The sequence below is a fragment of the Diceros bicornis genome, chromosome 6 (assembly GCF_020826845.1).
Source record: "Diceros bicornis minor isolate mBicDic1 chromosome 6, mDicBic1.mat.cur, whole genome shotgun sequence".
Taxonomy (NCBI): Eukaryota; Metazoa; Chordata; class Mammalia; order Perissodactyla; family Rhinocerotidae; genus Diceros; species Diceros bicornis.
The window spans coordinates 85,793,206-85,854,153 of NC_080745.1; the positions used below are offsets into that span (position 1 = coordinate 85,793,206).

The window sequence follows — 60,948 nt, forward strand, 5'->3', positions numbered from 1 at the left end:
GCAGCACTACCTGGGAACCTATTTGAAATGCCAGTTCTCAGGCCCCACCTCAGACATACTGAATCAGAATCTCGGGGAGTGGGGCCAGCCGTCGTGTTTCATGAAGCACTCCAGCTCACGTGGGTGCATACTCAGTGTCAGAACCGCTAGTCTATGTTTAAAAGCACAGGCTCTGCAGCCAGATTGCATGGGTTCCCTCCCAAAACCACAATTGACACCCTCCAAAGGCATTCTAGAAAAAAAACTAGACGCCCACAAGACTGTGTCTTTCGCTAATTTTTCCAACTTGTCTCCTGCTGCCACTCTCCCCTTCATGCTTCCCACTCCAGCCACAATGGCCCTTTTATTGTTCCTTGAACACACCAAACCCATTGCAGCTTCAGGATTCTATAGTTAATATTTTCTTGCCTGGAATATACCTCCTCATTTTGCTTCCTGCCTTTTTCCAGGCCTCTGCTGAAATGTCACCTCAGAAAGGCCTTCCCTGACCATCCCAGATAAATACTCCTCCCATCCCCATCACTTTTGTCAGCTATTTTCACTTTGTTTTTCCTTTAACTTTTCTTTTGTTATAGCTTCCCTCTCTTTGCTGGAATTTTTATATTTTCATTGTTTCAAGAAGATGTGTTATTAATTGTTGAAGACTTTTTATAATGGCTCCTTTAAGTCCTTTTTGGATAATTCCAACATTTGATATATCTTCTTGTTGGCATCAATTCGTGGTCTTTTGTCATTCAGGTGTTACTTCTCTGGTTCTTGGTCTAGCACATGACTTTCCATTGAATCCTGGATATTTTGGCTATAATTATGTTAGGAGACTCTAGGAGGTCCTATTTAAATCTTTTATTTTATTAAGTAGTCACCCTGCTTAGGTTTAGCATGCAGGTCCTGGCCTACTTTTGTGGAATGAGGTTCCAATGGCAATTTAATAGTCAGGGACTTTGCAGTGCTATTTTGATCTGCTTAGTTTCTCTGGTGTCACTCGGGCTCCCAGGTCCCTGACAGTGCTGCCTGAAGGAGCAGAAGGAGATTCCCCAGGCTAGAGCCACCTGGTGCATCTAGGTGGGAGAAGGGAATCTCTGGCCCATGGGGACAAAGATGCTTGTTATGGTGGGATCCCCTTTGAGCTGCCAACTGGCCACCCTGCTGTCTCTCAGTGGAGGAGAGGAGTCTCAGAAACAGTGAGGGAACAATGCACTTCCCCTGGCCACTTATTGTCAGTGGGGCTCCCACACCGTCCACCATGCCTCTATTGCTGGGCTGGCCTGGGCTTGTCAGCAGGACCCACATTAAATCAAGGGGGGATGATCCCACTGGAGCCACCTTCTGATGCTATATTCAGAGTTGGAAAACACCACCCTTGGGCCACCTCCTTCTGTCCTGCTGCTGTGTTGCTCATCTACGCCTGGGTCCCTAACTAGTTTGCTTTCCTCTTTCCAACTTTTAGAGTTCTCCTTTGTTTGACTCTTGTGTTTTTTACAGGGGTTACAATTATGCTTCACAGGGAGGAGCAGGGAGAAACAAATCTAAGCCATCTTGTCTGCACCTGGAGTCTCCTCATGTAATATTACTAGATTGGCTGAGTATAAGTACCTTAAAATCACACACACCTGACTAGAACAAGTACCCTAGTCAATTTTCATTTATGTAACCCTTAACTATAAAGTATAAAAATCTTCCAATGTCAATGAGCATATGCTTGAATCCTAGTAAATGACTCCATATTATTTTGTTGTGTAGCTAAAGCATAAAGTCTAACCATTCTTCTATAATTGAACTTTTAAGTATAAGGGTATTTTAGCCTCCCCACATTACTGTCTTTTTCTTTTATTTTTGAAATTGAAATCTTAAACCTGCTTTTGATTAGCAGTCAAATCCTGAAAATTAATATGAGGGAAAGAAGACTTAAAAAGGTAAAGACTTAGAATTAAGTGATTCAAAATAGTATTTCTACCTCATAGGGGCTAAAATGTACCTACACATGGAACAGAATTCAGAACTCCATGAAAGGTTGCTGGTGTCCAGAGTGTTGATGTCACATGCCTGTGGCATAGAAGTTGGACCTGGGCAGTGGCCGTGCTTCTAAGGTGAGCTCTTCAGCCTTGGGTCTTAATTCCTCTTAACGGGGATAGTTAGATCCCTCTTTCTCAAATTACCGGTTTGATAAAATATCCTGTTCCCTAATTTTTTTTTTTTTTCTTTGCAGGTGGCCTTCATATGGATCTGGGTGGTTTAACTTCAGTAAGTATACTTAGCAGTTGAATTGCTTATTTCTTCCATTTTTCACTGTTCCCCAGTTTCAGAGTGTTAGATTAAGCAAATTGCTTATTTCAGACAAATTGGATTTCCTGGGTGGATTTTGGAGGAGAAATGGTACAAAGGCCTATGGTTTCCTAGAGAGACAGAATGAGGGACAAGGGCTCCTATAATCTCCTTAAACCATGAGATGGCAAGACAGTTTTCAGTTGGGAGAATTAAGAGCTCTTTTCCTTAAAACGTATCACTCACAAAATGGGTTTGCATATTCTCAGTATTGCACAGTATGACATTTTGAAAAAAGTTATTCCTATAAAATATTTTTAAACTTGATAAACAGCAAGGGGGGTCAATCCTGATTCTATCAGTGAAGATATTTCATGAGACCCAGGTGTTTGGGAATAAAACCATTTGCTCAAGTGCAGGCCTGTTTTTTACTTACAGTTGTACATTACTGCCTGTGAAAGGGAAAAGATTCTTCCCAATTTCTCTCCCAATTTCCTTCTCTCTGGACTTTGCATTTCAGTCCCTTTTAACACATCCTGGGCCAGCTTACGATCCTAGGCTTTTCTGGAAAGATTCATTCATGTTTTATGCACATAGGGCTCTGTGGTTTGGGGTTCATTCTTCCTCCACTTAAGGAAGCATATTGAGGGTGCTGGGTGGCTGTGTGGGGAGGGAAGCCACATTCACCGCTTGCCTGTACTTCTCTGCCCAGGTGGGTGTAAGATGTTTGACCTCAAGATTATGGTTGCCATTGGTGGCGGCTTACTGATCACCGCATTTGTGCTGATGGGTGTTGTCATCTATCTTTGCTGCAAAGTGGCCAACACATTGAAGTGAGTGATGTGGGTAAGAGTGAATAAGAACCCCCCCCAAAATGGGATTCCTGGGGCTCTCTGCTTGAGCAGGGTCATTCCTTGGCCTGTGGCCACACCCTGGGTGAGGTCAGGAGCAGCAGGCGGGTTTGAAAAGGCAAAGGCAGGTGAGTGTAGAATCTTGGCTTCTTCCCCTTCTGGCCTGGGGCTGTGAGCTCATAAGTAGAATGTTCTCAGCTGGCAGCAGTGTGTCAGCACTGCTTTGCTGTCGCTTGACTTGGTTGAGTTTACCCTCAGCTGGTTACATCAGCAGACTGGCTGGGCCCTCTCTGTCCCGGGCACTGCAGACTGAAGACTGCGGGGGAGGCTGTGTATGAGGCTCTGCCTCGCGTTCACTCAGAGGACGGGCTGAACTGCTCTCCCCTTGCCTGAGCTGGGGCGCTCTCAGGGTGCTCTCTCATTCATTGCCATGGCCTTGGGGACAGTGAGGTGGGCCTACAGGACTATGGGGAAGCTGAGCTGTGAAGAGCCTGGGGGACACTTCACAAGGAAGTATAGATCAAATAAGAGATAATTAAATTTGGGGGAGAGGAACCTTCAAATATGGGAGAGATTAGTTGTCAGAAGCAGTGATGTTCCCATTCTGGGGAAGTTAAGCCTGTGAGCTAGAAGGTAAATCTCAGGATCTGGGGGACAGCCGACTGTGGCACCTTCTCTGTCATGCTCTGCACTTGGCGGGCCTGCCGCAATCAGCTGGGTGATCACACTTGCAATTCCCTCTCCCTCATTTGCTGTAACCTGCTTTTACGTTGCTAGCAATATTAGGAGAGGAAGGGATTGGATAGGATTTAGGACGGAGGCAGAGAGGTTTAATTTCAGGCTGGTGTTATGTGTTTGATTGGCTCCAGCCCTAAACTTCCCAGATACCCCTGACAATTGTAACAAATGGACTGAGAAGAAAAATTCTAATCCCATGCTTGTGTGTGTATGTCTTTTCTCAAGAGCCCCAAAGGTACCTGCTTGTTTGGCCTTAAAAAATAATCCAGCCATGCTCACCCAGGACAAGCTCGCTACAGCCACTGCCATCGCCACTGGGTCTTGTCCCTACCTCCAATGCTGTGACGAATGTAGCTTGTATGCCGACTTTGATCCCGTGCCACCGTGCTTCTGTGACGTAAACGAGGGACTCTGACTTGGGTAGGCACAGACATCTTCATGAGCAATATTTCTTTCTTAGTACAATGTTTTATTATTCAAGTCAAGTTCTATAGTGTTTAAATTATATACTATATAACATTATATTTATGTGCTTTTGAATAAATATGCAATACTGAAAATAATCGTCTCTGCCTCCAGTATTGTTATTGTTCATTATAAATGTACTTAAATTTGTGTATTACCCACTCTGAGCCTTGGGACAACTAGCTTGTAATATTATATTGGAAAATAAGAAGAGTTAGAGTAGAAAATAAAAAGGAGGCATGTAAACAATTTAACAGGAAGGGATATCATTGTGCTAGATGCTTGGGATGAAACAATAAAAGCATTTGAAAACTAAGTTTAGACTGAAGCTTCATAGCAGCCTAGGCAAAAAGGGAAACATGATGTCTCTGAATGAGATAAACTTTTCCCTAAAAAGTGCTAATTCTGCTTGTATTTTATTACATGGAGCCCTCTCCTTGAGACTCAAAAAATGGACATCTTCCTTTTGGGTTTTATAAAGACTCAGAACGAGTTTTCAAACCTTGGTATGTGCTAACATCTGCAGGCACACTGTCCATCCAGATGTTTATGTCCTCCAGAGCCCTGAGCACTACATTGGCTCCAAGGGCATAGGTTTCCCTAGGGAGATCCTCTCCCAGGGGCAACACTGGACTGTTCTCATAGCAGTTGCAAGGGCCACAGCAAGATCCTTGGCTGTGCAGGAGTCTGAAGGTGAAGATGAGAATCCTGGGAGCAGAGCCAAAGGAGCTGTGGAAGAGACACAGAGATGGAACCTGGGCCAAGTAAGGGGGCCTCCCAGGCTTACTCCCAGTAGCCTGGAATCCGGGCTGCTTTCTGCCACCAGAGATGCAATTTTGCAGGTATCAGGGTGTTTGCAAACACCTGACCCAGGTGGTAGTCACAGGATGGGCACTTGGCAGAATAACTGGCCCCGGCGAAAGTCCTTGTGGGTGTGAATTACGAAGAATTTCCCACAGAGAGAAAGCAAGCCCCTGTAACCGGATCACATCACCAAGTGCAACTCGCTGATTCTGAACACAGCTGCTGCTCATTCTGCCATTACTCTCAACACTCCTGAATAGTCATCAAATGTGGATTGCCAGGAGGTATTATTTAGGATGTAAAATGAAATACAAAAACAAAAAACCAGCCTCTTCCCTAAATCACCTATGACTGAATTTCTTTGCAGACCTTCTAGCTCAGAGCCAGAGCAGAGTGTCTGGCTCACAGAATTAGAAGGACTGGGATGGGGAACAAGAGAACATTTCTGAGGATTCACAAAGGTTGGATGGTGGAAGGGATTGGACTTGGGTGGAGGGAATTGTGGGCAAGGTCACAGAGCCAGGCGCTGGGTCCAGCTCTGCCCTGACTTGCTGCGGGAACATGATGGTCACTTCTACTTTCTGAGCTTAGTTTCCCCTTCGGTCAGAGAGTTCCACTGGAACTCAAAAAAATACTTCCAAGTACACTGGATGGTAGTGTGGTCAGTAGCTGAATCTGGGTGATTAAATGAGCAGTGTTAAACTATTCTTTTTTTTTTCTTGTGAGGAAGATCAGCCCTAAGCTAACATCCGTTGCCAATCCTCCTCTTTTTGCTGAGGAAGATTGGCCCTGAGTTAACATCTGCGCCCATCTTCCTCTACTTTATAGGGGACGCCACCACAGCATGGCTTGAGAAGTGGTGCATTGGTGCGCGCCTGGGATCCGAACCTGCGAACCCTGGGTTGCTGAAGCGGAGCGCGCGCACTTAACCACTTGCGCCACTGGGCCAGCCTAAACTATTCTTAATAGTAAGCGAAAGAATATACTTCCGGGTTTATGACTTTGTCTAAGTTTACTGCTGTGTTTCAATTTAGAGGTTCAGATGAGCAAAGCTGTTACCATATTGACAAAATTCACATTGGGGTCATTGCCCATGACACTTAATGGGTTTCAGGCCCTCTGTTAGGCACTTACCATTCCAGAGCTAAGACACAGGTCCTATTCTCAGGTGCCCAAACACCTTGAAAATAGAACGCTGTCAAAGCACAACCCCCTCTCAGACTTATCAAACAGAGCAATCAAGTCACATGGGGCATTATAGGGCCCAGGAGATGATGTGATCAGTTCCGCAGGCCAGATACCCACAGCATGGCTCCTTCCCAGCGACAGCACTCATTTAGGCCACATCCTGCAGCTTAGAGGTGTTATGTTCTTCACCATCCTGAAGCAGCTGGCTTCATAGAACGATGGATTGGCCTTCTGAAGACTCAGTTACAGTGCTAACTAGGTGGCAGTACCTTGCAGGACTAGGGCAAGGTTCTCCAGAAGGCTGTGTGCTCTGAATAGCATCCAATATATGTTACTATTTCTCTGATAGCCAGGATTCACGGGTCCAGGAATCAATGGGTGGAAATGGGAGTGACAGTACTCACCATTACCCCTAGTGACCCACTAGCAAAAGTTTTGCTCCCTGTTCCCGTGACTTTATGGCCTAGGGATCTTAGTTCCAGAGTGAGGAATGCTTCCCCCAGGAGACACAATGATTCCGTTGAACTGGAAGGAAGTTAAAACTGCCACCCAGCCACTTTGGTCTCCTCATGCCTCTGAGCCAACAGGCCAACAAGGGCATTACAGTGTTGGCCAGTGTGATTGATCTGGATTTCCAAGGGGAAATTGGACTACCATTCCACAGTGGAGGTAGTAAGGAAGAGTATGTCTGAAAAGCAGGAGATCTCTTAGGGCATCTCTTAGTGCTCTGTGATCAATGGAAAACTACCACCCAATCCAAGCAGGTATACTAATGGCCCAGACCCTTCAGGAATGAAGGTTTGGGTCATCCTGCTAGGTGAAAAACCATGAACCAGCTGAGGTTCTTGCTGAAGGCAAAGGGAGTACAGAATGAGTAGTAGAAGAAGGTAGTTATAAATACTAACGACTACTGTATGATCAGTTAGAGAAACAAGGACTGTAATCGTCACGAGTATTTCCTTATTTGTTATGAATACGTCCTATGTGTATATACATGTATTAAGCAAATATCTTTGTTTTGTTTCCTCTCTTATTTCTGTATCATGTAACATAAGATGTATTGACTTTATATCAGTATTTAAGTAGTATTTAATTTTACATGATAGTATTTAAGTCATGGGATATCAGAAAAGTAAACATCACTCAAGGATTTACCTCCTCTTCTAGGGAAGGACTTAGTGTGTTTTTGGTTGTACATAGGATAGTTGTATCATGTTAGGTGGAATTATGACCTTATTATTGTCTTTATTTGGAGATTAAATATGACTTAAGAAGATGCATATGGGTGCTAAGTTGGCAAAGGGTGGAGTTGTGATGGTGAATTTTATGGGTCAACTCGACTAAGCTAAGGGATGCCCAGATTGCCGGTAAACCATTATTTCTGGGTATGTCTGTGAGGATGTTTCCAGAAAAGATTAGAATTTGAATTAGTAGACTGAGTAAAGAAGATCTGTACAATGCAGGTGGGCATCATCCAGTCCGTTGAGGATCGAACAGAACAAAACGGCAGAGGAAGGGCAAATTTATTCTTTCTTCTTGAGCTAGGACATTAATCTCCTGCCCTCAGACATCAGAGCTCCTGTTTCTTGGGGCTTTGGACTCTGGGACTTATATCAGCACCCCTCACAACCTCATCCCCCCTCCCTTGGTTCTCAGGCCTTTGGGCTCGGACTGGGAGTTACACTACTGGTTCCCCTGGTTCTCTGGCCTTCAGATTCAGACAGGATTATGCCACCGGCTTTCCTCGTTCTCCAGTTTACAGAAGGCATATCATGGCATATCTCAGCCTCCATAATTATCTGAGCCAATTCCCTAGTAAATCTCCTCTTATATATCTATGTATGTCCTATTAGTTCTGTGTCTCTAGAGAATCCTGACTGACAAGAGTTGGATATAACATGAAAAACACTTGCAAACTAAAGCATTTTTAGTAATCTGAAAAGCAAATAAAATCCACTTAATTCATCTCAACGTATATTTACTTGAGTACTCCTGAGTCTAAAAGAGTGAGGTCAGCTGGGAAAGCACAGATGCAGAAGCTTTGTTTCCTGAACTCAAGTCAGGTATCTGTTCAGAGTGAAAAATCATAGACTGGAAACCCCCACAGGTCTAACAAGATTCAGGTTTCAATACAAGCAAAGGGCATGGGGACACAGAGGAAGGAATAATTAATATGAGGGGGACAGATGAGAGCCTCAGGGGCTCAGCTTCCCAAAGAGAGGGCATTAGCACAGCCTTTGAGCAGGTAGAGGAGGAAATGAAGAGGAGGCCCAGGCTGAGGTGCAAACACACGTGGGCTGTGGGACATGCAGTGGGAGATGAGGCTGGGAAGGTAAGCTAGGCTGAGATGGGGATGGCGTCAGAGGCCATGCGAAGACAGGTGACCTTCATCCTGCCTTGTGGAGCTCCGACTGAAGGTCAGTGGTGCTGAGGGAACCCCACTAAGTGGAGGATGGATCTGACACTCCAAGTGAACACTCCCTTATCTAAATCTCCTGCAGCTCTGAGTCAGTATGGTCTGGATCTGGCTCCACCTCACTTAACTTGTGTGTGACATATAATTCCTCCAAGTCCTATTTTCCTTGTCTGTAAAACAACCTGATAGGGTTGTTTTGAGGATTCAATGAGATGCTGAAGAGGAAAGATCTTAAGTTATAGACAAATAAGGTAAAAAGATGTGTTTCTCCTGAGGGGATGGTGAGTAGCCTTCAAGCAATGCAGTGCTTACCCGCACAACTGAAGTTGCGATGATTTCCACAGCAGCGCTCTTCTCAGGCTTCTTTAAAAAGTATTTCTTAAAAATAAGAATTGTTCTAGTAGTCTGGATAGTATTAAAATCTTTTGTCACCTTAGTGATTTCTTTGCTTTTGAATCACATCACTTAATTGCATGTCACAAAATTATAGTGGATATGAAAATTCACTGTTCAAAGTTGAACTTTTGATATAAAAGATTCAGGAGTTTCTAAAGCTTAAGGAGATATTTCCTTCAAACTTTGTAAAAGCTCAGTTTTTCTTTCCCATGTTAAGTAGAACAAACCACTTGACTATTTTCTCAGTTAAGATTAGGTGTGACTGTGACAGAAAATCTCCAAATAACAGTGGCTTGAACAAGTGAGAATTTGCTTTTTCTCATGTTCAAGATGCCCAGCAGTGAGCAGTCTGGCTGGCTGTCTTTCCCCAGCATCAGGGACCATGAGGTTCTACTGTGGCTTCTTTTCCCAAAGTCATATTATGGTCCAAGATGACAGCTGGATCTCTAACTGTCATGTCCAAATTCTAGACAAAAGAGAGAGGGTTGGAAAAAGCTATGCATTCCCCTTCTGCTTAAATCCCATGTGCTAGAACTGAATCACACGGTATCATCTAGCTGCCAGGGAAGCTCAGAAAGGTAGTTTTTATTTCAGTTGTGAATGTGCCTGGTAAACATTTATGTAGTAATAGATATTGCACATAATGAGCTATCTCCACCCCAATCAGGAAGTAATTTCTTCTTTACATTCTGAAAACTCACATAAAACACAATGTTTTGATTCTGTTAATTTACATTGCTGTGGTGATGCATTAGCATTTAACATAATCCTTGTCATAAGTCATTATTTTTACTCATTAATGAGTTATTACATCTCATAAATGAGTTAAAGCATGTAACACTCAGAACAGTGCCTGAGGATGTGTTCCATAAATGTTCGCCAAAGCTTAAGCACACCAATGGACCCCAAGATGCACCCTTGACTGTTCTAGCTCCTTCTGCTGAGCCTCTAGAACCCCTTTCTAAGCACAGACTCCCTATCTGTAACCACGATTTGTACTTCCTGTGACAATAGAATCCTCACTTTGTGAGCATCACATGTTTTACCTAATGTACAGAGTTAACTAGTAACAGGTGGTTACCTACTAAAATGGGTAAAAAAGATAAATAGGAGAAGAAAGGTGGTTACCTACTAAAATGGGTAAAAAAGATAAATAGGAGAAGAAAGAAACAGTGCTACCTCTAGGCTAAGGAGAAGTAAACCACAACAGCACTAAGCATTTGGAAGAGGCCACCTCCTGGCTGAGTTTCAGTCCTCTCAGCAGAGGGCGTGGCTGATGGAATATTCAGCATTTTAGTGGTGGTGAAATTTGCCAGAAGGGGCTGTAGGGTATGGAGCTGCTCACACAGAGCAGCTGTTGGGATGGCCGAGAAAATCCCCGGAGGGTGAGCGCTCCCAGCCTCAGTATGAGTTTTAAGAGGCTAATCAGGACTGTATCTTCCCTGGAGGCTGCTCTGCACCCTCCACCTGGAAGTGACCTGTCCCTCTGAGTTCTCAGAGCACTTTCTCCACCCCTGTCCTGCCATCAGCTACTTGCGGCCTCATCTTAGGTATTCATGTGAGCTTCAGTTTTCTCTTGCCACCAGTAAGCTCCATGTCAGACAGAGCACATCCAGTCCCCTCTGAACCCCACCCACCGGGCGGCAGAGTGCCCAGCAACAGGAGACCCTGCACAAGCATGTTCCATACACTGGGAATACACCTGACATCCAGGCACTACAGGGTCCGTGAGGGAGGCAGAATGGGACAAGGGCTCTTTGGGACACCCCTGTGCTAGGTAGTAGGGAGAGAGTAACATGTCGGCTTTAGAGGCAGATAGACTTGGTTCAAATACAAGTCTGCCTTTCACTTGCAGAAGTTATGTAAACTCTCTGAGTCTCAGTTTCCTTGACTCAAAATGGGAGTTAACATAGGTGATTGTGAGGATTAAATGAGATGAGGTATGCCAACCCCACGACACTCCATTACCCTGCAGTAAATTGCCAGTGGCCTGAACCATGCTTCTTTCCTGATTGCTAACCCAGGGTTCCCTCCCCTCTGCTAGTCTCCCTCCCAGAGGAGTGACCATGAAGCTCTCACAGTCAGTGGTGATGGTTCAGGGAGCTAGCAGATCATGTCCATAGGAGAGAAGGAGAAGGATATAGTAAAAAACCCCAGGGTGGGGGAAGGAGTGGAGGTCTGTGGAAACAGCTGAGGTGAGTGGCCCTTAGTAATCAGAAGAGTCCCCACCCTATACTCATGCCCCCTGCTCACTCTCACACAAGGACATCCAGTCCCGCCTGGTATATGGCCAGCCCCAGAAGCCTCTGAGCTGACAGGAACTGAATGGAGCTGTGCAGGTACCTCGGTGAGTGTCCCAGCTCATCGTGAGCACAACTTTTCAATGTCACAGGAGCTGGCCTTGCCACTGCAGCACTGGCGTGAGGCCAAACTCTGGGTCCAGGAACCCAACCTGGAATGGATCCCCTGGGTCACAGTGTGGGCCTGTGCGCTTCCCAAGAATCCCAATGTCCTAGAGCCCAATGAGGGGTCCTGGGCTGCAGGACAGTCAGTACATCAGTAGAAGTGTTGAAGGCAACCAGGAAGGGTTTCAACCTAGAAGATCCAGTCTATACCTACCTTTACCTCCACAGAACTGCTCAGAAGGTTCTTTAAAAATCAGTCATCATTTTCCTGCTCAGAAATTTCCAATTGAACTTAGAATAAAATCCAAACTCCTTATCTGACCTACAGGTCCTTCACCATTTGATCATTACCTGCCTCTCCTTTCCATCCTCAGCCCCTACTTCCCTCCCCTTCACTGACATCCACCACACTGGCTTGACTTCCCTTATTTTGTGGATGTGCTAAACTACTTGCTTCCTCAGAGCCTTTGTACTTGCCTTTTCTTTTACTTAACATGTACCTCCCAAGGTTCCCTCTTATCTTTCTGTGTTAGCTCATATTTCATCTTTCAAGATGCATTTCCTGGCCACTCTGATATTCCATCTCCACCTCTAAGGCAGTCACTCTCTATCCCATCACCCTGTTTTATTATATTCATGGCATCTCTCACTACTTGAATTTTTCATTTATTTTTGTTGTCTGTCTCCTTCACTTAGAATATAAGTTCCATGAGGCAGGATTCTGTCTCTCATCTTCAATTCTGTATTCCCAGACCCTAAAACAGTAACTAATGAATATTTGTTGAAAGAGAGAGAGAGAAGGAAAGAAAGAAAGAGAGAGAAAGAATACTTGTTGAAAGAAAGAAAGAGAAAAGGGCAACACCACATACTCACACACTTACTCTTCCTAGTCTCACCTTGGACACCAGGATTCCTGTCTATCTACAAAATGTAGTGCCTGAGGGACTTTACTTTGCCTGCTTCAGGCTCTCAGGACATAATGGTTTGAAATTCCTGGCAACTGAACCTGGACCTGTACTTTCCTTTTCCTCCGCATCCTGGGCCGCCTCTCTCTCCCTGTCAGGGTCAGCAACCTGGCAGGCATCTGAGCGACCCATCTGGACCCAGAGTTTGCCCAGGTGCTATAGCACCTGCCTGACCCAGCTGGTCCTTTAGAATCCAAAGGCTTTAATTTTTGGAAAAAAGCCATGAAAGCTTATGATGTCAGTAGTGCTACCTGCTTCATGATCTGAACAAATAACAGTTCAAAGGCTCAACTCCAAGTCAGTGCCACGAGGAATTACTCGGTGCCTACTGCGTGCCAGGTGTTGGAGATCCCCTGGGATGAGCTTTAGCTGGGTACTCTCTGCAAACCTTCCAGGAATCAGTTGAGGAGAGCAAACACTCACTGTTGGGAAGTGCTGTCGATAAACCAGTCACACAGCTGCTACATTCTCACATAAATCTACCCCTTGCATGGTCCAACTGACACATTTCCTTGGAGGTTGCCAGGAAGCTTATGAAACCAACATAGTTATGAAACACAGAGAAGCACAAAATCCTGCTAGCCCTTAAGGCTTCCCTGCCCCTCACAAAGATGGAGGCTGTGAGAAGGCTCATCCCTTTGGCCCTTTTAATTGTGTCATGTCTGGCAGAGTTGAATTTGACCAAGTTTGAAGGTAAGAAAATTGAACCAGTTTTTTCAATCAAACCAGGACATTCAAGAGGCACCTGCCTGATAGTTTTAGCTTTAAAACCAGCTGCTGCCCTCAATGTGAAAAAAATTATTCTTATATATACTTAGTGGGACATTAAATTAGTACCAGGTTTATTCAAGGTGATATGACAATATATATAAAAATATAAAAAGCACAAAGAACTTTACCACGTATTTTACTTCTACAAATTTATCTTTAAAGAATTAATGCCAATTCTCCTCAAACTCCTCCAAAAAACAGAAGAGGAAAGAACACTTCCAAATTCATTTTAGGAGGCCAGCATTACCCTGATACCACAGCCAGACAAGGATATTCAAATGGAAACCAAAAGAGAGCTGGGGTAACTATATTTACATCAGACAAAATAGGTTTTAAGTCAAAAACTGTAAAAAGAGACAAAGAAGGTCATTATAATAATAAATGAGTCATTTTGTCAAGAGAATATAACAACTATACATATATATGCACCCAACTTCAAAGCACCAAATTTATAAAGCAAATATTAACACATCTGAAGGAAAACATAGACAACAATACAATAATAGGCGACTTGAATACCTCACTTTCAACAATGAAGAGATCATCTAGACAGAAAATCAGTAAGGAAACATTGAAATACATTTTAGACCAAATGGACATAATAGACATACAGAAAATTCTATCCAACAGCATCAGAATACACATACTTCTGAAGCACACATGGAACTTTCTCCAGGATATATCATACACTAGGTCACAAAACAAGCCTTGACAAACTTAAAAAGACTAAAATCATATCAAGTATCTTTCTGACCACAATGGTATGAAACTAGAAATGTATAACAGGAGGAAAACTGGAAAATTCACAAAAATGTGGAAATTAAATAACACTTGTGAACAACCAATAGATCAAAGAAGAAATCAAAAGGGAAATCAAAAAATATCTTGTGACAAATGAATATGGAAACACAACATATCAAAACTTACAGGATGCAGCAAAAGCAGTTCTAACAGGAAAGTTTATAGTGATAAATGGCTACATTAAGAAAAAAGAAAGCTCTCAAATAAACAATTTAGCTTGCCACCTCAAGGAACTAGAAAAATAAAAACAAGCTAAACTCAAAGAGAGCAGTAGGAAGGAAATAAAGATCAGAGCAGAATTAATGAAATAAGAGACTAGAAAAACTATAATGAAACTAAGAATTGGGTTTTTTCCAGTTTTATTGAGATATAATTGACCTATAGCACTGTGTAAGTTTAAGGTGTAAGGCATAATGGTTTGATTTACATATATTGTGAAATGATTACCACAATACATCTAGTTAGTGTCCATCATCTCATATAGATACAGGAAAACAAAAAAGAAAAGAAAAAAAAATGAGATTTTTCCTTGTGATGACAACTCTTGGATTTACTCTCTCAACAACTTTCATATATACCAAACAGCAGTGTTAACTACAGTCACCATGTTGTACATTACATCCCTGGTACTTATTTATCTTATAACTGGAAGTTTGTACCTTTTGACCACCTTCCTCCAATTCCTCCCCCCCCCACCTCCACACCTCTGGTAGTCACAAATCTGATTTCTTTTTCTGAGTTTGAGTTTTTCTTTTTCTTAGATTTCACATGTAAGTGAGATCATACAGTATTTGTCTTTCTCTGTCTCACTTATTTCACTTAGTATAATGCCCTCAAGGTCCATCCATGTTGTCACAAATGGCAGGATTTCCTTCTTTTTGATAGCTGAATAATATTGCATTGCATACATATATTATATACCATAACTTCTTTATCCATTCATCCAAAAATGGACACTTAGGTTGTTACCATGTCTTGGCCATTGTAAATAATGCTGCTATGAACATGCGTGTGCAGATATCTCCTCAATATAGTGTTATTGTTTCCTTTGGATATATTCTCAGAAGTGGAGTTGCTGGATCATATGGTAGTTCTATTTTTAATTTTTACTGTTTTCCATAGTGGTGGTACCAATTTATAATCCCACCAACACAAAGTGCACAAAGGTCCCCCTTTTTTTGTGTGCAGAGATCAGCCCTAAGCTAACATCTGCCAATCCTCCTCTTTTTTTGTTGAGGAAGACTGGCCCTGGGCTAACATCCATGGCCATCTTCCTCCACTTTATATGGAAAGCCGCCACAGCATGGCTTGTCAAGCAGTGCGTCGGTGTGCGCCTGGGATCCGAACTGGCAAACCCCAGGCCGCGCAGTGGAGTGCGCGCACTTAACCACTTGCATCAGCGGGCCAGTCCCCACAAAGGTCCCCTTTTATCCCCATCCACACTAGTATTTGTTATCTCTTGTCTTTTTGATGATAATCATTCTAAGAGGTGTGAAGTGATATCTCATTGTAGTTTTGATTTGCATTTCCCTAATGATTAGTGATGTTGAAAGCACCTTTTCATGTACTTATTGGCCATTCGTAAATCTTCTTTAGAAAAACATTTATTCAGGTAATTTGCCCATTTTTGTGTGTGTGTGTGTGTGTGTGTGAGGAAGATCAGCCCTGAGCTAACATCCATGCCAATCCTCCTCTTTTTTGCTGAAGAAGACTGGCCTTGAGCTAACATCCATGCTGATCTTCCTCCATTTTATGTGGGACGCTGCCACAGCATGGCCTGACAAGCGGTGCATCGGTGCGCGCCTAGGATCCGAACCCGGGCCACCGGCAGCAGAGCGTGCGCACTTAACCACTATGCCATGGATCTGGCCCTAATTTGCCCCTTTTTAATTGGATTATTTGGGGGTGGTTTTGCTATTGAGTTGTATCAGTTCTTTACATATTTTGGATATTAACCCCTTATCAGATATATGCTTTGAAAATATTTTTTCCCATTCTGTAGGTTGTCTTTTCATTTTGTTGATCATTTCTTTTGCTGTGCAGAAGCTTTTTAGTTTGATGTAGTTTCACTTGTTTTTTTTATTGTGTTGCTTGTATTTTAGGTGTCATATCCAAAAAATCATTGCCAAGACCCATGTCAAGGAGCTTTTTTCCTATGTTTTCTTCTAGGAGTTTTATGGCTTCCAGTCTTACATTTAAGTCTTTAATCCATTTTGAGCTAACTTTTGTGAGTGGTGTAAGGTAGAGATCTAGTTTCATTCTTTTACATGTGAATACCCAATTGTCCCAGAAGCATTTATTGAAGAGACTGCCTTTTCTCCATTGAGTATTCTTGGCTCCCTTGTCAAATAGTAATTGACTATACATGCATGGGTTTATTTCTGGGCTCTTGATTCTGTTCCATTAGTCTATATGTCTGTTTTAATGCCAGTACCATACTGTTTTGATTAAGGATTGGCTTTTTGAAGAGATAAACAAAACTGACAAAACTTTAGCTAAAATAACTGAGAAAAAGAGAGAAGACTCAAAAAGAAAATAAAATCAGAAATGAAAGGAAATAGTACAACCAATACGGCAGAAAAACAAAGAATCAAAAGAGGCTACTACGAACAATTACATGCCAAAAATTAGGAGAACCTAAAAGAAACGGATAAATTCCTAGAAACATACAATTTACCAAGACTGAATCACAAAGAAATAGAAAATCTGGAAAGACCAATAATGAACAAGGACATTGAATCCATAATAAAAATCTTCCAACAAAGAAAAGCTCAAGACCAGATGGCCTCACTGGTAAATTCAACAAAATATTTAAAAAAAATTAATACCAATCCTTTTCAAATTTTTCCCCTAAAGTTAAGAGAACTAAACACTTCCAAATTTGTTTTATAAAGCAAGCATTACCCTGATACCAAAGCCAGACAAGGACACTACAAGCAAATAAAATTACAGGCCAATATCCCTGATAAACACACATGGAAAAATCCTCAACAAAATACTAGCAAACCTAATTCAACAGTACATTAAAAGATTCACACACCATGTTCAAGTGGGATTTATCACTGGGATACAAGGATGGTTAAACATACACATATCAATCAACGTGAGACACCACATTAACTGAATACAGGATAAAAATCATATGATCATCTCAATAGATGCAAAAAAGCATTTCATAAAATACAACATCTTTTCATGATAAAAACTCTCAACAAGTTGGGTATACAAGGACTGTACCTCAGCATTATAAAGGCCACGTATGACAAGTCCATAGCTAACATCATACTCAACAGTGAAAGGTTGAAAGCTTTTCCTCTAAGATCAGGAACAAGAAAAGGGTGCCCACTCTCACCACTCCTATTCAACACAGTAACTGGAAGTCCTAGTCAGAGCAATTAGTCAAGAAAAAGAAACAAAAGACATCAAAATTGGAAAGAAAGTAAAACTGTCTCTGCAGATGATATCATCATATATATACAAAACCCTAAAGACTCCACCAAAAAAACTGTTAGAACTGATAAACAAATTCAGTAAAGTTGTAGAATATAAAATCAACATACAAAATCAGTTGTGTTCCTATACACTACCAATGAACTATCAGAAAGAGAAATTAAGAAAATAATCCCATTTATAATAGTATCAAAAATAATAAAATACTTAGGAATAAATTTAACCAAGGAGGTGAAAGATTGGTACACTGAAAACTATAAAACACTGATGAAAGAAATTGAAGAAGACACAAATAAATGGAAAGATATTCCATGTTCATGGATTGGAAGAATTAATTATGCTAAAATGTTCATGATACCCCCAAGGAATATACAGATTCAATGCAATCCCTATCAAAATTCTAATGGCATTTTTCACAGAAATAGAAAAAATAATCTTAAAATTCATATGGAACCCCAAAAGACCCCAAATAGCAAAAGCAATCTTGAAAAAGCAAAACAAAGCTGTAGGAATCATACTTCCTGAGTTCAAACTATATTACAAAGCTATAGTAATCACAATAGTATGGTACTGGCATAAAAACAGACACATAGATCAATGGAACAGAATAAAGAGCCTAGAAATGAACTCAGGCATATACGGTCAATTAATGAAAGGAGTCAAGAATATACAATGAGAGGGGCCGGCCCGGTGGCGCAAGCGGTTGGGTGCGCGCGCTCCGCTGCGGCGGCCCGGGGTTCGCTGGTTCGGATCCCGGGCGCGCACCGACGCACTGCTTGGCAGGCCATGCTGTGGCGGCGTCCCATGTAAAGTGGAGGAGGATGGGCACGGATGTTAGCCCAGGGCCGTCTTCCTCAGCAAAAAAAGAGGAGGATTGGCGGATGTTAGCGCAGGGCTGATCTCCTCACAAAAAAAAAAAAAAAAAAAAAAGAATATACAATGAGAAATCTAGTCTCTTCAATAAATGGTGCTGGGAAAACTGGATATCCACATGCAAAAGAATGAAACTGGACCCCCTATCTTACACCATGTGCAAAAGTCAACTCAAAATGGATTAAAGAGTTGAACATAAGACCTGAAACTTTTAAACTCCTAGAAGAAAGCATAGGGGAAAACTCCTTGGCATTGGTATTGGCAATGATTTTTTGGATTTATCACCAAAGCACAAGCAGGAAAAGCAAAAATAATCAAATGGGACTACATCTAACTAAAAAGTTTCTGCACAGCACATGAAACAATCCATAAAATGAAAAAGGCAACCTATGGAATGGGAGTAAATATTTGCAAACCATATATCCAATAAGGGATTGATATCCAAAATATACAAGGAACTAATACAACTCAATAGCAAAAAAACAAATAACCAATTAAAAATGGGAAAAAGATTTGAATAGATATTTTTCCAAATAAGACATACAAATGGTATATGAAAAGGTGCTCAACATTACTAATCATTAGGGAAATGCAAATAAATACCACAATGAGATATCACCTCACACCTATGTGTATGGCTATTATCAAAAAGTCAAAAGATAACAGGTGTTGGCCAAGATGTGGAGAAAGGGAACCCTTGTATACTGCTGGTGGGAACATATATTGGGGCAGCTATTAGAGAAAACTGCACAGATGTTCCTCCAAAAATGAAAAACAGAACTACCACATGATCCAGCAATCCCACTTCTGGGTATACATCCAAAGGAAATAAAATCTTGAAGAGATATCTGCACTTTCATCTTTATTGCAGCATTATTCAGAGTGGCCAAGACTTTGTAAAAGCGATGCTAATGTGAGCACTTGACCTTTTTGCTACTGGCTCTTTGTTTTGTCCACGTCTCAGCCTACAACAGTGATGCTACTGGCTAGAAATGCCTGGGGCACCCACCTGGGCCCTCTGTGAGTCCTTACAGACACTTCCTCTTTCAGAGCCAATGTTGTGGTTCTTATGAGCGCAAGATGCACCTCAGCAACACTCACACACACACACAGAGATAAACAGATACAATGAAATTTAGGTCTACAAAACTTGGAAATATTAAGATGAAACAGAAATTAGTGTTCATCTGAATTATTTCTAGTACTACAATCATAGAATGTTATAAAATTTATTTTTATTATTTTATAAAACATAATGTGTACTAATTATAAATAATTTACTATCAAACACTTCTATAACTACAGCCATAATCACAGCCAAATCAGTATAACTACAGCCATAATCACAGCCAAATCAGAATCTTAAAGTGTACTTAAACTAATTTTTTGCAAATAAGGCTCTATTTGTGTTTCTGGTTTTTTACTTTAAAAAAATAATTGTTTTCTACTTTAAAAAAAATCATTGTTTCAACAAAAACCTGGATGATCAGTTCATTTGCACTATATTTTGATAATAAACAGAATGTCATCAATCCATCATCAGTAAAACATATATAGGATTCTTCAAAAAAAAAAAAAAAGAGGGAGAATACTTCTTTTAAAGCAGAAGTTTTATTTTGTCTAAAAGCTAATGGATTTTAACTGCATGACCATATTGAAACATTAATAATAGCAAGCAGGTAAGGAAAGGTATTTGAGTTCCAATACATACATTATCAATTTTCTAATTCATTCATGTGGACTCAGAAATTTAGGCTAAAGGGAATTTTGCGATTTTGCAAGAGATCAAATCCAAAGTATCAGCTCACATTAGTCTGAACTAAAGCCTTTGTCTCTCTAGAGATTTTTGGATCCATAAACTGAACAATTCAGTCCAAGAATACTTTGAATCATCTCTTTTCAATATTAAACCTTTATTATTATTTTTAATGTGACCATATTTCTGTTTCAGATGTCATCAAGATGAGACTTGTAAGGTGAATCCCATATCTAGACACTACGGGAGATTCCAGTTTAGTGTCTTTGAGTTAATTCTTGAGAAGTCTGGGCTCTGTATCTCCAGTATAAGTTTTTGATATGTGATAGTAGTGACCATCAGTCCTGCTGCAATCAAGACTGTTTCCAGAAGGAAATGAGACATTTCTTATCATTTCATACAAAGGAAAGACTGATTCCATCACAGGACTCATTGATCTCAAAACAAGTCCAAGTTCAAGTGGCAAGTCAAATAAGAAAAACTTATTTCATGATTTAAGAACACATTATGGCACGTAAAATGCTGCTCAAATACAGTTGTTTCTGAGCATATATACTCTAGGTATAAGGGTTTATAATAAAGCTTTTATCAAAGCCCTAAGTAAGATATCACTTTCTTATTGAGGTAACATTGGTTTTTAACATTACATAAATTTCATGTGTACATCATCATATTTCAATTTCTGTGTAGACTACATCATATTCACCACCCAAAGCCTAATTACCATCCGTCATGGTACACATGTGCCCTTTTACTCCTTTTGCCTCCCCCTCTTTGGTAACCACCAATCTATTCTCTATGTGTTTGTTGTTGTCATTTTATCTTCTACATATGAGTGAAATCATATGGTATTTGGCTTTCTCTGTCTGACTTATTTTGCTCAGCATAATGCCCTCAAGGTCCATCCACGTTGTCGCAAATGGCAAGACGTCATCTTTTTTTATAGCTGAGTAGTATTCCATTGTGTACATATACCACATCTTCTTTATCCAAGAATAAATCTACCATTTGATCCAGCTATTCCACTTCTGGGTATTTATCCAAAGAACATGAAAACACTAATTTGAAAAGATATTTGCACTCCTATGTTCACTGCAGCATTATTCACAATAGCCCAGACTTGGAAACAAGCAAAGTGCCCATCAATGGATAACAAGATAAAGATACCACTTTTAAAGGTTTTTTTTTTTTTTAACTAAACCTGCACAGCATTGATTTTTATTTCCACCAGTTGATAATATACAAACCACTCCAAGAATATACACTGATAATTCACTATTACCTATGTGGCTTTTGACTTATGTTCTTATTTTTAGAAACAACACAATTATATCCTCCTGTCTCCTTATTACGGACATGTTATTAGTAGGTAACTGACTCAAAAGTGATGTGTTTTAATTCCTAAATGAGTAAATAATAAAAGAAATCAGCATCCCACACAATAGCTTTTAGGGAAAAAAAAAAAAGTTGTTTTTAAAATGAAGAAATGTTAACACAGGACAATCCTGCTTATTTCCTAGAGGTCAGGAACCTGAGTTCTGAGGTTACATGGGACAGAGGGGATGGTCAACACATTCAGGTGATAACTATATGTTGGCTACTTTGAGTCATTTTCTCCATATGATCCAAGCACCTGCTAGTGAATATACTGAGCTTGATAGGTTTTGTGGTTTCGTTCTTTGTGATGTTTTTTGGTTTTGTTTTAGGATAAGCCACAATGAAGTAAAAACTGTTAATAAGAATTTATCCTAGGTGAAAATGATCCTGGTATAAAAGAAGTCCTGTGATCCTTGTCTTTAATTTGCACTGACTATGAAGGATCATGATTCTGGTTTATAACAAATTATTTTCATGGCAAAAACAAAAAAAAACAAGCAAAAAAAATTAAACTTAGTAACTGTTAAACACATTCACTACAAAGTCTTGTATAATGTATTTATAAGATATTACTTGGAAAATATTTGAAAATGTGTGAATGAACGTCACCACAGATATATCATACATCTTTCCTGTTGATCAAATATAGTTGGACAACAAGGGAAAATAGTGGCCATTAATAAATGACCCCATATAGCTCTTTGACTATTATATTTTAATTTCATAAATTTATTACTTCACATTGAGGAACCAAACTAAGTCAGCCATTGGAAATAAAAATACTTTTAGGGATATTTTGTGTTTGACTTTTAATGTGAACACAAAGCTAATTCAAATATTTGATAAAAGCTCTTCTATATTGTGCTGGCATTATTCTAAACATTAACAAATGCATTGTCAAGAGTTTAGCAAAGCTAATCCATGGTATTCCTGCCTTGTTATCCATTTTATCTTGTTAAGCGGCCTGTGGGAACCTCAGACACTAGCTCCACATGCAAGCGCATGCCCTAGATAACAGCCTGCAGAGTCATAGGTAATTTTAAGTTCCTGACATGGCTTTCCCAACAGGACTTGTGATAAATAGTCTGCCCCGCTTCCCAGGGCCTTCCCCATGTGTGCCCCTTAGATAAGACCCCATGGAGCTTACCAAAACCCCACTCTTTTTGGTATGAATAAACCAATCCAGCCTTAGCCCAGAAATCCCAAAGCACTCCACCCATGGACCCTAATAAAATCATGTGCCCCAGGATCCTGCCTCTCTCTCTCTGCCTGCACCCTGCCTTGACCTCCTCATGTGGCCCCTCGAGGTGTGCCAAGTGGAAAACTATCTGGTACCTTGTGTTCTACTTAACAAATGTCAATTTAAGAAAATCATAATATGCATAAAATTCATAGACTATGTAGAGAAATCATAAATTTATCATTTTTCATATTGCCAAATATTACTTTTTAAAATGATTGTGACCTTGTTCCCCAATTATAGTATTTCATCATCAAATACATGCAGAAGGAACTATCATTAGCGTGTCAACCATCTACTTCTATTTTCATTCACGGTCCTTGCTCTGAATGAAGTGACTGTGGTTATGATCATAGGCATTTTGTAAATCTACAAACACCAGAAGGTGTAAAACTTAACTAAAAGGTTCAGCTTGAAGTGAGACAGATTTCTCCTAAATGACAAAGGAAATACTATATCTTATAGCCATATATGTTGTGAATGCCCCATAAATTTGAAAAGACTACAAAAAGTGACAAGCAAATCCTCAAGTGACTGAGGTCAAACCATGGTGCATATATTGTGTTAACTTTGTAGCATAATAAAAATGAATAAAGCGTACACAAATTTAGCCCTCATTTTAAAGAATAAACTCACCAAAAGATTAAATGAGTGTGAAACACGTCTTTGCAGTAAAATAAAACATTTTAAGCAAAGATTCATTGAAAATGAAACATTTCTATTTACTTAAATAGTTTCCAGAGTGGATGCTTTTGTTTTTTAGATGCAAATAAATCACCCTTCAACACATATACAATAGTTATAATTCCTGAAAATTAAGTCTGCCAGAGAGAACTGCACTCTCCTTGACTCATATGCCTTAATCCTTCAATGCAGCACCTCAACACCTCACACATTAAACGTACTAGAAGAGGGCTCTGGAAATAAGAATCAGCTCAGAAAAGGAGAGTTATACTCTCTGGGTTTATTGAGTTAAAACAAGATGATTTCTCTCGTTTTACATCAAACACTAAGTCTAAAGTAATAACCCTAACAAGGAATTGGCCAGTTGTGATTTTTATTTTCCTATTTATTGCTACTGTACTGAAACAAATAATAGTAACAGCCCAGTGTATATGTACACATGCCAAACACTACAGCTTACTCATTATCTGAGCTAAATAATACAAAATGTAAATTAGTGATCTGAATTAAAGGTTCCAAGTCTTAAGTATCCAATTTTCCAGGAACAATCAATAGACCAAAAGTTATCAAATACTCTAAGCATTATTTTTCATACCCCCAAGACTATAAGGTCTTTTATAAATAAAAAATGTACTTCTATCAAACACATATACATTACAAACTAATGAACTGCATTAGAAATCCTTAAAAATTTTAAACACTTAAACAACCCAGAAGTATACATAAATATCTGTAAGAGTGAACAATATTGCAAACTAAAATAATTTATGACCGTGTCATGTTAACTCTTAGTGTACAGTACTAGGTTTCAACAATAAGTGCAGTGAAAATGAACACAGAGGTCATTTTATGTGAGTAAATGGTGATCCTTCAAAGGACATTAAATACTTGCTTTTCATAAACTTTTCTGGGGTTTTGGCTTTGTAATAAATATGTAATAAATATCTGTAGTACACGGTACATGTTGAGCACTTATCTTTCTCCATTTGAAAGTCTTTCTCCAGAGTCATAATGTCTTAGAGGCATCCCAGTGGGTGGGGAGTTGGGATTTTGCAGCAAGTCCATTAACAAGGCAATCTTATTATCTATGTGCTCCTGGAGTTTATACATTTGCTGATCGATGTAGTCCATAAGTTTCTTTTCCATCAGTTCCATATTTTTAGAAAGAATCTTTTCCAAGTAGGAGCAAACAGGTTGCTCTTCCATTCTAAAAATAAATTTAAAAATAATAATGTAATGATTATCTCTAATATTATACCCAAAACAACCAAACTATACTACAAGTAGCCAACAGACATTGCTGACATGTGTCTCCACAACTGTGCTCTGTCTCCTTATGACGTATTTCTAGGTTCTAAAATACATATATAACAGGCGCCCACAATCCTGAATGCCCAAAGCATTCTTATTTCTTTAAGTCTTGAAACATTTAAGCATACAATTGAAATGAGAATATAAAAATGAAGATGACAGAATTTCTACCCTCCAAGAACAAGCCTTTTAGAAAGGGTCTTTTTGATTTTGAGCTCCAAATCAAAACTGATCTTGCCAACTTTTTTAAGGTCTCCATGTATGTCTTCCAAGTACTTCCTCAAGCAACTCTACAATTTAAACAGTCTTGTCTTTTTTCATCCACGTAACTTTACTCAAGTACTGAAAGATTCTTTTCTAATCTACTATAAAAACATTTAAAAATGAATGTAACTGGAATGGGCAAATTAAAGTAAAAATAATGAAAAGCATGCCAGTTTCTAAAGTTCATAATGAATGAACATTAGGACAGTGAATTTCAGAGTGTAGTATACAAACTCCTGGGATCTCCATGACTTTTTCAAGGGTTCCATGAGGTAAAAAGTATTTTTATAATAACAGTAAGATGTTATTTGAACTTTTCATCCTCACGTTCTCATGAACATAGAGTGACATTTTCCAGAGGCTACGCCATGTGTAATGTCATTGCTCTGATGACTAACAGAACATGTCGTTGTGTATTCTTCTGTTTCCTACAATTTCCTAAGGTAGCAAGTTTAGGGTGTAAATAAGTATTTTTTCAGAGATTAACTCTGTTCTCAGTACTTCTACTATGGTCTTTCTAGCTATTGATTATACACACTAAAATGCAACATATATAAGAATGCAACCAGAAGCTAATATAGATTTGCATAAATTTAAAACAATTCCATACTCACTAAACTTTTTTTAGAAAATATATTTTTTCATAAAAATTGTCATGTTACAATATAATGGGTTTATTGCTGTTGTTTTTAAACAAATATTTTTCTATAGGCTACATAAAGGTTCTTTAGAGTCCTCAACTATTTTTAAAAGTGTAAAGACCAAAAAGTTTGAGAACCACTAGTCTAGAATATATGGAGTTTTCTTTAAAAAAGAAAAACTGTATTTTCAAATAATTATAGATTCACAGGAAGTTGTAAAGATACTAGAGTTCCCCACTACCCTTCACCCAATCATCCCAACAGTCCCATCTTACCTAACTATGATATAATATCAAAGCCAGGAAACTGATGCTAGTACAGTGTGTATGTATGCCTTTTTATCACATGTATACACATTATGTAAATGTCACCACAATCAAGATGGAGAACTATTCCTTAGCTACAAAAGTCTCCCTTCTGCTACCCTTTATTGTCACATCTACTCCCCTAATCCTCTCCATCTCTAATGCCTGCCAACCACTAATAATCCATCTCTATAATTTTATGTTGAGAATGTTATACAAATGGAATCACACAGTATGTCATCTCTCGAGATTCTCTTTTGTCACTCAGCATAATGTCCTTGAGAGCCATCCAAATTGTTGTATCAATAGTTCAGTCCTTTTTATTGCTGATTAGCATCCCATGATATGGACTAACGATTCATCATTTTTAGACATTTTGGTTGTTTCCAGTTTTCGGCTATTACACACAAATAAAGCTTCGGCGAACAATTGTGTACTGGTTTTCGTGTGGACATAAGTTTTCATTTCTTTGGGATAAATGCCCAGGAGTACAATTGCTGAGTCACATGGTCCTGTATGCTTAGTTTTCAAGCAACTGGTAAAATATTATTTAGAGAGGCTGTACCATTTTACATTCCCACCAGCAATGTATGAGAGATCCAGTTTCTCCACATCCTCATCAGCATTTGGTATTGTTACCACTTTTTAAACGTTTTATTTTAGCCATTTGAATAACTGCGTAGTGGTATCTTGTGATTTTAATATGCATTTCCCTAACAGCTATGAAGTCAATGTTGATCATCTTTACATGTGATTATTTGCTATTTGTATATCCTCTCTGGCAAAATGTCCCTTTATGTCTTTTGCCCACGTTCCAATTAGATTTTTTTTGAGTTTTGAGAATTCTTCATATATTTTAAATATAAGTCACGTGTTGGATTTGTAATTTACAAATATTTCCTCCCACTTTGTAATGTGTATTTTAATCCCCTTAATGGGGTCTTTCACAGGGTTAAAGTTTTAAATTTTAATGGGGTCCAATATATCAAATTTTCTATTATCCTGCGTTTGGTGTCATATCTAAGAAGTCTTTTCCTAGTCTTAGGTCCCAAGGTTTTCTCCTATATATATAGAAAAGTTTTATAGCTTCATGTTTTACATTTAAGTCCATGATCCATTTTGAGTTAATCTTTGTATAAGGTATGTTTAGGTCACAGCTCACTTTTTGCCCTTTAGACAGCCAACTGTTCCAGCACCAGGGGTTAAAAGATTATCCCCCTCCACTAAATTGCCATTGCACCTTTGTCAAAAATCAGTTGGTCACACTTGTGTGGGCTATTTCTGTGTGCTCTAGTCTATTAATCTGTGTGTCTGTCTCTCTGCCAATACCACAGTTTTGAATACTGTAGCTATATGTCTTGAAATCAAGTAGTGATTTCTCTCACTTGATTCTTGTTTTCAAAATTGTTTCAGCTTTTCTAGTTCCTTTATCTCTCCTTTTCCAAATTTTAAAATAATCTGGTCTATATTTACAAAAATCTCGCTGAACTTTTGACAGGAATTACATTAAACCTATAGATCAATTTGTAGAGAACTGACATTTTCATTATGTTGAGTCTTCAAGTCCATGAACTTGGCACGTCTCTCCATTTATTTAGGTCTTCTCTGCTTTCTTTCAACAGCATCTTATAATTTTCAGTCTACAGATCCTGTATATATTTTGCTAGATCTTTATATGTTTTTATAATTATTTTTACAGATTCATATATTTTTCCATTAACATATAATTCTATGTATTGCATTTTCTTTGGAGCAATCTAATTTTGGTATCAGGGCATACTGGCTTTGTAAAATGAGTTGAGAAGTCTTCCTTCCCATCTATTTTTTTGGAAGTGTGTAAAATTGGTGTTCTTTTAAATGTCTGGAGTAGAACCACCTAAGCCTGGATATTTCTTTTACATGAGCTTTCAAATTACAAATTCAGTACTTTCAGTGGTTATAGAACTATTCTGTATATCTATTTCATCTTGGTTGAGTTTGGTAGTTTGTGGGGTTTTTTTGTGTGTGTGTGTGAGGAAGACTGGCCCTGAGCTAACATCTGCCAATCCTCCTCTTTTTGCTGAGGAAGACTGGCCCTGGGCTAACATCCATGCCCATCTTCCTCCACTTTATACGGGACGCCGCCACAGCATGGAATGACAAGCGGTGCGTCGGTGTGTGCCCGGGATGCGAACCGGCAAACCCCGGGCTGCCACAGCAGAGCACGTGCACTTAACTGCTTGCGCTACCGGGACGGCCCCGGTAGTTTGTGTTTTTGGAAGAACTGATCCATTTCTTCTAAAGTGTCAAATTCATGAGCATAAAGTTGTTTGCAATATTCCCTTATCTTTTTAACAGCCTTAGGATCTGTACTGATATCTCCTGTTACATTCCTGATATTGATGATTTGTGTCTTCTCACTTTATTTTTTTGTGAGGAAGATCAGCCCTGAGCTAACATCTGCCAATCCTCTTTTTTTTTTTGCTGAGGAAGACTGGCCCTGGGCTAACATCCATGCCCATCTTCCTCCACTTTATATGGGACGCCGCCACAGCATGGCTTAACAAGTGGCACATCGGTGCGCGCCAGGGATCCGAACTGGCGAACCCCAGGCCGCCGCAGCAGAGGGCGCGCACTTAACTGCTTGTGCCACTAGGCCGGCCCCTCTTCTTTCTTTTTATCTTTGCCAGTTTTGCTAGCCAGTCTTCCAAGAAGTTTATCAATTTTATTGACATTTTCAAAGAACCAGCTTTTTTTCACTGATTTTATTGTTTTCCTCTTTTAAATTTCATTGATTTCTGTTCTTTGTCATGTCCTTCTTTCTGCTTGCTTTGGGTTTATTTTGCTAGGCTTTTAAATTACAAATTCAATTTCTTTAATGGTTATAGAACTATTCCAATTATCTATTTCATCTTAGTTGAGTTGTTGTAGTTTTGTGCTATTCAGACCTCTCCTCTTTTCTAACGTAAGCATTTAGTGTTATAAACATCCTTCTCAACACTTATTTAGTTGCATCCTACAAAGTTTGATCTGTTTTATTTTCATTCATTTCCATGCATTTTTTAATTTCTGTTGAGACCCTTCTTGAAGCATAGATTATTAGAAATGTGTTGTTGAATTTCCAAGTGTTTGGAAATTTTCTTGCTGTCCATTGTTGATTTCTAGTTGGATTCATTTATGGTCAGAGAATATAGTTTATACGATTTCAATCCTTTTAAATTTGGTTAGGTTTACTTCATGACTCAAGATAGATTATGTTTGTCTTGTTCGGTTGGTACTGTTTAGTTCCAAACTAATCCAACTACCCCATTTTCAGATGAAAACTCAAAGAGAGATTAAACAGTGTGGCAAAGTGGTTAGGCCAAAACTATGATCCGAGTCCTGAATTCCAGTCTAGAACACTATTTTGACATACTATATTTATGTAAAGCCAGCCCTGATGGCTTAATGGTTAAAATTTGGTGCTCTCACTGCTATGGCCCAGGTTTGTTACCCGGTTGGAACCACAACCACCCATCTGTCAACTGTCATATTGTGGCAGCTGCATGTTGCTGTGATGCTGAAGCTATGCCACCGGTATTTCAAATACCAGCAGGATCACCCATGGTGGACAGGTTTCAGTGGAGCTTCCAGACTAAGATGAGCTAGGAATAAGGAGCTGTCCACCTGCTTCTGAAAACACTGGCCAAGAAAACCCTATGAACAGCAGCGGAGCACTGTTTGATATAGTACCAGAAGATGAGAGAATGGTGCAAAAAGACTGGGCAGGGATCCACTCTGCTGTATACAGGCATCGCTAGGAGTCTGAATCAACTCAATGGCACTAACAACAACAAAATATTTATGTAAAGGATAGGGAACATAGTGAATACTTAACCATCTCTTAATCAAACATGTACTGCCAAAATATGGGATTATAAGATTAGGGGATAAGAGCCTATAAAATAATTAGCATCCTAATATAGTTTTGATTATTCCAAAATTAGGCCAGGCCAAATGTGATCTACAGGGAAAATGTGTTACAATGACATGCTTAACATACCTAGCCAAAAGTTAATACAAACATAAATAAAAACAATGTAAAGACTATGAGTCCACAGTCCCTCTCCATTTATGCAAATAACATTCTATGCCAACCTCTATCTAATGGATGTAACCTTTCAACAAAATCCCTGACAAGTGCTCAACACCTCCACTTTTAGGCACCTCTTTCAAAGCAACCAATTCTACTCTGTATAATAGTTACTCCCTTTAAGTGTGTTAATGGTAAAATGTTAAAGCTCCCAAAATTATTTCTGGAAACAGATTTCCAGGCAATACACTCATTGAGACAAATTTCTTTCCGTTCAGCTGATTCCCCCACCTACCAGATCTAAACCACATTTTCCTAAAATAAATACTTACGCAACACCAACAATGCCTTCACTGGGTTTGGTGATGTCTTCTGGACACTTGGTGTTATGTCCTACATGGAGATGGTTAACTTGACTACACAAATTCTGGAGAAAAGGCAGCAACTCAGACTTAGGTGTATTTGAGTTCTCACTTGCTTTCTTTGGTAAAAAAGAAGATACTGCATTTTTAAGATCATTCTCAAGAAGAGACTGGTTTTGTGGCACAATTTTACACTCTTTGAGGTTTGTAATATTTCCTCCACCAGGTGGCTGCATACTTTTATCAATGTAAGCTTTTAAGTTTTCGGTCACGTTTCCAGATGTCAATCCAGTTCTAAAAGGAAAAGGCGTGGAGGATGACTTGGCGAAGGCTCCTGAGGTAGATGATGATTGTAGGTCAATCATACGTCTGTATCCAGTATTTCCCAAAACCGACTGACGCTGCTCTCCAATGGGAATACAATGCTAAGCAAGGTAAATAAGTAAACGTTACTAGTAATACTAATAGTAATCACAGCTAATTTTGGGGATAATTACTATAAGGCAGGCAATGTGTATTCTTTCATTTGATCTTCAAAATATCCATATGAAGTAAGCTACAATGACTACCCAAAATTAAGTTGAGGAGACCAAGGCTAAAGGTAACTCGGCCAAGGTAACACAACTACTAAGTGGCAGAACCAGGACATAAACCCAGGCCACCTAACTCTAGACTCAGGGCCTTTAACTATTTCACTGTAGTTTTTCCTAAAGAAAATATTAAAATAAATATTAGCATGCTTAGTAAAACTGTACTGGCATTAATGTTTTTATTACAAAGGCCTCCCTAATTTATGGTAATAAAATGTAGTATTCTCAATTGAGTCACAACAATTGATAATTTTCTTAGAATTAAATATCATTCACAAACTTTCAACATATGCTAAACTACTTCTTTTTACCTAGACATATCTTTTGCAATGAATTTTTCCTGGAGACTACACAGATAGTTACGCTATTTAAAGTGAGATGTACTATGGTACCTTTGTGAAATTTTCAGTGACTAAAATGAGCTACCTTTTGGCTGTATTTGCTTTAAGAATTTCCAGGATAATAGTTCTCTTTTGTGACCTCAACTCAACTGCTTAAACAGTATTATTTCCTGATAAGATTCTGGCTTACCTTGAAGGGAAAGTTATAAAATCTCCTTGCTATGGTCTTCAATTTTTCCACAAGAAAAAGCAAAACAACCTCTAACCTAACTAAGTGTCAGGGCATAAGCTCTACCCTAAATTCAAAACACAGAACTCTACTAGAGATTCTTATCAGGAGATATCTGCCCATAGTTATTCCTGCTCAATAGCTGGTGAGAGACAGACTGAAAAGTATTATTCAAGATTAGCTAAGAAACTCAGTTCATACATTTATCTAGATATTCTAAAAAAAAAAATTTCTGGACAAAGCTAAACCAGTATTTATTCAGTAAAAATTTACCAGGAATCTACTCTGTGGTAGACACTGTTTCAGGCACTGGAAAAAAAAAATACAGCACTGAACAAAACAAATTAAAATCCTGACCTCATGGAGCCTACGTGCTAATGGAACGGGGAGAGAGGAAAGGGAAAAAAGAAAAAGTAAAAGAAAAGAAAGAAAAGATATCATGTGGATGGAGATGGTGATAAATACTTTAGGGAAAAATAAAACAGAAAAGGGGACTAATGAGGGCCAGGGAAGTACGTGTGTGGGGGGTTGGGGGAGGGGGGTTGTAATGTCAAGTCCCCATAGAAATTCTTTCACAGAACTGCACTTTGGAAGAATTCTCTTTATAGAGAGATGTTAACCCACTGTCAATTCATCTTGTTCTACTGAATGCAAGTTTTAAATAAACCTTAAGTTATTCCTGGAACACTATGGATTATATATAATGATATATAAATTTTAGAATTAGATAACTCTCCTTTAGCTGAAAGCAGCTTTACTCAGTCATAATGGAAAAATTCATTCTCTGTCATACCTCAAAAAAATGTATGGTAGAAAATTGGCAAATCTACATTAACAGGAATGATATTTACATTAGAGTTAACGTCAAAACTATGGATGACTGTTCATCAAACAGAAAATTTAAATAGAAAAATCCAAATGTGAAGGTATTTGTTAGCAAGTTTTCCTTTTCTGACATATCTTAATCTGAATTATTATAAGAAATTCAGATTTTTCGTCACTTTTTCTCAGATGAGAGCTCTTTAGATGATTTTTTTTCTTTGTATTAAATATCAAGAAATTCACAGGTAAGTCAACACGTAAATGAACAAACCTCAGGTGCCTGGTGGCTATCCCTCTACTTCTTTTTATGTGACCCTGTTCAGTCTTTATTTTTTCTTGTCCTATCATATACTGTTCGTAAGTCACATCAAATCCTTTTTAAAGTAGACAACTACATACATATTAAATAATTTAAAGGGCTTGCCCTTTGCCAAAAAAATCCCACTTCTAGGACTTTACCCTAAAGAGATATTTGAACAAGCGTACAAAAATAGATGTTCAAATTTCTTCTATGTACTGCTACTCATGCTACCAAAAAAAATTTGAAGGCATTTAGTAGATGGCGGCATAGGAGGATTCTGAAGTCACCTCTTCCCACAGATAGAACAGATAGAACAAAACTACAACTACCTGTGGAACAATATCTTCTGAGAGAGATCTAGAAACTGGATTAAAAAAACCTCTACAATGAGGGACAACATAGTCAGGGATGGAAGAGGCAGAGAAACACCCTGCTGAGGAAAAAACCATACCCTAGCTGCGGCACTTCACGGCCACGAGCAAGCTCAAAGATACGGAGCTTTTCCCAGAGGAGTGTGGGTTTTGAGCTCCACATTAGGCACTCCAGACCTTAGATCCAGCCCAAGAAAGATGAGATCCCAAAACAGCTGGCTTTGCTGGCTCTGAAAACCAACAGGGAATATGCCCAGGAAAACTACAGAACTTCAGGGAAAGGAAAACTTGCTCTTAAAGGGCCCACGCACAGACTCACTCCACCCAGAAACCAGCACAGAAATGCCAGATAGAGAAGTGCATAGTCCACTGGTAAAAGAGACTCACTAAGCTCAGAACACATCCCAGAGTGGCAGGAGGTGGCTGGGCCCACCCCCAGGGACAGAGACACTGGAGGCAGCCATTACTCTGACCTAGTACGGTCATGCTGACACAGAGGATGGCAGGACGGTTGGTGCCATTGGAATCCTTCCTCCAGCCTGATAGCACAGGGGTCTGCCCCGCCCACTAGGGCACCTGAGGCAATCCAGCACAATCAGGCACCAGGCAGCCTGCCCCAGGGAGCAGCAACACCTACCAGTAAGACCACAGTGGCTGTGTGGACCCATGGCAGCCTTGTGGGCCCACAGCAGACTTGGGCTTTCAGCCATTGGAAACAGCCCCACAGGGGATCTGCCCTACTTTCCAAGGCCTGAAATGGTGGTGTGCTGCTGCGCCTGGGGCCTGGCTCAACCATCAGCCAGTTCTTGCCAAAGGCCTGCTTCACCCAAAAGCTAGATCACAACAGCTGCCTGCTGTGCAGCAAGCCTCACTTAAGGGGAACAGGATGACAGCTGGGAAAATACTTTTACTTTTCACTTAATAAACTTCAGTAACGACTGAAATTCATCGCAAAGAAAACATATTATTTTAGGAATAAAACCATAAAGTTTAAAGTTTAGGCTCCCCTAAATAAGAAATCTACCATCTATTTTTTCCTCCAAAGTCAAGTTTTTAAAAGATAGAAATCAGTCAGTGAATTAGTTATATTTAATTCATTAATCTCTTCTAATCATTTCCAAAATCTTTTCACCAAAAAATAATTCCTTTTTAAATCTTCAGTTTGTTTCTCCACAGAATCTTTCCACTGAAACAGTTGTTCTCAAACTAGAATGTGCATAAGAACAACCTAGGCATGCCTATTTAAAATACTGATTCCTGGACCCCACTCTGAGATTGAGTAGGTAGAAAGTGAAGGCCAGAATATGCATTTTGCAAGCATGCCAAACGATTCTGATACATGTGTTCTGTGGATCATAGTTAAAAATACTACACTAAACTCATAAAAAAGCTCAAATCTCACAAACTTGACAAATTCTCCCATTGTCCTCAATATTCCTTTACACAACTATCTTCTAATTTTCTCTTTATCTCTAAGCTTCTTGAAAAAAATGTTCTGTAGTGCTCAAAACAGTGCCTTATTCACCGAGAAGGTGCTTAAAAATACCTGAATGAATGAGTGAGTGAATTCAGGGAAAATTATGAAGATCTGAAGTAAATATAATTTGTAAGAGGGTAGGTCTACAAAATGCTATTTTACAAAAACAAAGATAACAGTCAAATCAATAGTAAAAGTTAATAGAAAAAATTTAAGTCACTACATATCCTTATAAAAAGCCATCATTTTGAAATTTTTAATGGTATCTGAAAAGAAATCTATTTCTACTTACCTGCTGCTGAAATCTAACCATATTCATCAATTGCTGAGCTCCAGGTGATAACTTAGACCCCATGGACTCCATGATGGTTTGGACCCTCTCAAGGTCTATCCTTGATCCTAGAGCAGGAGAACTTGTTGCAGAACTTGCTGATACGAGCTTCAGGTGTACCACGACCTTACTGATGAACACAAAGTGCTTTTCACCAAAGGAGAGCAACTATGATAAAACAAAAAGTTCCAGAAAATAATATTAAAAACAACCATCATTTAAAGTCTCTTGTTATTACCTAAGAGTGAAGCACTCAAGAATCAAAAATTAATTTTAAGTACATTTTTAAGTTTTCTCTAGAATAGTCATAGGAAAAAATTCCAATTTATCATGAGGCTCAGAAAAAGCATTTAAATTAAAAAATCCTTTTCAAGCTAAAAGATTACATGTAAAATAACAAATGCGAGGGGGAATGTAAAACAACATTTTAATTAAGCAATTTAAAATAAACTATACCAAACTGAGACCTCAACATATTGCAACTTGCTATAAATATTATTTAATACAAAATAAGGCTGTCCAGAGCACATGCCAAGTGTTTACTGAAATACTAAATATAATTCAGTCTTTTAGAATTTAGAACTGTCAGGGGATGTCAAGATGATCGAATATAGCTCGATAGTTTACACATTGAAAAGAAGAGGTCACGAGTGATTTTCTAACTTGTCAAAGGACACCCAATTAGTAAGGTCCAGCATCGAACTTAGTTCTTCTGGCTTCTATCCCAGCAATTTTTCCAACGCTTGATGCTGCCTCATTTCATCCACGTTTCTGAACCAAAAGACATTTCATGTGTGATATGGGCAAGAGGAGCAAAGTAGAAAGGGAAGAGGATTTAGAATCAGACAGATCTGCGTTCAATGATGACTCTGCAACTTACAGCCTATGTGACCCTGGTCAAAGGCCAAAACTTAAGTCAGGAATAAAATGGGGGGTGGGGGGCGGTGGGGGGCCGGCCCCATGTTAGCTCAGGGCTGATCTTCCTCACCAAAAAAAAAAAAAAAAAGAAGGAGGGCTATAACAATGATTTCACATGGTGGTTGTGATGATTATGTGTTAAAATCGCCAGTACTGACCACTAAGCAAGTGCCGAAAACTATGCAATGGTAACTATTATTTTTATTTTAACTTTCATATCCTATTGTCCCACCAGAAGCCTTCATACAAACCCTAGGATTTCCCTAAATGAAATGACTCTTTGCACTCCCATGTACTTCCATAGAACAGTTACAAAAAACACTCACCTTCATAGACACATACAAACCCATATATCACACAAAGACACGGGTGAATACAGATCCATGATCTAAAAATGCCATGTGGCACCAAAGACAGGACAGTCAACAGCAATTAAGTAAACACCTCATTAAATTTATATACCCACATTCCAATCTTCATATTATCCCTTTCTTGCCCTTTTTTTTTTTTTTTTTGCTGAGGAAGATTAGCCCTAAGCTAACATCTGTGCCAGTCTTCCTCCACTTTATATGTAGGTTGCTGCCATAGCATGGCTGAGGAGTGGTGTAGGTCCGCACCTGGGATCCAAACCCTCGAACCTGGGCTGCTGAAGCAGAGCATGCTGAACTTAACCACAACACCATGGGATCGGCCCCACTTTTCTGCTTTTTAATCCCCAAGCCTTTCTCACTACCGAATGTGGGTAGTACATATTTTGCACAGTGAATCTACTTATTATCTGTCTTGCCCACTATAATATTAGCAACGTGAGGGCTTCGCTGCAATTTATTTTATTACCACTAATTCCTAAATGCTTAGTACAGTACTTGGCATCAATAGGAACCCAAATATTTGTTGAATGAATGCATCACTTTATTTAAACGACTTTAGAAGCCATTAGTATATACTACCTAAAACAACACCTTGAAATAATCAGTTCTGTGATCTTCTGTAAGTAATAATAAGCACAGAATTCTAGAGATAAAAATAATCCAAGGATTTATTTTCTTCAGCCCCCTAATATTACCCATGAAGAACACCCAAACAGGTGAAGAAACTTGCCCAAGGCTATGCCACTAGTCAGCAACAGAGCTCGTTAAATAGTCAGGGCTTATGATTTCCAGCTCAGTAGTACCCTTTGCCTAGAGTCTGATGACATCATCAAAGATCACTTTAACAATATTTTTCATTCTGAAGACATCAGTCCAAATCCCTTTAACTTTGTGGTACTCTTGTCTGAAACTTCTCTAATTGTGTTCTATCTTTCTCAATATGGTGGGACCAAAACTGCTTGTGGTTTTCTTGGCACCTATGTTTTAATAAAGATAAAAAATTTTTCTAACTCAGTTTCCCAAGGCTTAAAAGTACAATTCTACTGTATTAATAAGAGCACATGACATGATATTGCCATAGCTAATAAATGGTCAAATTTTAAAAGAATGTTGATAACTTTTAGAAAAAAATTTCTTTTTATGTGTTTACTAAGAATTTCTGAAATAAAAGCAGAGACCAAGTTGGACTAACTGTATTACCAAACCAACAGAAAATAAGTATGCATAGTAAAAAAACAACTGCAGTTTTCACATTAGTTATAATTTAGTGATGACTTACCTTTATTTTACAAGCATGTGTGGAGGACTCCAATTTTACATATTTTTTGTACAAAATAATCTTCTCGTGTTCACTAAAAATAAAAAAGAATAAATTCTTTTTTCACTTTCATACATTACCACTTTTTATAGTTATATTTAAAAACAAAGGTTTCCAGGACAATACTTAAATCCTGAGGTTCAGTTTTCCTGGTGAGGCACAGTTGTGGCTTCCTACTGAATTGCACTGGGCATAAAGACTACATCTGCCACTTACTAACTATATAAGATAAATCAGATAACAAATGTAGAATCATGTAGCACAGAACATATTTTAAAGCTCAATAAACATATCTATTATTTCCAGCATGCACAGTATATACACAGTTCATGTTTTGAGTTACATTAAAGAAAGTTTAGGACAGCACCTTTGTTAGAATTCAGAAAAAAATCAAAAGTATAGTAACAGGTTAACTATGCTGGTGTGGCACAGGCTTGGGCTTGTACAAGGCTTCCTACAAGAAAATGTGTTCAAAGTTCCAAACTGACTGACAAATTAAATTTTGGAAAACAGACCACTGTGAGTTAAAGGAGACACACAAGCAGCACATTAGAACTCCACTCTGATCAAACTCTTCCCCTAACTAGTCACGACCTTCTACCAACTCATCCTCCTTCTGCTAGCGCTCAATTTCCACGTTTATAAAAACGAGAAAGCTGATCCAGACTGCTCGAAGATCCCTAAAGTTCTATTCCTACGGGTATGTTTTTATCTTCTCTCCCCCGATGGCCGACCCGATGTCAGAGCATCAAGAAACACTGCAAAAGCTGAGGAAGATGACAACACTCCCTCAGAAGGACGATCCACGCGACGACGACAGGGCGCAAACCTGTCATCCCGAACACTGCAAACATGCTCGCCCCGACCGGTTCCCCAGTACTCGTCTCCTGAGTACACTTCCATGTTTCTCGCCGAACTCAACACGCCCACAGAAACGATTTCTTCCCCTCCGCCGGGGTCGCATCTCAGGTAAAGGAAGCAGGGCTTTTCATCTCGGCCGTTCAGGCTGCTCCTCAAGATCACCAGACCCCGGCTGAAAGGAAAATTGTCCCAAACATCACACAGGACGGTGCTCTGGACCCGCTCACAACCCGCGCCCCGGCCGCCGCCCGTGAGGCCCGCGCAGCTCCCCGAGCCCCCGACACACGCTCAGCACCGGCCCCGGGAAGCGGGCGCTCCCACACCGGCCCCCTGCGCCTCCTCCTGACCTCGGCGTCCCACTCGATCCCCTAGTCACCTCTCACGCCACTACAACCCGCGGGCACCTAGCGCGCACGGGGCGGGGAGCAGAACACACGCCAAGACAAGAGCATCTTGTGCGAGGCTACGCCGACGGAGCTCCCCGACAGCCGTCGTCTTTCCGCGCCCGTCCGGTCGCCACGGGGCTTCCGTCCGGCAGCTTCGGCAGGAGCGGCGGACTCCGGCCCGACGGCCCGCGGGCGGAGCGGCCGGCACCGGGCGGACGGCGAGACGCCGCGCTCGCAGGTCGCCCCGCCGCCCGCGGACGCGCCCCCGCCCTGCGGCCGCCGGGCCTGCCCTCGCCCCCGCACACACCCGTCACCGGCTCCGCTCCCGGGCGGACGCCGGGCCCGGGCCCTGTCCCCTCACGGCCCCCGCCTCCCTCACGGCTCCCCCGGCAGCGTGGCCGTCACCGAGCAGCACGCCCAGTCCCCCGGCCCGGCGCACCCCGGGGCAGGCGGCGCCAGCAGCTCCTCCCAGTCGAAGTCCCCGACGCCGACACCAGCCCGGGCGAGACGGAGGCTCTGGGCCAGGGCTCCGCAGGCGGCATCCCAGGAGGAGGCCAGCGTCGGGCGGCGGCTCAGTTCCCCGTCCTCGGGCCCGCTCTCCATTCTGCCGCCTCCGGCCCAGGCCAGCCCCGGAACCTCTCTTCCAGCGCTGGAGTTTCCGCCGGGGCCGAGGGGAGGTGAAGAAGCAAAGCAACTTCCGTCTCCTCTGCCTTCAAACCCAAGAGCCGAGGCCTCTCCATGAGCGAGAGAACCAGCTACCCGAGAGCATGCGCGTGCCGGCCGGCCTCAAAACCGGCGGGGGGTGCGCTCAAGGGCGGAGCATGCGCACTGACAGCCCAGCGGCCTACCGCTGGAGCTGTGCGCAGGCGCGGTGCGGTGCGGTGCGCGCGGGAGCCGGGGCGGTCGTTCTGAGTGGCCCCGGAGACATAGCAGGCGGTGTGGACAACGGTTGCTGGGCGGCCCGGGAGGCTGGTCCAATGAGGAGAGGGCGTCGTCAGGTAGGTGTGGTGTCCTCGCTCCACGTGACCTGCAGGACCTCCTCCCGGCCGTCGCCGTCTCTGCAGTGGACGCCGGACGCTCCCGGAGAGTGTGCGGAGGCGGGAGCGGGCCGGCGGGCCGGCGGTGGAGTCGGGGTTTGCTCTCTGCTCCTCGCCCCTCCGCACGCACGTTCTGCCCCCGGGGGTGGTCCGGCGGAGGCTGGCGGTTTGGCTTCACCAGGCGGAGGTTTGAGCGGTGTGAGCGAACGGCACTGGGGCCGTGGGGGCGGTGAGTGAGGAGGCTCTGGGCCCGGGCCTCTGCGACGTGCCCTCTGGCGCCCACCGGACCGTGCGGTGGTGCCGCGGACACGGCTGACCTCGTGCCCTCAGGCCGCAGGAACCGGGTCGCCAGGGTTGGACGGAAGAGGGAGAAAGACCCGAGCCCGGGGGGACCGCAGCGCGCGATGGGCACTCGGCCCCGGCAAGAGCGAGCAGACTGGGGCCTCGGGTCTCTGGTGGAGTAGACTCTGAGCTGGGACTGAAGGGCCTCGAGGCTTGGGGTCCGGAAAAGTGGGAGCAGATAGAACTTTCTAGATGCCCTGCGCAATAGGAAGGTAGATGATGCTTCTCTGCCACTTTCTGTCACCTTCACCTGTTGAAAAAACTGGAAATTAGATTCAAATAAAATTGAAACGTCAACGTTCCTGAAATTTGGGCTGTGACTCATGTATTTATGGTGGTATTCTCTTTACAAAAATAGGAATCATATTCTGCCTCTCGTTAGTTTTGTCTTAGTACTTCCTATTCTGGGTTTATGTTTGGTACAAAATACTTCTTATTTTCTTTTCCTTAAGTTTTCATTTGAGTTGTTATATTACGATATGTACCTAGTGAGAATACAGTGTCCTTTTGCGTTTTTTTTTTTTTTTAGCTATGAAGTGGGGCTAGAAAAATTGTGAATTAAGAAATCACTTATCCAGAGTGTATGTTAGATGGGTTTACCAAGATTGAAAGAGAAACCCCACCAAAGGTCTGATATATACAGAATTCGTAAAGTTAAAAGTCCTTAATTGTAAATGTCCTAGTTTTAATGATCGCAAAGATTGGTACTCCACACTAAGTTGTCTACAGCAGTATTTTTGTCCTATATGTCCTGCCTCTTGTGGTCGTAAGTTAACTTTGATGTTTGTTAACCTATTTGGACAGTCCAAAGGAAAATAGGCATTCTTCAGAAATACTGACTTGCAATTTAATGAGCAAGATCAGTATTACCAACTTGATGTTGACTTCCTTAAATAAAGCTGAAAGACCATACATCAGAAAACTAAAGACTCCTAAGGTCCCCTCTTTTTTTCTTTTTTCTTTTTTCTTTTTTTTTTTTGGCTGAGGAAGAGTCACCCTGAGTTAACATCCACTGCCAATCTTCTTCTTTTTGTATGTGAGCTGCCAGCACAGCATGGCCGCTGACAGATGAGTGGTGTAGCTCCCCACCTGGGAGCCTAACACAGGCTATGGAAGGGGATGATGCTGAACTTAACCACTAGGCCACTGGGGCTGCCCCCCCCCCACACACACACTTTTTTCCTTCCCATATACCCAATAAGTCTCCAAATGTTGACTTGTTTCTTTTTTTAAGAAAAACCTTCCTGTCTTTCTCCATCTCTGCTGCTTCTGTTTTCAAGCACCAACTTTCATTTGAACAGTTCTAGGAGTTTCTTTACTGGTCATTAGCTTTTATTTTCTTCACCTCCATTTTATCCTCTGCACTGTCTTCTGATTCTTCTGGTCTTTGCTGCTCCTGACTGAGTCACCATCACCTTTACTCATTAGCATGGCGTACAAAGCCTTTTGTATTCTAACTGCTGCCTTCCTCCCTGTCTCTATCTTTGCACATGCTTTTCCCTTCACCTACAGTGCCTTTTCTTTTGGATAGCAGGGAAAATCCTGTTTTTCATTTAAAACCGAGCACAGACTTCCACTGTGCTACAGAATTAATCAGTAATTCCTCTCTACTACAGACTTTTTAGGTGCTATAATTCTCTTGTGGTTTGGGACTTTATAAAATAATGCTTACATTTGTGTTCCCTACCATCTGTACAATTATTGAGATAAGGAATTATTTTACACCTGTGTGAGGTATTGAGAATAGGTTTGTTGTATGGAATTGATAGGGATAGCAATAGAGGTTGTTTGAGAACTTGATCACAATGTAAGAGGAGCAGAAAAAGGAGAAATCAGTAAATTTGATCTTATACTGTCTTTCAAAGACAGGGTGGTTGTGGTAGTGCAGCAGTGACCTCAGTTTTAGTGTGCTGAATTACTCTTGTCATGAATTGCAAATGCTATTTCTTTTTTTTTTTTTTTACTTGAAATAATAAAGTACATTTTTGTAACCTCATCAATATTACAATGTGATTCTTTTGGCTTTCTTACAGAGCAGTTTATTATTGACATAGGATTTATAGTGGAAATCTCATATCTCTCTAACCATATGATAGCACAGTAGTTCTCAAACACTTTGGTCCTAGAACCTTTTACACTCTTTAATATGTTGACTACACCGAAGAGCTTTTGCTTATGTGTGCTTATATTACTAAGAAAAGAAATATCAACACTTCTGGTTTTAGCTCTGACATGGAAAGAGCTTGGAATTATCACAACTGTCCTTACAACAAGAAAAAAGCTGAACAAAGTGAATATCAACGACTTTAAAAAATTCATTAGATAATTGAGGTCACAGGGCTAACAGTCATCCAGAAAACTGGAGAGAGAGCTGAATACAGAAAATCAAAGTTGAATTCCACTTACCAGGAACAGAATCGTCTGGAGGAGGTAACTGGTAGGAACACTTAAATGGTCATTGATGAATTGCTGGAGGCCGAGTATGGACTGGCTTGAGAGTTAGAAACTCCTGGGGGCCCACTTTTAGGAAACTCCACACTTGCATGGGTTTTACTTCCAGGAGCCTCACCAGATTCTCGTAGTGAAGATTGGAGGAAAATCTCATGCTTCGTGCAGGGGGAGGGGAAAAGTAACCATTTTGAAATACAGTCCACAGTATTCTTAACAAAGGTGTGCCCTCAGGGGAAACTACTTTACCAGAGCCTTATATAACCTGGAGGATGGGCAATTAGACAACTCCAGCCTCTTTTAGCCTTCCTATCTCATGTAAGGGAAGGCAAAAAAAAAAAGGCCAAGAAATACTTTTTAAGGTGACAGCCTAGGGACTCAGGCCAAATAAAAGTAGATTTAGTCATAAAATTGTGGAATGCTTCCCATCCCCAGTGGCTTACCATCACATCAACAGGCTGCAGTATAAAAATAGTGGGTTAGAATTGAGAGAGCTGCAAGACACAGACTCGATTTTATAAGGAGTTTCTAGAGAAACAGACAATAAGGGGAACAAGAGCAAGACACTAGAGGAAATTGAAGCCTCTGACACCTATAGTTACAGCATGTAACTATAGCCTAATATAGCCTAATTCCTAGTCAGATTAACATAAAAGCCCTCACTAATAGCCTGGTTAGCTCAGTTCCTATGCATTTCTCTAGATACATTATGTCTGGCTTTCAACACAAAATTACAAGGCATGCTAAAAGGCAAGGAACACAGTCTGAAGAAAGCAAACATCAAAGCAAGCATGAGAACCAGTATTAAATATCATACAGATTTTGAAATTATCAGATAGGGAATTTAAAATAACTATGATTAATATGTTAAGGGCTCTAGTGGAAAAAACATGCAGGAACAGATGGACAGTGTAAGCAGAGAGATAGGAACTCTAAGGAAGACTTAAAAGGAAATGATAGAAACACTGACAGAAATGAAGAATGCCTTTGATGGACATATGGGGAGACTGGTTATGGTGAAGGAAAGAATTGGTGAACTTGAAGATACTGCCATAGAAACTTCCCAAATTGAAAAGCAAAGTGAACAAAGAATGAAAAACAGAATATCCAAGAACTGTGGGACAGTTACAAAGTCTCCAATTATAATAGTGAATTTGTCTGTTTCTCTTTGCAGTTCTATCAGTTTTTGCCTCACAGATGCTCTGTTTTTGGGCACACATATGTTAAGGATTTTATATTGCCTTCATTTATTCCTTATTCTGATGCTCTGTGTACATTCTATGTGTAATGTGAATACCAGAAGGAGAAGAAAGAAAGGAGCAGAAGAAATATGTGAAGTAATAATGGCTCGGAATTTTCCAGAATTAATGACAGGCACCAAACCAAAGATGCAGGAAGCTCAGAGAACATCAAGCAGATAAATACCAAAATATCTACACATAGGCTTATCATATTCAAGCTGTAGAAAACCAAAGTCAAAGAGAAAATTGTTGCAAGAAGCTAGAGGAGCAAATATATCTTGCTTTTAGAGGAACAAGGATGAGAATTACATCAACTTCTCATTAGAAACTGCAAGAAGAGAGTGGAGTGAAATATTTAAAGTGTTGAAAGAAAAAACCCCACCAACCTTGAATCTGTGTCTAGAAATATTATCTTTGAAAACAGAAGGAGAAATAAAGATAATATTTTCTCAGATAAACAAAAGCTGAAGGAATTTGTCACCCGTAGACCTGCCTTGCAATAATGTTAAAAGAAGTTTTTCAGAGAGAAAAGAAATACGTAGGTCAGGAACTCAGATCCACATAAACAAAAGAAGAGCATCCGAATAAGGCATAAATGAAGGCAATATAAAATCCTTAACATATGTGTGCCTAACAACAGAGCATCTAATATGTGAGGCAAAACCTGACACATCTGCAAAGAGAAATAAACAAATTCTCTATATAATAGGAGACTAACAGTCTTCTATCAGTAGTTGGCAGATCCAGCAGGTAAAGATATAGTTGAATTGAACAGCAGCATCTGTCAACTGGACCTTAGAGAATACTTTATCCAACAAGAGCAGAATACACATTCCTTTGAAAACTCTTGGAACATTTACCAAGATAGAGCACATTTGGTCCATAAAACACACCGTAACCAATTTCTTTTAAATTATACAAAATATACTCTCAAATACAATGGCATTAAATTAGAAATCAGTCTCAGAAAGATAGCTGGAAAGTTGTAAAATGTTTGGAGATTGAAAAGCACACTTCTAAATAACACATGGTTCAAAGGAGTCTGAAGAGAAATGTAAAAATATTTTGAACTAGGTGAAAGTGAAAATACAGCTTATCAAAATTGTGGGATGCAGCAAGAGCAGAACTTAGGGGGAAACTGATAGCACTGAATACATAGAAAACAAGAAAGATCTAAAATCAATTAACTAAGCTTCCACCTTAGGAAACTTGAGAGAGAAGAATATAAATCTAAAGCAAGCACAGGAGAAGAAGTAATAAAAATTAGAGGAAAAATCAATGAAATTGAAAATAGGAACTCAGTAGAGAAAAATCAATGAAATCAAAAGCTGATTCTTTCAAAAGATTAATAAAATTGACAAGCCTCTGGCCACTCTAACCAAGAAAAAAACAAGACACAAATTATTAATGTCAGAAATGGGAGAGGGACCATCACTGCTGATTCCACGGACATTTAAAAGGATAGTGAAGGAATATTTTGAACAACATATGCCCACAGATTTGATAACTGAGATGAAATGGACCAGTTCCTTCAAAGGTCTGTACCAAAGCTTAGGAAGGAGAAATAAATAATCTGAATAGGCCTATATCTGTTAAATCAATAGTTTATAACCTTTCAAAAAAGAAAGCACCAGGCCCTGTTGAATTTTCCAAAACATTTAAAGAAGAAATGGTACCAGTTCTCTACAATCTCTTTCAGAAAATAGAAGTGGAGGGAACACTTCCTAATTCATTGTATGAGGCCAGCATTACCCTAACACCAAAACAAAGTAAAGACATTAGAAGAATGGAAATGTACAGACCAATATCAGGCTCAATTCTGAATACAGCATGGACAGGTGGGAATTGATAGTTGAGGTGCAGTGTAGAGGGTCAATGAATGGAAAATTACTAAGAGGAAACATCAGGGGTCAAGGGGGTTCTGACTAAATCTGCTTAACAGAATTCTTGCTGATGAGAGGCCAGGGTGATCAGATATCACCTAGGGGATGGTGGAGGCTGAGGAACCTGATTAGATATCAAGGGCGATCAGATTGGATGATGGGGGACTCCTGCTAAACTGACTTAGCAGGGTTCTTGCTAAAACTAGATTTTACAAGGAAGTACAAGGGTGAACCTAGGAGAAGGTTCAGGAGCCTGAGTCAAGTTTGGTCAAGCAAAGAATCTTTGTCAGGTACTGTAATTCTCTTGTGGTTTCAGACTTATCAGTTTACATATTTGTGTTCTCTACCATCTGTAGGCTTGCTGAGATTACTGTTTTATGCCTGGTAGAGATATTGAGTACAGGTTTGTTGTATGGAATTGATAGAGTGGTGAGGATTAGCTGACAGCTTTATCACAAACTAAGAGATGCAGAAAATGGCAAAACTATTAAATTCAATCTTATGCTTTTATTCCCAAAGCCAGGCTAGTGGTTGTTTAGAGCTGACCTCAATCTTAATATGATAAATTACTGTTGTCATGAATTGCAACTGATTTTTTTTGCCCTTTAAATCATAAAATATGTTGGAAACTTCCTACCAATATCACTAAGATGTACTATGCAATTTTTCTAGTCACCTATTTTAAAGTTTATTATAGCTTCTTAATACGCAAGAACTCAATATGCTCTTTAGGAGCATATTTCAGATCTGTTTCTGGAATATGAGCCAATGCATATTTGAAAGGTACATTTTAGAAAAAAATGACAGGGTATTAATTTTCTTGTGTCCTTTCATTTAGTAATACAGTAATTTAGATGTTGACCATCTTAATTTTAAGTAGAGTGAGTTCTTACTGTATATACCCTGCCTTTTACCCAGGAGTATACTTCCCAGCAAGGTGGTTATAGGAACTTACCTTACCTCTCAGCTAGTACCACTTGGATTGTACCTCGTCTCCTCCCTTTCCTTTCTTTCTGGTCCTTGCAGGTCCCACGATTGCCAGGAATTGCTTCTTCTCACCCTGCCTCAGTGCTGGGCCTGCAATTAAGGAAGGAGTGGAAAAGAAAGAGTGACCTGTCTACCGTTTTTCCCTGACTTCCTTTCTAGCTACTCCCCATCCCCACCTCATTTATAACCTCTGTTCTGGTTAGCAACATTGCTGGACTCTGCACAGTTTTCAATACTGCCTGTCCTCAACCTTTCTGAGGAAATGTAGAAATGTTGGGGAAGCTCTTGATCTATAGCTGAATCTGTGCCCACATCCATGATTATCACCTATGTTTTACCTTATCCTAAAGCTGCTTTGTGCAGTAAAGGGTTAACTCGGGAAGTCTGGGATGTTCAAAACTTGCACGTTCTACAGAAAAAACTGGCTCTTGACCAGCGCCTAAAAATATCCTCTAAGCCATGGGAATATTCTGCTTGATAAGACTGTCTTTATAATTAGGGGCCTTGGGCCCCACCGGTTAGGTTATGCTAACAATGTGATTTATGGTGAGGGGCTGCACTCCATTGGTTTGACCTCGGAAGGGGCTAAAGACTGAGTAATGTCAGCACATGCCTATGTGATTGACCTCTAATAAAAAACCTTGGACACCAAGACAGATGAACTTCCTTGATTTGCAGTACTCTGCACATGTTGTCACACATCATTCCTGGGAGAATTAAGTGCTGTCCTTACAACTCCACTGGGAGAAGACAGCTGGAAGCTTGCACCTGGTCTCTCCTAGATTCTGCCCTATGTGCTTCTGCTTTACTAATTTTAATCTGTATCCTCTCATGTTAAGAGTCTGTTATAAGGCACACACAGTTAGCAACAAGACATGGTTATGTCTCATAACCGTGTTAGATTTATAACCATAACAGCTTTTTTGAGTTCTGAGTCCTAGCAAATCACTGAACCTAAGAGTGGTCTTGGGGACCCTGACACAGCTGTGGTCATCAATATATGTCAAGAACTGAACATTCTTTCACTAGTAACATCAGTTAATTCTAAGTGGGGAGAGTAGTAGAGTTTTATTAGAGGAAAGTGAGTGTGGCTTTAAAAAAGAACCCCACAGTATTATTACATGCTTTTCTTGCTTCCCTATCTCTGCCCACCCTCACGACCCTAGAGTCTTAGTAAAGAGAACAATTGAAAAATAAAATTAGGGGGCCGGCCCGGTGGCATAGTGGTTAAGTTCGCGTGCTCCGCTTTGGCGGACCTACGTACTGCTTATCAAGCCATGCTGTGGCGGCGTCTCATAAAGTAGAGGAAGATGGGCTCAGATGTTAGCCCAAGGCCAATCTTCCTCAGCAAAAAGAGGAGGATTGGCAATGGATGTTAGCTCAGGGCTAATCTTCCTCACTAACTAACTAACTAAATAAATAAAATTAGGGGAAAAGATTTCTTTAACAATACAAATATTAGGGGTGAGGTAGGTAGAAATCACATAACCATGTTTTGTTGTTAACTGTGTGTGCCTTATAACAGATTCTTAAACACTTTGGTTTCGGGACCCTTTGCCCCTTTAAATTATTGAAAACTGCAAAGGGCTTTTGTTTATATGGGTTTTATCGTACTAAAGTAAAAAAATTAACAACCTTATTCTGCTTGGATCTACAGTGATAGACACTAATGTGAATGAGTCCAGTAAGAAGAGTGGATTGAAAAGGTAACCAGCGTTGAGTAACAAGTATCTTTGGAAAAATCCACTCTAGCTTCAGAATAGCTGGCTTAAAATGAACTTTCCTAATGGAACCACTCCATGGGATTATTTTGTCCTGCATTCTTGGGAACTTGGCAGTGACTTAGATTGTTTACCTAGACTTTTAAGGTCTAAGTGAACCAACTCTTCTTTTGGTAAGTTAATAATGAAGGAAAGTAGCGTCCAAGGTGAATCAACCATAGGATATGTTCTGTAATTTTTTTGTTATGTTTTTGTGACGCACATTCTGAAGAAATAACCCATCAAAAATTCTACATAATATTCTCACAATTCATTTTGATTACTGCATGTTTCCTAAAGAAATTACCCATCTTTATGCAAAATTATAGAATTTTGAGGTATGTTTATTAATGTCCCTCCAGGGGTATGTTGTACTATTGGATTGCAGGTTAAGGGGAAGCTATGGAATCCTTTCTACTGGTTTTACCTTTGATAGCTGTGCTTTTATATACAACATAATGTGAACGGCCAATGTAAATTTTCTTAATTTGTAGTTATATTTATCTCTATGTGCTGTGGACATTTTACTTTTCTCACTTTCTCTCCTAAAATAAATGTTCTCACTTTCTCTCCTTAAATAAATGATGAGCTTTTTTTTTTCCAACAGCGGGAGATGTATTTATTTATGTGTGAATCCCCAGCATTTAACACAGTATTTGGTACACAAATATCAAGTGAACATTGAATGAATAACTTTCACAGTGTTAAAATACAGTGTTCATTTATTAGACTGTTGAGGAGTTTGTTTTAAACATCTTTATAGTTATTTTAAATACATAAAACAATGATAGGAAGTAAGGAAACAGTGAGAAAGCTCATTGGAAATCTCTAGGAATTGCTTTCTTCCAAGAAAGTTGTTTGGGAAGCTTAAGAAACCAAGGAATTGAAATCTATTTCATCATTGTTGCTATGAGCCAGAGGTTGATAACGTTCAGATCCTCCTTTATCTTAGCAGAACTGCTTCTTGTACCTTTGCTGTTTCTTCAGACACTTTGGTGGTTCTTATGGTTAGTGAGATTGATGATTGTTCTGGGTCTAAGTACCCGCTTTCAGCACATTAGGTAATTTACTTCCTTTCAACCTTGCCGTACAGGAGCAGAGCAGTCTTTGGGAAGTCAGAAAAATACTAGATATTGTAAAATTAGTTCAAGATCTGGTAATGTTTGAGTATCTGGCTCACAGTTTAGGATACCTTTGTTACATTTTTTAAAAGCTCAAAAGGAAGATAAGACTGGTCACGTGATGATTCAACTGGAAATGACATTGATGATATTGATGGTGAATATAGAAAAGGAGCCAGTAAGCTTATAAGTTTTATATTGGTCTAAACTTTAGAGGAGGATTTGTTGAAATGGGTATGAATAATACCTCATCGGAGAGTAAAGCAAGAAAGTTCATTTTCACAGGCCCATAAGTGAGTGGCAGTCTAGGGGACAAGTATTTACTAAAAATGTCTACTAGGCTATGAAATAACGTGCCTTAGTTAATCTTCTCAGGACTAGAAGTGAGAGTTTGGAGACGTTGTGAACAATTCCATGTTGGCAAAACCATATTTGGGTTAAGGTAAAGCAGTTCAAGACCTTTCTAAAGGTGGAAATCTGTGACTAGAAAGGGATTCCAAAAGGCGTAGCTCTAGGAATCAGTACAGAAAAGAGAGGATGGGCAAAAGTGAGGAGTGGGATTTTATGGCAGTTGCTGTGATTAAGAAAATCTGGGCTTTGGCATCTAGACTCAGCAACTTAGGTTAGCTGTTAAAGAACTTGAGTGCTCAGTTGGCAGGAAACAATATTAAAGTAACCAGAAGGGAAAACCCGCTTCTGAAGATAGTAAGGATGTCAGAGGTAGAATCTCAGATTTTCTAAGTGCCCTTTTGAAGACTTCATTCATTATACAGATCAGCAAACTTAAACCCAGAGTTGTCACACATTGCTCTTTCTTCTCCCTTGCTCCCAGATGAATACAGTTCCCCATAAGGACAACTCATGTGTTTGGAACAGGCAGCTGGATCAAAGTGAATTGAAAGTGCTCAGGAGAAGAACAGAATGAATAGCCCCCAAAGGAGGAAGATTTAGCTGAGGCTGAAATTGGAACTGGGTGCAGGGCACCTCCTACAATCTCTGTGAGAGTCAGGAGACCTAGGTGATGCAAGAGTCCTGTGCAATTCATAGGGCCCTAAGTGGCAGAACCGGTAAGGTGAGGTCAGTCAAGCAGTCTCAGCTCAAGTTCAAAGCAGAGTGACTGCTCCAGCATGAAGGGTTACTGACCAACCTCCTTCTCTTCTGAGGATCAGAAGGGACAGAATGATGACAACTGTGCCTGCACTTAAGTCAGTGACACTGCCTATGTGTCTTAACAAATCTAATGTAACAGTGATTTAAATCAAGTTTCACAATAAATCCTAAACAGAAGTGACCTGTGCCCCTTCAGGTTGTATGTGTTTGTATGTGAGGGAAATGAGCCATAAATGTCTCTTGGGGAGGGGGTTGCTTTTTGGCTCATCTATTGCCCCCTGTGAGTATTGCAGTGACACCAGAGATCAGGTCAGTCTAAATATGGGGACTGGTATCCAACAGAGCAATAAAAGTTTGAGTTCTTTTCCTCCCCAAAGTTCTTAGCGTACTTAGCTTTTTCCTTAAATCAGCTGAGGTTTGAGTAGAGGGAGAGGGTGTAAAAGGAGACACAGAAGGGCAGAGCCACCTAGTGTCAGTAAGCAAGGCTTTTTTAAGTTCCAAGCAGCTGCCTGCTCAGCCTCAATAAATGAACTTCTAAATTTCTGCCCAAAGCTCTGTATCTTCATTGCTGACACCATTGTCAACGCAAGTAACCAATAATCAATCTAGATTTAAAATGAGGTGCGTGTATTGTATGAGCCAGTTCTTTTTTTTTTTTTTTTTTTGGTGAGGAAGATTAGCCCTGAGCTAACATCTGTTGCCAATCTTCCTCTCTTTGCTGAGGAAGACTGGCCCTGGGCTAACATATGTGCCCATCTTCCTCTACTTTATATATGGGATGCTTTCACAGCATGGCTTGATAAGCAGTGCATAGGTCCACACCCGAGATCCGAACCTGTGAAGCCCGGGCCGCCGAAGCGGAGTGCGCGAACTTAACCACTACGCCACTGGGCCAGCCCTATATGAGCCAGTTCTGAGGACAATAGCCCAGGAGAGCAGCCTCTACCAGGGAAGGAAGCACTGCAGAGAAGTGAGGTGGACAGCAGGGTTATATACCATTTTGGAACAAGGAACATACATCAAGTATGACAGGACTACTTTTTTTCTTTTTACTGCAGTCACAAGATGTTTTGCTACATACAGGTCAATAGTCACAAGATGTACACAGCAGGTCAGTCTGACCCTGGTTTCTGGGAAGGAATGCTTATCTTTAAAGAAATACTGAGCCACCCCTGATGGCCTAGTGGTTAAAGTTTGAGACACTCTGCTTCAGCTGCCTGGGTTTGTTTCCTAGGTGTAGAACCACACCACTCATCTGTCAGTAGCCATGCTGTGGCCGTGGCTCACATAGAACTAGGAGGACTTACAACTAGAATATACGACTATGTACTGGCGCTTTGGGGAGGAAAAGAAAAACACAACAATTGAAAAAAATTAGCAATATTTATTTAAAAAATAAATGCTGATGTGGGAGGGAGGCAGTGATCCCTATCTTTAAAGTCAACATTCTTTGCTTTGGGATACTGTAAACGTTTAAAGCAGATGTACAATTCATGCTTGACAGGCCATGTTAGGCCATTCTGGAAAAACAAGGTCAGGCCAAATCAGTTTCAAATCAAAATGGCTTCTTCATATACCTCAATATATATTAACTTTTCTTATTCCTTTTCATTTGTTCCATCATTTTCCCCTTTTGATAATTTTTTGATAGAAAATGTACATGATCAAAATATTGCCCCTTGGCTTGGTTTCTGCCTGCCCTGGGTCCATCATGTCCCACTGTGCTAGGCTTTTATTTCATTGATTGGCCCAATTATCCACGTTGGGGGGAATAGTCAGATATAGTGGACAAGCATAGAGGTATATATTGACAGGGGAAGCATTTCATAGGTTATGTAATTTTTCAATTAATTTTAGATTGTTGCACAACCTTGTACATCTGGTATTACATGACTTCTTATGATTACATTGTTTATAATTATAGAACAGATATAAAGTATTGGGGTAGTTAAGAACAGTAGTTAAAAGGTACCAAGAAGGCCAGCTAGAGCAATTATAAAATGGGTATGTAGTTTAAGCATGACAGGGGTTTACATGAGGAGATATAAGGTCAGGAATATAAGGCCTGGTTCAGAGTCCTGGGACAGCTATCTACAACAGATGCTGTCTTCTCATCCTGGTTTGGAGGTGTTTGCTTGGTCAGTTGAAGTCAGGTGTCAGAAATAGGAGTTGACACCCACTGAGGTGAAGAAGGCTTTTTTTGATCCATGAGTCTATGCCTTTTAATTGCAGCACATGGATTGGTTAAAAGTACCTGGTATGGTCCTTTCCAACCGTGCTGCAAAGAGTCTTTTATCTGGTGTCTTTTCCAATCAATAAAATCTCCAGGTTGTAATCCATGTTCTTAAGGTCTTTGTCTCCTGGGAGCTTGCTGTGAAAGGAATCAGTGACCAACCTTTCGTTTCTTTTGAGCACCTCAGTGAGACCTTGACAATAATGTAAGATATGTCCTTTAAGCAAAGTTGGTTCATACATTCCTTTGTCTAATTGCATAAGCCATCCTGTTATTTCAAAAGGGACAGCTGATGTTTACCAAATGGTGTAAATCTAAGATTAAGGAGCACTAGCAGAAGAGTTTTTGGCCATGAGAGAGTAAATGCTTCTGAAAGCTTTGCCAATTGAGTTTTGATTGTGCTGTTAGTTCTTTCCACAAAACCTGAGGCTTGGGGATAAGTGCAGTGAAAATGCTGTATTATTGGCCAAATGTCACAAAGAGATTTAGTTATTTATCCAGTGAAATGAGTTTCCCAGTCATTGTGTACAGGTAGGAATTCCCCAAACAGGAATTATTCTTTCCAATACTAATTTACCTACTGCTAAAACCATTACTCTTCTGCAAGGAAAGGCCTCAACCCAATGTGAGAACATACAGATCATTACTAAGATATATTTATATCCTTGAGATGGTGGCATTTGAAAAATTGCAATTGCCATACCTCGCGTCCCTTAGGAAGGGGGAAGTGACTTTGCACCCCATAAAGTGTTCTCCTTGGATTATACTTTGGGCATATAGCACAACAAGCATAGGCTTTATGAGCCACTGTGGGAGAAAATTTCCAAAAGTATTGTTTTCCCCATAAAATGATCTTTTTATGTGCCCAATGGGTTAATTGATGTATTTGCTGGAACAGTGGCAATTGTGCTCCCATAGGCACTATGGGTTTTTTATCAGGCCTGAACCACATCTGTGTGGTGGTGTCAAAAATTCCCCCTTTTTGTTGCCATATTTGTTTCTCCTGTTCCATGTGATTTCTTGAGCCTGTAGAAGGAAATCTTTTACTGGGTTAGCAGAGTTAATAGGAAGTAATGGGCATTCTCGAGGCTGGACAGGATAAACCTTCAAAGCTGCTTGCTTAGCAGCTGCATCAGCAAGTTGATTTCTTTTATCTTCCAAAGTTTCAGATTTGGACTGCTCTGGTATTTTAATAATTGCTAATTGTTTTGGTAACTGTATAGCATTTAATAATTCTGCAGCCTGTTTCCCATTCTTTATAGGTTGGCCTGAAGAGGTTAAAAACCCATTGTTTCCACATCATTCCAAAGTTAAGTGCCACCCCACAGGCATAACAATTGTCAGTATAAATATTTGCCACCTGATCTTTAGCCAATTGACAAGCTCAAGTTAAAGCAATTAATTTGGCTTGCTGTGCTGATTCTCTTTCTGGTAAATATCAACTCTCAATTATGTCCACTGAGGACATTATTGCATATCCAACCCAGTAATGTCCCTTTTCATCTTTTTTTTTGTGTATGTGAGGAAGATCAGCCCTGAGCTAACATCCATGCTAATCCTCCTCTTTTTGCTGAGGAAGACTGGCTCTGAGCTAACATCTCTTGCCAATCCTCCTCCTTTTTTTTCCCCCCAAAGCCCCAGTAGATAGTCCTGTTCATCTTTTAAATAGGAATAAAATGCAGTCATGATCATTTTCCTCCTGTGGTGCTGGAAGCAAGGTAGCAGAGTTAAGATAATAATATTTACCCATGCAATATAACCTAAGAAGGTTTATCATGACTTATTTGACAATGCTTCCCATGCAACTTAATATACCAAATAAACCTAATTAGTATCTCCCTCTTTATAGGAAGAGAGAACAAATTCTTTGAGACGTCCCAGGGGCCCACTGGAAATTCTCAAAGTTACTTTCAAGTCAGAAGAAAAACTTCATTTAGGATTTGAATTTTGGGGAAACATCAGAAATATCAAAAGGTTTTAAAAGACTTGGTCAAACAGGATTATAGGTCACTGTGAAATAATTCTTAGTTATCCATTTATATCCATTTAACTGTGGTGACAACTAAAGGTTTTCAGGCAGATACAGAAATGTAAATAGCTGTAAGAAAAACCTTAGCTCCTGTGATTAAAGACCTAATAAAAACAATACAGGAAATTTATTTTTATAAAACATAAAATCCCTGCCCTTTTGGTAGACTACTCAAAGCTAAAAAAAAAAAAAAAAAAAACTTTCATTGTCTCTTATCAAAAGTGGACTAAAAGTCCAAGAAAATTATTATTTTAAGAGAAATAAAACCAAATTCTAATTTTTGTACATTAGTACCAGCTTTTGATATTAAAACCTATTCACTTAATTAAATTCATTTTAGTCTTAGCCAACTTGACCATACACAAAACTCTTTCCTCAGGGTTCCTCTTTCACAAACCTTCCATAACTTTCTTTTTACATTCAGAATTTGTTCTATGCCTTCTTTCCTTGTATGCAGACTGTCTAGAAACCTGTGCTTTCTCATAGAAAATTTCTCAGCATGGCACAAAACATGTTTATTAATAAACCCAAGTATTTTTCTAGATTTTCTGTAATAAGAAGCCAAAGGTAGATAAATCTATGTTTAGTAATTAATGTCTAATATTTTATCTTATGTGGAAATTACCTACTCAATAAATTTCTATCATTTAACTTAATTTAGCAAAGCTCTAAGGTTTCAAGTTACCAAAAGGTTTTGAAGTTATTTTAAGTACATATACCATAACACATAATTATTGTTAAAAAGCTCACCTCCAGATTTTTCTCTTTTTCACATCTATTTAGTTTACTTGTTCCCAATAATTATATTTAGATTGCCTACAAAACTTCATGAGACATTAGGCAAAATCTGCTATTATTCTAAGTTATTTTTTTGCTGACAAATTTTGTAACAGAGATAACAAGTGTGTATCATAGCCAATGCTGATAACTCTGGAAATGTTTATTTCAATCAAACCAACAAACTTAAATAAGCTTTCATTTACCAAAGATTGTTTTATAGCACATTAACCTGAAAGACATTGGGTTAGTTTCTATTACATTTATATACGTGCTTACTTTAAGCCAATTAAATAGAGCTCTTTTAGAAATTATGCCGTGTGGAGGTAGAAAAATATCACATATATATAACATATATATATATAGACACACACATACATAGACACTCCACAGCTATTGTTTTAAAATTACTGCCATGAATTGTGTACAGTAATACAAAGTTCACTAGTTATGAAAGAATAATTGAATCCACATTTTGTTTCTGGCAGATGGCGTAAATGAAGCTTATTTGTTATGATGGCTAAACTTTTTTTCTACTAGTATTTGTGGAGAAGACATTTAATATGCTAGATTTGGGGCAAGGGCACTTCTATAACAGTTTTTCTTTTTTTCCCTCTTGTTTTCTTTCAATCTTAGGAATTGGTGGTGGTTTAGATAACTGTTCCCTGAGAGGTTATAACCTTTTTGTGATGAAGGAAATGGGTGGAATCTGAACTGCCTCTAGAGTTGCATTTCAAGTTTTACAAGGATTTATAAGGTGAGGACAATTGTTCCTAATTCCTCAGAAATTGGGTTGTAACTTAAATGACATTATAGGTTGATCCACATGTCCAACTACATCATCTCTAATTTGCTTCTTTCCCTCTGGGTACTTGGTTTTATTTTAACTTAGGGAAGAAGGCCTATAAAAAATTCCTATCAGGCTCTGAATATCAGCTTCCAATTTGGGCAAATTTCTTATACGTTGCTAAATCCTTTCAAATATCTTATCAGGTTTCAGCTGAGACAAACAGTAACTGTACCTGGCAGCCTTAGACAACTCCATTAATTTTTAATTTTAGTTTATCCTTGACTGTTTAAGGGAATAATGTAGCAGTTTCTCAAAAAATCTCTCAGAGTCTTGTTAACTCTGAGAGGGACTCATATTGGGCCCCCCTTTGAAGGTAGATTATGGGGGTGTCTATAAAACCATGGCTCAATAGACATTTCTTTTAGGTACTTCTTATAACTTAATTTTTTTATTAGCTTTTTGCAACAAAACTTTCAATAAGGCTATTTTGGAATTTTGAAGCCTTTGTTTTTAAGTGCACTTCTTAAATGATCTTATCTAATTGGAATGTTCCTTCAAATGGCCAATGTAATTCCCCTGAGGCTGGTGGTAGTTTGGTAGGACTCTAGCCACAAATGGAGCGCAACCCATTTCTGTCCAGCCATCTCTTTTTTTTTTAATAATTTTTATTTATTTATTTTTTCCCCCAAAGCCCCAGTAGATAGTTGTATGTCATAGTTGCACATCCTTCTAGTTGCTGTACGTGGGACGCAGCCTCAGCATGGCCGGAGAAGCGGTGAGTCGATGCGCGCCCGGGATCCAAACCCAGGCTGCCAGCAGCGGAGCGCACGCACCCAACCGCTAAGCCATGGGGCCGGCCCTGTCCAGCCATCTCTGACTGCACTTGGAGGGCTATAGCATTTTTGACCAACCATATTTTGGGGCCCCCAACCTGACGATTTTCAAGCCTAGCTCTCAGGACACCAAACAAGCTTAGTAAGATTTTGCTGTTCTTTGTAAATATTTACATCTTCTGGAACCTTTAGTTTTCGAGCAATTGTGCTGGACAGTGGTACGCTTGACTCTTTAAAGATTGAATTTAATCTTTGTTCCATGGCTCTTAAATCTGATGTGCAAAAGACAAGTTTTGGAAGCTTACAGTGGCCACTGTAATTTTAAATTATCCCAGGTTACCTTGATCCAAAGATCCAGCCATTTACAGTTATCGCCATTTTGTTAAGCACTTGCAAGTGTCAGCTCCATACGTGTTGTACATGAAGACAGCTGGAGTCCCAAGGGGAGGCTGCATGTTCAGGAACTAGTCGGCTTTTAGAAGCACGATTTCCCATGTTCTTTTAGTTCTGTTTTCTATAAAATCTGAACAATTGCTAAGTACAGTGTAGTGTGGCAGAAGTGTGCTGTTTGTGAGTGTAACTCCCTAAAAAAGGTCATGAATACTCTCTTACGTGCCTTGGTTTCTCCCACTGGCAGTCTGAAACCGCCATGGGGTCTCAAAGTGCCCGACAACCAATCCTCATGTGTGCATTCCCAGGCGAGGGACTAATTTTAATTAATTAACTTTAATTAATTAATGTGACTGATTACAATGGAGTTCCCTATGGGACCACTGCACATCGAGAGGATCAATCCTCCATCACTTCCACTAGGTTCTCAGTCACCGGAGAATGCCTTTCAGCTGGAAAGAACTGGTGTCCCTTCTCTTTGGAATTGAATGAGTTTCAGTCTCATTTCACTATCAGTTTGTTCAGACTTTATAGACACAATTCTTTCCAATTTAAAGCCAAATAAAAAAAGGTCAGCCTGCCCAATTCACTCCAAAGTTCCTGTTAGGCTCCCCTGGCCTAGGAAATTCCCCCTAGGTTCTTCTTACCTAAGATATATACTGGTACTCCCTTAAGATACCTGGTCTTAAGGCTTAAAACAGCTCATATAAAACTCTGGACCTTTAACTTAAGTCAGGAGGTCCAGGTTTCAGGAGAACTCATCAGGGGCACCCAAAGAGTACAGTGAACCCAGAGGGGGCTCAGTGGGCCTGTGCTGATACTGAGCGCCAGTTCAATGTAGATTCCAGATGATCTCCAGTGGGTTTCTCTGAAATCCTGCCACACTATGCCAAGAAATGGCAACACAAGTAACCAATAATCAATCTATAGATTAAAAATGGGGTAAGTGTATTATGTGAGCCAGTTCTGAAGACTATAGCCCAGGAGAGCAACCTCTACCAGGGAAGGAAGCACTCTGGAGAAGCAAGGTGTACAGCATGGTTACATACCATTTTGTAATCATGGGCCCACATAGGGCCAGTTCAAACAGACCCCATCTCTTATCAACAAAGTGATTAAGGATTGTCTTTCAGAAAAACTGCAAAGTCATGCAGCCAGGGCATGTGCAAAAGAAGAACTTGTGACCTGAAATGACCTTGGAACCAAAGATCCTCCTTCTGTGGAACCCAAGGACCAGCACGTGACTGGAACTTGAAAGCCAGAGTCTTATCAGAAGCGAGGGGTCCCTCATTCAGGAAGATCTGGTGTTAAAATTCCTTCCCCACCTCATGCAAAATATTTAGAACCTCATCATAAATGTTTAGAACCTCGTCATAAATGTTTAAAACCTTACCGTAGATACCTGAAGCCCACCAGTCAAAACCCATCCCACCAGCATTGCCACGTGCAAACCTGTTCTCCCTAACTTCTTAAATTTTGTCCCAAATCCTGAATCAGGGAGACAGATCTGAGGGCACATGCCCCCTGTCTCCCGGGAGATCTATCTTGCAGAATAAAAGGTAATTTCTCCCCTCAAAGGCTGGTGCCATAATTAATTGGCTTGTTTATGCACATCAGGCAGAGAACCCCAATTTTGTGCAGTAACAGTTTTGGAACAAGGAACATACATCAAATATGACAAGAATACTTTTTGTTTTCACTGCAGTTACCAGATGTTTTGCTACATACAGCAGGTCAGTAGTCACAAGATGTACACAGCAGGTTATCCTGACCCTGTTTTCTGGGAAGGAATGCTTTAAAGAAATGCTGATATGAGAGGGAGGCATTCATCCCTATCTTTAAAGGCAACATTGTTTGCTTTGGGATACTGCAAATGTTTAAAGCAGATGTCCAATGCAGGCTTGACAAGCCACGTCAGGCCATTCTGGAAAAACAAGATCAGACCAAATCAGTTTTAAACCAAAATGGCTTCCTTATATATCTCAATATATATTCACTTTTCTTAATTGCTTTTCATTTATTCCATCACCACTTATTTGAGCTTTGGGCACTCCATGACTCAGCAGCCACAGCCATATTGCCTTTCAGCTGAGGACCTACGGCTTGCTGCCCCATTGTCATGATAACATTCCTTCCTCCTCCCACCTGAAAGAGCAACAACCAAGGTACCATTTGAGCAGCTTGTTTCAATCCTGCCCCTCACCACTCAGCCTCTAAAGATTCAACAGTCAGGACACTGGGGGACCCTTGGCAACCCCCACTTGGATAAAGAATTTGCTTTCAGATCCTGGGAAGTCTCCTCATACCCTCTAACCTGGCCTGCAGAGTCCTTTTATCCTTCCTTTTCCAAAAAGCAATGTCTCTCTCTGCATTTAATCTTCATTACCTTCATCACCAAAACTATCATGAAGTGTGTAGGGTCTGAGATTTTACCCTACTTACAAGCTAGTAAGCTAAAGGTTGTTACTTTTCATGGTTGCTGGCAGAAGACACAAGACTACTGGGTCAGAGAAAAAAGACTTTATTACTCATAACAAAAGCAGTTGCCAGAGCTTCATATTGGATTGTGTCACTTTCCCATTCCCTTACAGTCCCATAGGGATGACATAAGGGGCCCATGATGGATGCCTGTACACACAGTGGGTTGCATAACAAAACAAGAACACTGAACTTGCAGGATTCAGTGTTTTTGTAGCAAACAGAAGCAAGCTTGCTCTCTATCTGGAGGAAGACATTACTCCATCTTGCAAGGTTGCTCACTCCAACATAACCCTGAGAAATGACTCAGATAAAGAGCAGTCAGGGCCTTGTAATCTTGGCATACCCAACAAGAATATGCAGGGACACTAAGGGCATATAGCAGATTGCTTCTCTCAACAGGTACAACTCTATGGAGGGGAATGTAGCAATATCTAACAAAACTACGTATGCATTTACCATTTGACTCCGCAATCCTATTTCTAAGAATTTACTGAAGATACATGTCAAATAATACAGAAATATTTATGCCCAAGGTTATTCATATCAGAATTGTTTGTAATTTAAAAATATTGGAAACCTAACTGTCCATACAGAGGATAGTGGTTGAATAAAATATGGTACATCCACACAATTGAGTACTGTGTTGCCACAAAATAGAATGAAGTGAAATAAAGTGATTTCCAGGATATATTGTTAAGTAGGAAAAAAGGAAAGTGCAAAAGAGAATTTATACTATGCAACCTTTTGTATAAGAAGGAAGAGAAAATAAAATATACATATGCCTATTTTTGCAA

At 40.0% G+C, this 60,948-nt stretch overlaps 2 protein-coding genes and 1 long non-coding RNA gene across 7 annotated transcripts in view; 2 read left to right on the top strand and 1 right to left on the bottom strand.

Annotated features, from left to right (window-relative positions):
- Positions 1-2,243, top strand: part of LOC131407512 (ATPase PAAT-like) — a 23,043-nt gene extending 20,800 nt beyond the window's left edge. For 3 of the 5 annotated variants that reach the window (XR_009220505.1, XR_009220508.1, XR_009220509.1), the window contains exons 7-8: positions 1-2,087; positions 2,207-2,243. The exon at positions 1-2,087 is cut by the window's left edge and continues 4,215 nt beyond it. The gene's annotated coding sequence lies outside the window, so the exon portion shown is untranslated. The remainder of the gene's footprint in view (positions 2,088-2,206) is intronic. The other 2 variants (XR_009220506.1, XR_009220507.1) reach the window with 2 other exon arrangements.
- A 17,627-nt stretch (positions 2,244-19,870) lies between these two features.
- LOC131407514 (ATPase PAAT-like) lies at positions 19,871-39,503 on the bottom strand. The gene is made up of 6 exons (XM_058544197.1): positions 39,132-39,503; positions 38,275-38,478; positions 37,407-37,479; positions 34,800-35,006; positions 30,347-30,801; positions 19,871-24,649 (listed from the first exon to the last, which is right to left on the bottom strand). Exons 1-6 carry the CDS (start codon positions 39,293-39,295, stop codon positions 24,415-24,417), a joined length of 1,338 nt encoding a protein of 445 aa, XP_058400180.1. The 5' UTR covers positions 39,296-39,503; the 3' UTR covers positions 19,871-24,414.
- A 124-nt stretch (positions 39,504-39,627) lies between these two features.
- On the top strand, positions 39,628-52,276 carry LOC131407517 (uncharacterized). Its single transcript, XR_009220510.1, has 3 exons — positions 39,628-39,690; positions 48,288-48,524; positions 50,344-52,276. It is a non-coding gene; the product is annotated as an uncharacterized LOC131407517 (long non-coding RNA).
- Positions 52,277-60,948: the final 8,672 nt, after the last annotated feature.

Bases quoted from the DNA above. Each gene is read 5' to 3' on its own strand.
- LOC131407514 (XM_058544197.1), bottom strand. From the start codon at position 39,295: ATGGAGAGCGGGCCCGAGGACGGGGAACTGAGCCGCCGCCCGACGCTG. The intron at 38,479-39,131 runs GTGCGCCGGGCC...TTTTCCTTTCAG, and splicing joins CTGGCGCCGCCTGCCCCGGG to CCGGGGTCTGGTGATCTTGA. The intron at 35,007-37,406 runs GTAAGTCATCAC...GTTTTATCATAG, and splicing joins CACATGCTTGTAAAATAAAG to TTGCTCTCCTTTGGTGAAAA.